Below are 70,497 nucleotides of genomic sequence, written 5' to 3' on the forward strand. Positions count from 1 at the left end.
TTCCTGAGAGGAAAACCAAGGCGAGCCTTGCAGTTACCCGAGCTTCCTGCTGGGGGCGGTGTCCAGGCCACGGTTCAGGGAGGGGGTATCCAAACAAAGTCCAGCCCAGCTTTCTGCGCTGGAGAAATGGAAATCCGAGTTCAGGAAGCCCAGAGTTTGGAATCAATACAGGAGAATGCCACAGAGGAGGGACCGGCACAGAACAGTATATACTGTTTGATTACACGTATATGACATTCTAGAAAAGGCAATTGTTGGGACAGAAAGCAAAGCAATGGTTGCTAGATCCCAGGATTGGGAGGGTACTGAAGGCAAAGAAACCCAGGAAACTCTTTGGGATGATGGGGTTATTTGTGTCTTAATTGTGATGGCATCTGACACAATTGTACACATTTGCCAAAAATTAGAACTAAGGAACTATATTGTATGTCAGTCAATTATCTTGATAAGGGTACATTTATAAAATCCAAGCCTTCAGTAGCTCTGTTAGCAACATCAACAATGAACACTTACATAATTCTCGTTACAGGCAGTGCCATGTGCTTGCCAGTTAGGGTCATAGAATTAGGTAAATTTCAGCCCCTAAGCGCAAGATTGCTCAGTCTGTTCTGCAGATAGAACAGAACCCAATCAACGTAGTTAATGTGAAATGATCCCTACAAATGCTGTGTTTTGCTGTTCCAGGCACTTAGAAGAACATGTAGTAGAGTTTTTCATCAAACAAATGGAACATATCGCAGAACTTTGCTAAGATGGACAACTCCGCACGCAAAGACCAACACCCTGACAAAAAATATTCCAGCCATTCCAGCAAATTACAGAAAGGTCTTGTGAATTTATTAACAGATATCTTTGAGGGGAGGAGAGAACTTTTTTTAAAAAAAAGATTTAATTTATTTGTTTGAGAGGGAGAGAGAGAGAGTAAGAGTGTGTGTGTGGGGGGAGGGGCAAAGGAAGAGGGAGAAGCGGCCGCCCCACTGAGCAGGAAACAGGTCTTGGGGCTCTGTCCCAGGATCTGAAGATCATGACCTAAGCCGAAGGCAGACACTTTAACTGACTGAGCCACCCAGGCACCCTGAGAATTCTTGACCTATGTTCTTTTTGGCACGTAAGAACACATTTTAGAGGAATATGTTGACTTCTGGGTCATACCAACAAGGCCACCCTTAAGACATATCAGATAAATTGCTTTTGGTGGCTCCCCACTGCTTCTAGAGTGAGGACTGGGAAGAAACTGTGAAAAGAGGATGAGGAGGGAAGGGGGAGGAAGTCTATTCACCATACTTGTTATTTCTATGTTTCTGGTAAGAATCTCAGTCTTCACACTTAGAGGTGTAAAGAGATTTTAATTTCTTGATTCCAAGGCCCCCACACTGTGGGTTGGTGATAAGTTTAACTCCAGCCGTTAGGGGCACAAATCCTATGTTCTGCTTGTTTCAAGTTTTGGATCTTTCTCAGTAGAAAGAGGTGATGTAATGCCTGGGTGGGGGATGGGAGGAAGCCCTTAGGTCATTGTTTATCCATCCACACAGGTGAGAGTTCCACTGTCCCAGCCCACGGGCTCCCTTTGGTTTTGCTGGTATGTTTCTGGACCACACCTGGGGTTTAGGAATCATTTCTGGGGCTGGAAATCTCATTCCAAGATCCTTACTTCACTGGTTTTTCTTTCTTTTGGGGTCTTTCCTCCTCCCTGCTATGCTTCTAGAGTCCCTACTGCTCTCCAACTCAGAGCCAGACCTTACTTTTTCCCTCCTTTGACTTTGTGCTATCTCTTCTTCTTTAATACTTTTTAAAAATTGAAGCATAATATATATTCAGAAAAAGTACACAAATCATAATTATACAGCTTAATAAATATTCATAATGAAAATACAACCAATAGACTCATTCGCTCAGACCAAGAAAATAGAATTGTAGCAGTATCCCAAAGACCCTGTCTTGTTGCTTCCCCATCTCTGTGAAAGTAAACACTAGAGCTATCCTGACTTCTAATATAGTAATTACTTTAGCCTGTTATTGAACTTTAAGATTTATTTATTTATTTGACAGACAGATCATAAGGAGGCAGAGAGGCAGGCAGAGAGAGAGGAAGGGAAGCAGGCTCCCTGCTGAGCAGAGAGCCCAATTCGGGGCTGGATCCCAGGACCCTGGGATCATGACCTGAGCTGAAGGCAGAGGCTTTAACCCACTGAGTCACCCAGGCGCACCTGTTATTGAACTTAAAAAAAAAAGAGATTTATTTATTTATTTTAGAGAGACAGAGGCAGAACATGCGCATCTGCGTGGTGGGGGACAGGGGCGAGAGAATCCCAAGTAGACGCCCCTCTGAACACAAGAGTCCATGGGGGGTGGGCTTGATCTCATGACCCTGAGATTCCGATCTGAGTGCAAAGCAAGAGTCAGATGCTTAACCCACTGAGTTACCCAGGTGCCCTGCCACTGTTTTTAAATTTCAGATAAATTGGAATCATACAATATGAACTTTTTTCTCTAGCCTTTTTTCACTCATGTTTGAGAGGTTGAACTTCATGTTTCATGTATCAGTTAATGTTTCGTTTTCGTGGCTATAAAGTTTTATTCTGTTTGAATACACTGCCAATATTTATCCATTCTATAATTTTTTTATTTTTTTTAAGATTTTTTATTTATTTATTTGACAGACAGAGATCACAAGTAGGCAGAGAGGCAGGCAGAGAGAGAGAAAGAAAGGGAAGCAGGCTCCCCGCTGAGCAGAGAGCCTGACGTGGGGCTCAATCCTAGGACCCTGAGATCATGACCTGAGCTGAAGGCAGAGGCTTTAACCCACTGAGCCACCCAGGCACCCCTATCCATTCTATTATTGAGGACATTTGGGTTGTTTCTGGTTTGGGGCTGCTATGAATAGACGCTTTTCTAACTAGGCTCGTACATGTTTGGGGGACATACATGGAATGTATGTACGTCATCTATGCCTCGGAGTAGAATCGCTGGATCCTAGGATGTGTTTATGATCAGCTTGGTGGATACCGCCATTTTTCCAAAGTGGTTTTGCCAATTTCTTTACAAGCAACATATGAGAATTCCAATTGCTCCACATCACCACCGACATCTTTTGCACATAATGGTTTTAATTTGCATTGCTCTTTGATCAATGAGATCGAGCAATTTTTCATATGCTGGTTGACCTTTAGAACATTTTCTTTGGAGGGGTGATTGCTCAAGTTTTTTGCCCCCTTTTTATTGGATTTCTCTTATTTTTATGAGTTCTTTAAACCATTCTGGAAATGAGTCCATTTGTCAGCTACGGGGAGAGTAAATCCCTTCGTGCAATCTGTGATTTCCCTTTCCCCTCTTAAAGGTATGCTAATCGACAGAAAGTCTTAAGTTTAATACAGCCCAATTTATCAATCCTTCCTTTTTAGTTACTGTGTATGTCTGTCCTATTTGAGAAATCTTCACCTGGCCCCAAATAATTTCCTCTAGAAACTACATTATTTTACCTTTTTGTCTAGGCCTATAATTCAGTTGGAATCGTTTCTGTGTGTGGGACAAGGTGGATGCACAATTTTGGTGTTTTCTGTATCTATATCCAGGTGACCCAGCACCATTTATCGAGAGGCCATTCTTTTTCTACTACTCTGCAGAACTGCCTTTGTCATAAATCAAGTGTCTATGTATATGCGGGGTTACTTCTGGATTCTTTATTCAGCTCAAATACTACACTTTTTCTTTTCCAAATACTAAACTGTCTTAATTACTGTAACTTTATAAAAAGCCTTGAATCTAGTAGTATAAATAGTTCAGCTTCGCACCTTATCTTGGTGATTCTTGGCCCCATTACATTTCCATATAAATTTTAGAATCAACTCGTTCATGTCCTAAAAATAAAAACCCTTTCTGTTAGTTTGGCTTGGATTACATTGATTCTAGCAATCAATTTAGGGATAATTCACATCTCTACAATATTGGGTTCTCCCATCCATGTGCATTTATTTTATTCAAGTCTTCTTAAATTTTTCTCAGAAATATTCCACAGATCTCTACGTAGAGATCACATGTGTCTTCTTTATGTCTGTCTAGACATTTGATTTTTATGCTGTTATAAATGGTAATATTTTAATTTCCTTCTCTAATTGTATCCTGATAGAGAAATAAAACAAATGGACTTTCTGTATATTGACCTTGATTCTAGTGACCTTATTAAATTCAGTGATCACCCCTCATAGGTTGTCTATAGATTCTCCTCAAATTTTTCCATGTATAATCTTGTCATCTGTGGATCATGACAGCTTTATTTCTTCCTTTCTGATCCATACATTTTTATTCATTGCTCTTGATTTTTGTGCTTGCTAGAGCCGGGACAGTATTGAAAAGAAGAGTGACAATAGTCTCCTGGTTTGTCTTTCAGGAAAAAAGCTTTTAATATTTCACTATTCAGAATCATGTTTACTATAGGCTTTTGTCATTGATAGCTTTTATCAGATTAAGGAAATTTGCTTCTATTCCTAGTTGGCTAGGGTTTTTTTTCTTTAATCGCAAAAGGACATGAGATTTTATGAAATGCTTTCTGTATCTACTCAACAGATACTTCATCAAAAAAGATATGCAGATTGGAGATAGCAAATGAAGAGATGTTCAGCATCCTTAGCCGTTAGGAAAATACACATGGGGACCATAATGAGGTAGCACGACACAGCCCATGGGATGGCTGAAATGAAAAAGACTGCCCGTGTTGACGAGGATGTGGAAGAACAGTAACTCTGGTATACTAATAGTGGAGACGTACAAAGGCACAACTTTGGGAAAGAGTTTTGCAGTTTCTTTAAAAGTTAAACATTTGAAGGCACCTGGGTGTCTCAGTTGGTTAAGTGTCTGCCTTCGGCTCAGGTCATGATCCCGAGGTCCCCCATGGTCCTACTCAGGGAAGAGCCTGTGTCTCCCTCTGTTGCTCCCCCTACTTGTGCTCTCTCTCCACCTCAAATAAATAAATAAAATCTTTAAAAAAAAATTAAACATTTGATTCAGCCATCCCACTCCTGAGTATTTACCCAAGAGAAATGAAAACGTGTGTCGACTCGGAAGAGTTGTATTGGAATGTAGGTAACAGCTTTTATTTGTCACACCCCTGTACTGGCAACAACTCAAATTTCCATCAGCAATGGATTAATATTTCTATATAAGGAAATACCACTCGGCAACAAAATCAATGAAGTGTTAGTACTTCAACAACATGAATGAATCTCAGAATAATTATGCTGAATGAAAGAAGCCAGACAAAAGCCATGTACTTTTTTAGTACGTGCTGCATGATTCCATTCTGCATCTGCTGAAATGACCATATGGTTTTTCTTTTTTAGTTGGTTAATATGGTGAATGACACTGACTTTCAAACATTAACCTATAATCTATCTTTGCATTGCAGAGATAAACCCTACGTGGTCATGATATACGATGTTTTTTATATATTGTTGGACTTAGTTTACCAAAATTTTCCCAAGAATTTCTGCGTGTGTGTTTCTGAGGGAAATAGATGGTAGTTGTTCCTCCCATGCCCACCATGAATGACCCTGTCTCATTTTGGTGTCAGGGTGATGCTGACCTCCTGGAATGGATAGGGAGATGTCTTATCCTCTTCAGTCTTTTTTTTTTTTTTTAAGATTTTATTTATTTATTTGACAGAGAGAGAGATCACAAGCAGGCAGAGAGGCAGGCAGGGGTGGGGGGAAGCAGGCTCCCTGCTGAACAGAGAGCCCGATGCGGGGCTCGATCCCAGGACCCTGGGGTCATGACCTGAACCAAAGGCAGAGGCTTTAACCCAGTGAGCCACCCAGTCGCCTCTTATCCTCTTCAGTCTTATGGGGTAGACTATAAAATATTGATAGGTAGACTGTGCTATAAATGGCAGTTAGGTCAAGTTAGGTAATAGTATTGTTCAAGTCATAGATCTTTTTTTTTAAATTTTATTTTTAAGTAATATCTACACTCAACTTGGGGCTCAAACTCACAGCCTCAAGGTCAAGAGTCACACACTCTACCACCTGAACTAGCCAGGTGCCCCCAAGTCTTTGCATCTTTACTAATCTTCTACCTACTTACTTAAATTATTGAGGGAGGAACTTTTAAATCTGACCATAATTGTGGAATATCCTATTTTTTCTTGTAGTACCATCAGTTTTTGCTTCATGTATTTTATATTTCTTGTTATTGGGTGTATTAGCATTTAGGCTTGTTATAGTCTCTTGAAGAATTAAACCTGTATGATTATGAAATGATCCTCTTTATTGCAGGTAATATTTTTTACTCTGAAATCTGCTTTGTCTGACATTATCTCTAGCTTTCTTCTGGTTAGTGTTAACATAGTATATCTTTTCCCATTCTTTTATTTTTAACCTATTTCTGGGATTATATTTAAAGTATATATTTATATATAATATATATATACAATTTTTAAAAATTTTTAAAATTTATTTTAGAGAGACAGCACGAGCAAGGGGAGGAGCAGAGGGAGAGGGACAAGCAGACTCGGCCCTGAGTGCAGAGCCTGATGCAGGGCTCCATCCCAGGACCCGGAGTTCATGACCTGAGCTGAAATCAAGAGTCAGACCCTTAACCAACTGAGCCACCCAGCGTCCCTAAAGTATATTTCTTGTAGACACCACATAGATAGGTCTTTCTTTCTTTCTTTTGACCATCTCCGTCTTTTGATTGGGATGTTTTGACTATAGAAATTTGAAATTTAATATAAATATTGGTGTGTAGGTTTAAGTTTACCATCTTGCAATTTGCTTGCAATTTGTGCCATCTGTTCCATTTTTACTTTTTTGTCATCTTTTGCATTGAGTAGGGGATTTTTTGTTTCTATTTTCTATTTTTTGTTTTTATTTCTATTTTATCCCTTTGTTGGCTCCTGGCTGGCTTCATCGGTGGAGCATGCAACTCTTAATCTTGAGATTGTGAGTTTGAGCCCATGTTGGGTGTAGAGATCCTCTAAAAGACTAAAATATTAAAAAAAAAAAAAAAGGAATATCTTTTTGCAGTGTTTTCTTAGTGGCCGCTTTAGGGCTGGCAAACTTTGGCCTTTGGTGGATTCTCACCTGCTGCCTGTTTTTATAAATTAAATTTTGTTGATTTTTTAAAAAAGATTTTATTTATTTATTTGACACACAGGGAAAGATCACAAGTAGGCAGAGAAGCAGGCAGAGAGAGAAGGGGAAGCAGGCTCCCCGCCAAGCAGAGAGCCCATGCGGGTCTCCATCCCAGGACCCTGAGACCATGACCTGAGCCGAAGGCAGAGGCTTTAACCCACTGAGCCACCCAGGCGCCCCTAAATTTTGGTTTTGATTGATTATTTATCTTCTGGTTATGAATTGCATTTTTTCTTCTTTATATACCTATTCTTAACACCATATATTTTCCATTTTATTTGTTGGGTGCTGGATCCTTTTGTAGTCCTGCAAATTCTTGTGCTTTGTTCTGCAGTTAAGTTCCTGGGAACCAGTTGGATTCTTTCAAGTCTTGCTGTCAAGTGTTATCGGCTAGAGACCAGCCAGCATTTAGTCTAGGGGTGATTTTGCTCTATGTGTGAGGCAAAACTCTCTGCATACTCTCTCTTCTAGGAATTATAAAGCTTTCCACTCTGATGCATAGGAATAGGAGCTATTCCTGTGCCTGTGTTCAGGTGTTATTGTTCACTTAATTCTTCTGGTTGATTTTTTCAACCAGACCAACCTTGGGTGGTGTTGTCATGTGCGTATCCTGATCAATACTCAGGAAACCACCTGAGGGGAACCCCGAGCAGGTCCCCCTCTTTCTCAGTGTGGCTCTCTTCTCTGGTTCTCTGCTTTGTGAACTCTAGAAGCCTGGTCTTTCTGGGCTTCCTGATTCATTTCCTCAACTCAAGAGGATGGCCTGGATTCCTCCTTCCTGGGCTGTGGCCTCGCACCTTCTCCAGGCTGTAAGCTGGGGGTCACCTTACTGCTCACCCATTTGCTTCCCATTTCTCGGGGATCCCCATCCTGTGTTGCTGCACGTCCGGTGCCCGGAAAACCATCGTTTCATATATTTTTGTCCGTGTTTAACTTCTGCTTCCGCAGCTAGGAGGGCAAATCCAGTCCCATTTTGGTTGGAAACGGGAATTCAATGATCCAGAGTGGTTTTTAAAAAATTCTTATGTTTCTGGTTGTCTTCCTCCAGAGGCTTGCCTAGGTGCAGGTGGTTCTACCAAAGCCAGAAGCGCAGGTATTTGATCTTCTTTTGAGTCAGGAAACTTTTTTCCTTCCCTCAGGGAAATGGCCTTCCATTTACCTTTAAAAAAACAAGAAGCCAAAAAAAAAAAAAAAAAAAACAAGAAGCCAAAAAAAAAAAACCCAAAAAAAAGAAAAAAAACAAAAACAAAAAAAAAACCAAGAAGCCCCCTTTCTTTGCTGTTTCCTCTGCTGTCGCTTTCGGTTGCTCCATAGACTTTTAGAAACAAAAGCTAGGAAGCCTTGCCTGGGCTGCTTTCTCTCTAGTTCCCTTAAAGAAAAAACACCGAGCCACCCATCTCCTAAATGGGGTGCGGGTGGGGGGTAGGGAGAAGGGAGGAAAGGAATAAATACAGTGTATATTTATCTCTCAGATGTTTTCTAGCCGAACATTTATTCTGCTTCTTTTACTTCATCCTCAACCCGAGCAAATTAGGTCAGATTGCCGCCTCCCCATTATTTCGTGCCTTGGTCTGTTGGGTCCTTACCCTGGGCCAGACTCAGGAAAAGGAAACCCAGCTTGGAGCTTAAGGGCCCCGGGCTCATGAGACCAACTGTGTTCGAACCCTGGCTGTTTCCCTGAAGGGCTGTGTGATTTGGGTGAGTGAATAGGCCTCAGTTTCCTCGTCTCTAAAGCTGATTCATAAAAGCACCTCCTGAGGGGGCCCTGTTGGCATCGGGTTTCCTTGTCTGAAAAGCAGTTTCGTGGGGCACCTGGGTGGCCCAGTGGGTTAAAGCCTCTGCCTTCAGCTCAGGTCATGATCCCAGGGTCCTGGGATGGAGCCCCGCGTCGGGCTCTCTGCTCAGCGGGGCGTCTGCTTCCCCCTTTCTCTCCGTCTGCCTCTCTGCCTACTTGTGATCTCTGTCTGTCAAATAAATACATAAAAATCTTAAAAAAAAAAAAAAAAAGCAGTTTCGTGTTTCCAAAAATTCAGAGACTAAGAAATGGGCCTCAAAGAGTTTCTGTGCAACCTCACCCCCCCATCCCACCTTCTTTCTTTCTCTTGGCTCTCTTTTTTCGACTTCTGCACACATTTCCTCTGCGAGGGTTTGGACTCGGATGCTGAGATAATATGGCTCAGTGTTGTGCACATCCTACAGAGTCAGGATGGACCCCCATCCAAAACCTGGCTTGAATGTCAAGACTGGTGATGCCGCACACTCATCAGGATGATATGAGAAGGCTTATTACTCACATAATGAGGCTTTCTGGAGAGAGCAGGGTAGGCTTCCTCATCTGGCTCCAAAATGCCTCGAGAGAGGGGAGAGAGACACGCTTGGGGTTTTACTGTGGTCAGGAAGTGGGGCTGGGGTGAGGGTCAGGATTTGTATGGTTTAAAACTTCTGGCCTGTACCAAAGGGGAGAGCCTCCAGGCCTTCTCATCAGTTTACCCAATGTGGGGCAGAAGGAGAAGAGGGAGGGCTAAGGCTTAAAAGCTGTCGGTAGACCAACGTCGAAAAATAGAGTCCGATTCTGTTACACTCACAGGTTGGAGTTGATAATTAATCTGCTGTACAGAGAGCTCTCTGTGGAGCCTTAGCAATTGTCCCACATGTGAGAGCTTCTCTCAGGTGGGGGGAGGGAGCGGAGGAGAGCGGGGAATTTATATATTATTTATACACCACAACCCCGACGTGTACAATTTTAAGTTCATTTTCTTCTTTTTTTCTTTTTTAAAAGATTTTATTTATTTATTTGATAGAGACACAGCGAGAAAGGGAACACAAGCAGAAGGAGTGGGAGAGGGAGAAGCAGGCTCCCCATTGAGCAGGGAGCCAGATTCGGGGCTTGATCCCAGAACCCTGGGATCGTGACCTGAGCCGAAGGCAGACACTTAAGGATTTAGCCACCCAGGAGGCCCTTAGGTTAATTGTCCATAAACGATCCCCCCCTCCTTTTTTTTTTAATGTTCTTTAACCCCGTATCTGCACAAAGCAGAAACCTAACTTACACTTGTCTTGCGCTGTGCCCAGACAGCAAGCCCCAGTCTGGGATTTCCCTCCCTCTCAGGCTGTTATGGCACTTGGCTGAGATATGAGTCTGGGCTGAGGATAAGTGCCGGTCTTCTCTTCCTAGTGGCTCTAGAATGGTTTTGTGTCCCCTTCCTGCATGGCAAGACTGTCTTCCCTGCCAGATCCTCCCTCTTCCCTGAGACAATATGTTTCAGGGATATGACCAAGTCTCACTAGTTTAAGAGTTAGGGCAAAGGTTGGGGTGGGGTGAGGAATGCCTGATAAATTACCAAGAGGGAAATAAAGGGAATTTTTTTTAAAAGATTTATTTATTTATTTGACAGAGAAATCACAAGTAGGCAGAAGTAGGCAGAGAGGCAGGCAGAGAGAGAGAGGAAGGGAAGCAGGCTCCCTGCTGAGCAGAGAGCCCGATGTGGGGCTCGAGTCCAGAACCCTGGGATCGAGCCCGATGTGGGGCTCGATCCCAGGACCCTGGGATCAGGACCTGAACCGAAGGCAGAGGCTTAACCCACTGAGCCACCCATGTGCCCATAAAGGGAATTTTTTTTTTTAAATTAGTTTCATGTTTATCTCCTGTCAAAAGGCAAGTTTCTCTTCTATTCCACTTAAAATAAAACTTTAAGGGGCGCCTGGCTGGCTCATTGGGTGGAGCATGAGACTCTCCATCTTGGGGTTGTGAATTCAAGCCCCAGGTTGTGTGTGGAGATTACTTAAAAACATAATCTTGGAAAAACAACAAAAGTAAAACAGAATAAAACTTTAAAGTGCTCTTTGTTTTCTACATTTGTCAATTCTCCAGGCTAAATTTTATTTTGTTTTTGTTGTTTAGGTTTTACTGCTGCATATCCAACACAATCCTCCATTCCTTTTAAAAGCCGGACTTCAACAATTCCAGAATCAGAAAAAAAGGGATTCAACAGTCAAGCCAAGAGATTTTATTATAAAAAGGTAATGACCTACTTTTAAGTCTGGGTTTGAGCCTCAGGGAACAGGCGCACAAGTCGGGCTGGCGCAGTTGCCCCTAGGACCAGTAGAGGGCGGTGTCACCCAAGGAGCCACAGCCTCCTCTCCAATTGTAGGCTCGGACTGAATTAAAAGAATGAGTTGGGAAGGTATTAGATTCAGGGAGAACAACAGCGTTTGGATTTATGGTGCCACATAGAACTCCCCCAAAAATTTTTTTAAGAAGAGCTGTATTTTAAAATTTATTATAAAAATAGAAAATTCAAAAATGGTGGTATATGAAGTAAAAAGGAAAATCCTTTTCTCTCCCCTCTCCCCCAGCTTCACTCCCTCTGAAAGGAGAGGACATAACAAAGTTTTCCTCAAATAACATGCTAGTAAAATTTAAAATTACCTTTGTGATGAAGGCCCCCCTCTTTAGCATAGTATTATTACTGTTACTGTTTTTCCTCCATCCTCACCCTCTTCCCCACATATTTCTATGTCCCTTTGCCTCTTTGATCTGAAAAATTCTGCTGGGATCCTGGACCTCAGGCAGCTTGGGATTTCACTGGCTAAAGACCCAAGGGTCTAACCTCCTCCTCCTCACCAGTGGGGGAGCTGAAGTCCCTCACAGACGTCCTTAGAGTCTTTAAAATCTTCATTCCTTTGTTCATTTAACCAAGATCTTTAAAGATTTTATTTATTCATTTGACAGACAGAGATCACAAGTAGGCAGAGAGGCAGGCAGAGAGAGAGGGAGAAGTAGGCTCCCTGCTGAGCAGAGAACCCGATGTGATGCGGGGCTCGATCCCCAATCCCAGGACCCTGAGATCATGACCTGAGGCTTTAACCCACTGAGCCACCCAGGTGCCCCCCTGCTCCTGCTTTGTAAACAAGAATGCTAAAGGACAGAATGTTTAAGTTCCTTAAGTTTTAGCATTTTAGGATTCTAAGAAAGCAAATAGTAAAGAATATAGTGTGTGTGTATGCACACGTGTACACACACACACACACATTTTTAATTACTTGAAAGTCTTCCCTAAAGATGATAAATAAGGTATTTGCTCAGGAGTTTTTTCTCTTCTCCCTCTAGTTTCTGTGTGTTTTGACTGTCCCTCTGTCCCTCTGTCTGTCTCTTCTGTGTGGTATCTCATTTGTCAGGCCAGTGATAACCTATCGTCCGTCTCTAGAACACTTGCAATTCCAATAAAATAATAGCAGCCACCATTGACTGATGCCTACTATGTGTGCAGTCATTTTTAGACCATATCTCTAATCCTCAGAACAATGTTGAAAGGAAGGGTTTATTATCTTAATTTAACAGGAGAGGAAATTGAGGCTTAGGAAAGTTAAATGACCCACCCAAGGTCATATAGCTCAGGGCTTGGCCCATAAGAGGCCTACATAAATATTTGCTGAATCAACGTGGAAAGAATTAGACGTCAGACCCAGGTCTAGCTCACTCCAAAGCCTCATGTTCTTTCCACACACCGCCACACCCCCTTTTGTGGCCTGCGAAGCCACACATTTGATTTATGAAAGTCAGCAATATGTTTCTGAATAGACCTTAGCAAAACACCCCAAACTCAAGAGAGAGAAAGACGTCAAGCAAGGAGTGTCAGCGCCATTCTACATGATCTAGTTCTGAAGACTCAAATCCAGAAATCGAATGGACTGGCGTTTCCAGTGAGCATTTCAGCTACTGTTGCCTTTCAGAAAAGTTTCTGTTGAAGAAACCAAGATGGCAGCCAGCCACAGCTGCAGGCAGCATTAAATAGAGAAAAGAATTCGCTCAGAAATTCAATTCGCGCTTTCTAAATGGAGCCATGTTGGTTTGTCAATGCGGAAACTCTAAGTACTTGAAAGCCTTCTGTAAATAAGTACGTAAATAGTTTTGTGGCAAGAGCATGGGGATCCATAATTCAGGGTCCCTGCCTTCTGCCCCATTAAAGAGCTGTGTGCCTTTAGACTGGTCACTTGGAATTTCTGAGTTTCAGTTTCCTCATCTGAAACGTAAGGAAGATTTGGGCTATATAATTTTTTAGGCTTTTGAAGCAGTAAAAAGGAGGAAAAAAGGTTCTTGTCCCATGCTCATTATTCTCATTTTTCTTGAGGGAAACGGACATTGAGAAGTTAAAGATGTTGTTTAACATCACCCAATAATTTAGTGAGGCAATACAAATTAAAAACAGATTTTAAAACTCTGGTGTTTCACCACCCTTCTTAGAACATTAATTGTCCACACCCTGTGCCTGATCTCATAACTTGGTTGTATCCTCACATTAGTTCCGTGACCCATTTAACACATCTTTAACACAGAGAATCGGAGTCTTGTGAAATGCGCACTTACCTTATCAGTCCAACCTTGTGGGGAAACATGGCCCAGCTCACATGCCCCATATAACTCCGAGCTCTGGCCACAAGGAATCCTTCCCAGAGCTCAGCGTTGTGACTGGCAATTTGCGTTGCTAGAAATGAAGTCTGCTTTCCTGCACATTTTGCAATTATTTACAGAGGTGCTGGTGACTCCATGTGCACGAAGAAACATGCCTCATGTGGGACAGAACGGAGCCCAGGGGCCCGATGGACATTTTCTTCCTCCACCTCCCTGTTTCCCATTTGCCTCTGGATGGTGGTCATGCTTTCCAGGCTGTGTAACACTGATAATGTCTTCGCAGCCCTTTAAGAGCAAGGATGTTGTAGTAGTTAGGCTCTCTGGGGCTTACCGTTCCATGATTCTAAACCTGACTTACCCCTTCCAGGCTCCAGTGAATGAATGCTGGTGGCACAGGGGCCCCGTAGCCTCTAGATGGGCACCATTTACAAATATATGTTGGTTTTATGTGTAGCCTGACAGTAAATCCACCTTCCCAGATGGTAAGCAGGCTCGTGTTTAATTTGCGATGAAACAGTATAACATGAATACTGTTTCACTCACTCACTTGACAAGGCATCAGACCTGGGGTATTTTACACATCATGGAGATCTAAATGAAAGGAAGTTCAGTTTGTCAGGACCACCATGTTCAAGGGGATAATTAGCCCAAGTGTGGACACAGCTGCGTGTTTGAACCACAAGGGGCTCTGCCTGACCTTTCTACTTCAGAAGCCCGACTGCTCCCCAGGGGATCACCAGCACACGGCCCTGAGAAGTCTGCACTCCCCCTTCCTGGAAATAACAAGTACTTGACGGGCACACCAGGCGCCCCCTGAAGACCTTTGCATTTATTAACTCACTGTCTCCCCATAATCACCCTGTGAGTGGAGTCTCATCATCGTCTCTGCCTTTGACATGATGACCCAGAGACTTGAGTGCAAGAGTGACCAGCACGGCCAGGCTCAGGCAGAGTGAGGACAGGCCCAGGCGACAGCTCCTGGTTCCCAGACACTGTTCCCTGTGTCTCCTGGGGACAGAAGGAGGGACACTCTTCTCTGTGCTCTGACAGCCGTTCTCACGCCCCTGGCTGACTTCTGCTTGGTCTGATGGTAGTGGGTATGCACGTCGGGTCCCATTCTAGAATGTGTGAGCCGCTAACAGGCCATGCTGTTCCCTTGCCCCTTAGCCTGAGCTCTGGTCCGCAGTAGCTTTTCGTACGCATCTGCTGGGTTGAGTTCTTGCTGATGTGCCGCTCAAGGGATTTCAAGGGGCTGCTAATAAGCGGACACCAGATTGGAGCCAGAGGAGGCTCTGAAAGAGAAGCAGGCGGCTCTCGGGGACCATACCCACAGTAACCAATGCTTCAAAAATGCGGGTTTGACTGCTTTTGCCTGACTGTGTTTCCAGCTGTGCCCAAACAGCTGGGGCCCATTTTCATCTGTCCGGTGGCCTCGTCCTGCCGCCCTGGCTTCCCCACACTTATCTAAGCAGCTCAGAAACAGTCTCAAGAGACCTCATCCCATTTTCTGGCTTGTTCCCTTAGGGCTCCCAGGGACCCTTCACTGCTGACGCCCTCCCCCATTCTGAACAAAACAGTGGGGCTTTCTTGCGTGGAGTGTGCTCGCTGCCTCTCTCTCCCTTTTCAGCCGTGATCAGAGAGGCGGAAACTTTGATGCCAGACAGAAGTAGATATGGGGTGAGGCCGGGAGGGAGAGAAGACAGGAAAGGCGAGGGGCATCTTACAAGGAGCCCATCTCAGAGTGAGAGACAGTTTGGACCAGAAAGGCTTCAGTGACCTGGAATCCCTGGGCTCAGCAGGAGGGCCCTTTCTGTGACAGTGTCTCATAGTAAAAGCCACCGGTGGGCCAGGTAAAGACACACTGCCACTCGAAGCTGCTGCCAACTCTGGCCCCCTTTCCCGGGCTCCCTGGTGGACACCAGGGATGTGGTCTGAACACCACAGATCTCGACGCCCACATGCACGGCCTTGCAGGTTTACAGATGAGGAGCCTCAGGTCAGGGGAGGGGGGACGTGCCCTGGGGGCAGGTGTCTGCTCTCCCACCATGCAGTCTGTGCTGTCCTCATCCCTTTGGCCATGTCAACCTGAGTAAAAGCTTTCTGGCTTCCATGAAATCAACAGGGTTGACGGACACATTGTCCTGAGACCCTAAGACTAGAGGCATCTGTAAAAAGAAATTATTCCCTCAAGAGCCCAAAATCTCTGTGTGGTTTCGCCAGTGGATTAACCGCAGCCCAAGGCTCTGCTTCCATCTCAGACACATCCTCCTCCTGTCAGATACTTCGAAGCCCTTCCACAGACCCCTAGATTTCATTCATCTTGTGCCCCCCTGAGAAACGCCAGCTCGCCAGCCCCCAAAAGAGACCAAAGCAAGGTGGAGTATCTCTGAAGGGTCAAAGGCAGCTCTAGTAGGGTCTTTAGCCAAGGATCCAACAGAGACCACATTTCCCAACCCAAGGAACAGTTTCACAAACCATTCATTTGAAAAATACGAATCGGACAGAATTTAGGAACTCAGCCCTAGAGAATTCAGGCTATGTAACAGGCTCCAAGCTGGGGGACTTCAAGCTTCCTGTAACCTAGTTTATATCTGGGTGGGGGAGGGGGAGGTACGTGACCTTCTCCCTGTTGTTTCCTTCTCATTACCTGTCCAGCCTATCCCAGGATCAAGTCAACGGAGACCTTTGTCCCACCCTTGGCACCTGCAGGGGCTGCCGTTTGGCATTCTAATCCTTCAGAAGGGCTCTCAAAGTGCATTTCAATCAAATGTCACCCAGATGTATGTTGGGTCAAGGGGTGGGAGCACATCCGACAGTCCTCCCCTGGTCAGTCCCACTCTCGAGGTCTTTAACCCCCATGGGAAGGTTTGGCTCCACTGCGGACAACGCCAAGAAGAGAGGCCACACACTGGCTCTCACCCCTCTGTGCGCCTCAACTCATTGAATCCCCACGCTGTGGGGCAGGCCTGGGAGACAGCAGTACATCGGCCACGCCGCACCGGGCAGGCAGGTGGTCGAGCTCAGTTACATCATTCTTTTCCCTTCTCCCTCCCCACACCCATTTAGGCTTTGTTTGTTTATCTGGTTTTTGCCCTCTGGGGGGGTCTTGGCTAAGAAACCGAAGGTGGGTGAGATTACCCCAGTGGTAACCTGGATTCTTGTTTCAGAGATGCGCTCTGAGAAGTCTAAACTCACCCAAGAACTGTTATCCCAGAGGTGAAACATCCTAGGTATTTATGGCCCTCCCAGCCGGCCCCTCACCAGCCCTCCTAGCACTCCGGGGAGAAGGCCTGAAGGCTTTGCCGTCGGAGGTTTCCCTCAGAGAAGCTTAGAAACGTACCTGCCTGTCCTGCGAAGATAACGGTGTGCTGGTAAACCAGCTCTCCCCTCCGTGAAGGAAAGTTCTGATTTGCCAATCATTTGAAATTTGCCAATTTCTGGGGCGTAAATACTCCCACCCTGCTTTCAAGCTACCACGAGCAAGATCTCTGATATTCTAACCGTCACCCTCTCAAGCTGCCACGGACCAGCTCTGGCCTACCACTGCCTCGACGACTCTTCTCAGAGATTCCTTAAGAGCCAAAAGGCAGCCCTCTCTCCCCCCAGGCTGAGAGGTGACAGCCCTCTTCGTATTTGGCCTGGACTCAAACCAGTTTGCAACACAGCAGAATTAAAATGTGATCAAGGATTTCGGGTAAACGACAACCAACTATTTTAGTGTAAGTATGTCCCAAATACTGCATGGGACATACTTACACTAAAATAGCTTTTGGTTATTTAGCTGAAATTCAGATTTAACTGGGCAAGGTGGGAGGGAGCAGCTTTGTGTGTCTTGAATTTTAGGAGGCAACTCCATCTCCTTAGATATGCCGTGTGGGTGCCCGGAAAACGTGTGGGAACTGATGGAGGTGTTGGGGGTGGCAGGGGGACCGAAAGCCAGAGGTGCGCGTCTTCCTTGTTTGCTGCTTAAACCTGGAAGAGTCACGGTGACATGCCCTGCTTCAGCTCCTCGTTGATTTAGGGGCTCTCGAAACTAAGAAGCACCCAAAGGCATTGAGTCTGACGTCTCTGATTTACAAATGAGGAAACTGAGGCCCCGTGATGTGACTTGCTTCAGGTCACTTAGCTAGTTGCAGCATTGAGACTAAAATTTCCTGACTCAAAAGTCTGGGGGTGGGGGACGCCTGGGTGGCTCAGTGGGTTAAGCTGCTGCCTTTGGCTCAGGTCATGATCCCAGGGTTCTGGGATCGAGTCCTGCATAGGGCTCCTTGCTCGGCGGAGAGCCTGCTTCTCTCTCTGCCTCTGCCTGCAGCTCTGCCTGCTTGTGCTCTCTCTCTGACAAATAAATAAATAAAATCTTTTAAAAAAAAGTCTGGGGATTTTTTTTTTTCTTTTTATCCTACACATTCTCATTTGAAAGTCAGTTTGGTTTAGTGAGTAAGAGTGGATTCTATGTTTGATGGGGGTGGACAAAATAGGTGAATGGAGTCAGAAGGTAGAAACTTCTAGTTATAAAATAGGTAAGTCAGGGGGATGTAACATACAGCGCGGTGACCCCAGTTAGCGAAACTGTATTGCATTTTGGGAGTTGCTAAGAGAGTAGATCTTTAAAGTTCTCATCAGAAGACAAAAATTCTGCAACTATGTATGGCAACAGATGTTAACATGACTTACTGTAGCGATCACCTTCCAGCGTGTACAAATATTGAATCATGCCGTATACACAAAACTAATATAATATAATGTTATGTCAGCTGTATGTCAATTTAAAAATGAAAAATACACATATAAAAAATATAATGTTATGTGTCAGTTATATGTCAAAAAAAAAAGAGTTGTCTTTGTAATAAGACCACCTGGGTTCAAATTCTGGCCCTGACAGTTACTAGCCATGTGACCTTGGGCCCTATCTCTTTTGGCTCTGTCTTCCCATCTTTAAAATGGGGGTTAAGGGGCACCTGGGTGGCTCAGAGGGTTAGGTGTTTGCCTTCAACGCAGGTCATGATCTCAGGGTCCTGGGATGGAGTCCCGCATCTGGCTCCCTGCTTAGCAGAGAGTCTGCTTCTCCTGCTCCCACTCACTTCCCCTGCTCGTGCTCTCTCTCTCTTGCTGTCAAATAAATAAAATCTTCAAAATAATTAATGAATGAATTAAAATGGGGATAAAATGAGTTGCTGCGTGTAAAGTACTCAGAACAGTGGCTGGCACACAGTGAGCGGCCACTCAATAAATAAATGCTAGCCCCACGAACAGCCCCCTAGAAAAATCTCTTCCTTGTTTCCCTGGGGCTCCTTGAATCTGCTCCCACATGCCAATGTCTTCTGAACTTGGCCTAGGGCGCTGGTGCACCAGGTTCTGCCTCCTGTCTCATGGTCTGCCCCATTCTCCCTGGTGATCAGCCCCCACTCTGCGCACCTGAGATCATCATCGCCTGCAAAGTGGGAATCAGTGCCCTGCACCCCCCGGCTTCGAGCGATGCTCCAAGGGTTCACTGCAGTTAAAATTCAGCACAGAGGAACCTGTTAATCTCACTGGTGGTTCTGTCTCATATATTAAACCATAATCAGATACTGCTCAGGCCAGACTGGAAAGTCCTGGAAGGCCCTGGTGGCACTTCAGGCTTTCTTTCTGCCCTGAGGAAGGTAGTAGGGATGGTGGAGGCAGGATGAGCCTCAGGGGTGGAGGTTGGAGAAACTGCAGAGACTTGGTGTTCTTCACATCCTTAACACTTGTAGCAGTGGGATATTGGGCAAATTCATCTCCACTTGCCTCAGTGTCTCCATCTGTAAAATGGGGACAGTAACCCCTTCCTCTCGGAGGACTACAAAGCAACCTTTGAAAAGCTCGTGCCATCAAGTTGGCACCCAGTAAACTCTCAGGACAGTGGAACATCCGTATCCTTTCCTGCCACTTGCTTGGCCAACTTCTGTCAACATAATACCCTTCCCCCCCCCCGCCTTCCGTCACTAGCACGGGAAATGAGACGAAAGCTCAATTAACTGCAAAAGCAGAAACGAGCTTAGAAATCAAGCTTCTGCTTATTCGTCTCTATCATACCTGCATCATTTAGCATTTGAGCTTCCGAGCCTGCCTCTTTTTTGTTTGCGAATTAGACATGGTCTTGTTTGGGATGAAGGTTGTTTTTGTTTCATTTTGCTTTATAAACAGAAACACTCCCTGATTTCTCTTCTGAAAGGCTGAGGAGGAAGCTGAGTCAGGTGGGTGCGGTTAATGTGAAATCAGTCATCATTCCCTCACCTTGGGTTTGCCTTCCCCAATCAGCACACACTGACTTGCGTATCAGCCACACCGAGCATCCCATCTTATGCTCATTTCTCTAACGGCATGAAAAAAACAACAGCATTCTCCTGGAACGCAGGGAGGCGTGGTGCAGGGAGCCAGACCCAGGCTGGGGGGTCCCAGACCCAGGCTGGAATTCCAACCTCCTGCACTTGGTAACTGAGACAGTGAGCGGGCAGGCTAGGAAATGGTGGAGCCAGCTTTCCACCAAGTGGTAGTGATGCCTGTCCTGGAGGATGACAGTGAGGCCGAGCATTAATGGACATGAAGCTTGCAGAAAAGCACAGTGGAAATGAATGTACTCCTATGACACCCCATTCTCTTCCTTTCAGGATAGCATCCCAGGTCCGGGGTTCTACAACGTCATTCACCAATCTCCAGTGTTCAACAGTGCCTCATTGTCTAAGAAAGGGACATGCACTTTTCCCTCTATGGTGAGAACCTCTTTCCCAAGTAAGGCCGTTAGCAGATCAGCACTTTCCTTCGTCCATTGCGTAAACATGTATTGGACTGCTGGTCTCTTCTCTCCAAAGACCGTGGCTCTAATTAGGAGAGTAACTGTTGCCTCAGGTGTCATGCAGGTAAATTAGAGCCTGTGTCTTTAAGTAATTTCCCCCCTCACTGCTCCACATGGCCAGAGTGAGAAGAGAGACTAGAGGGATATTCAGAACCTGATCGTCCACATCGACTTTGTCATTGTGGGGTGGACTAAGCAGATGTTTTCCTGAGATTTCTAGGCACCAGGGAAAAGATCTTACCCTAACAGGGTGTTTTACACCACTTGGTCTAATTGGGTTATTCAAATTATTGAGAAATCTGCCGGGAGCAAAAAGAAAGCAGGCAACAGGCTGAAATGGAGTGATCTTCCTTCCTTCCCTACTTCCCTTCTTTGTAAGATGTGGGTCTTTATCTTTGTGGATGGCTCTAAGAATCAAGGATCTATATGAAGTGCTGATGTCCTTGACCAGACCTGGGCAAGGATTTTTTTCTTTTGTTCTTAATTTGAGTATCTATCAATTGGCAAGAAGAAGAGATATAGTGAGGGAAAAGGGTCAAACTGGGGTAAAATTAGCTGAGGTAGAAAAGTGAAAAGAAAGCAGACCCAAACTCGCGTCAACAAAACACATATGCCTTCTGTCCCTTTAAAAATTACAACAGTCTCTTGCAAAGATGTATTATAATGCCTGACACTGGAACTGATTTCAAAACAAAACAAAGCACCACACAAAGGGTCCATTTAAGACACGCTGAATGCAGCCACTTACTGGAATTTGACTTTGGCAGAGCTGACTTTGAAGTTAGCTCCCTATCAGCGGAGACATGGACGTCACCCGTGCCCCTGGTGAGCTCACAGAACCATGCCTCTGCCTTCTTTTCTGCCCCAAACCCTGCAGATGAAGGGACCCGAAAGCAATCGGCAACAGAAGTGCCATCTCACGAAGTCTTGGTGCAGGAGACAAGACTTCAGACCTGAGCCTGACTCAGCTGAGGATTCTCGATGTGGCCTCAAGCACGTCACCCTTCTGTGTCCCGGTTACCTCATAAAAGTAGAGACTCCCTGGAGGCGCTGGGCAAATTGCAATGAGCGAAACGCTCTTTGAAACTGCGGAGTATTGTAAACATGTTAAATATTATGAGTGTTACCATCTGAGTCACCAAGACCTCCCGCACCTCCTAGGTTTTCTCTCCGAGAAATTCTCGGCCGTAGAGTGGCACGTCCCACTCCTGCTTGGTGCCAGAGAAGGGATCGAATGAGAGCACACGACCAATTCCCTGCTAGGCTTTGTGCACAATAACTTTCTCAACGATGAGGCTGAGCCCTCTGGAGGAGAAGAGGCCCAGGGGAAGGTCCGAGTATTACAGAACCTAGTCAGGCCCGTCAGGTCATTAAAAATTTCAGACCAAACCCAAAAGAAAGCAGACATGGAGTTGTGCAGACTTCCTGTCCCTGCTTTGATGGAAGGGAATTTATATTTATAGACATTTAGATTCCTGTAACCAGCTTGCAGTGGCCGATGGAGATCTGTTAGGAGACCCCATATCTTAGCTATTTCCTTTCTGCACCGATGTGAATTTCATGCTCCCCCCACCCCCTTAGTGACTTTCACATTTGACACCTTCTCCATTTTTGGATCCGAGGACTCTGAGGGTAGGAAAAGGAGACCTCCTCGGAGGAAGATCTGCCTGACTGACACTGGTATAGTCAGGAGGAGTGTAATTGTAGGTGAGGCTGACCAAGAAACTCTGTGGATCCATAAATTCTAGAAACTTCCTGATGACTGTTGGAACCACTACACCCAACCTTCAGAGAGGACCTGTCATCTTGCTAAGTCCAAATAATTTAAAGAGCTTCATTAATGTATTTTAAATCTTTGTTCCAGGATTATTCATGAGGCTGACAGGTTATTAAATGAGGCCGGTGGGAGGAGACTTTCATGGCCTTTCTCTGTTTGCATGGTGGCAGGAGTGGTTCTGGAAATATTAGTAGGTGCTGGAGAGAGGTTCACAAATGCCGGCATGTGGCCAGATTGGAGCCCACAGGCCCGGCAATTAAAAGAAAGTCAAGGTCGTGTGAATGAGTGTTACTTTGAGACAAATTCTATTATAATGCTTTATGAAAATTGGCTTCAAATGAACAATTAGAACAATTTTTTCCTACAAGTATGTTCACAGGTATTCTAAGCCAAAAAGATTTTATGATCTAGTAAGTTTCAGAAAGGCTGGGTAAGTGAAGTTAGGTTTGTTTATGGCAGGACTTCTCAGGGTACTTAACACGGTGGGCATTATGGTGAGCCTTCAACGTTGGGAATACAGTATGAGGCTTCTTAAGTTTATTTGACTCTGGGACTCTCTCCCTGCTGCTGCCATCACTAACACTAACCTATCTTATAAAACTGGTATGCCAAGGAACCCTTCGGGAAATAGTGTTTTTGAAAAGCGTGCTTGCCTCATCTGTTGGGTGAGTCAGGATAGACATGCTACAAACGGGACCCCTGGGGGGTGGTTTCACCTTACCAGCCTTTACCCGACTTTACCAGCCTTCCTCTGCGGAAGTGAAAGGGAAAGATGTGCCTCTCCTACTGGGCAGAGGAGAGAGTGGGTAGTGATTCCCCTTGAACTAGAACATCCCACAGTCATTCATCAGCTGCCCATCCTGTAAACGAAACATGTATTGCTTTATTCTTTTTGACTTTTTCCCTTTAGAATGAGATATCTAAACTATATCACATAGTGGGGACAGACTGGTGACAATGTTGGTTCCATCCCTCGAATGGCAGACAAAGCCCAGTGTCCTATCCGTAAAGTGGGGATAATCATAATATCCACTCCCCAGGTTTTTCAAGAAAATTAAATGCAACAGCCCATGGAAAGCATTCCATTAACTATTGCCCAAAATGCAAAGAGCTTAGAGGGCTGGGGTAACCTTACTTCTGGGAGCGTGAGTAAATCCTGACCGTTAGAGAAGGCTGACTGGGACCTGAATCCAAGTTAGACTCTGAACAGCTGAGACTCTGGACAAGAATGTGTTTGGCCCCGGGAGCTCATCCACCCGTATACCATTGGTGCTCCATAGACTAGACGTTGAGAACCACTGCCACGTAGCTCGGGGCGAGGAGCTGGTGGGAGGGAGGGTCCATGCCTCTTCACAGCCTCACCCACTTTCTGTGTTTGTGTAGTTACTGACCCCTAGCCAGCTGAGGTGTTCTCAAGCTTTTAACCATAAAATAATGAGAATTTTTTGTTTGTCTGTTTTATCAGGCTCCAATACTTGCCATACTATCCTAGGGTAAAGCGATGTTATCACCTAGTTTCTATGGCTTTTGCCCCTTTTCATTTGGCAAACATTGATTCTGCTTGTTTTTTTTTTTTTTTAATCTGAAAATAGTTTATGATGACTTCCTGGAAGGAGTAGGATTGGTTCTACTGAAAGAGGAAAAAAAATTGTAGGGTTCTATGCAATCAGCAATTAGGGGGTGCCCGGGTAGCTCAGTCGATAAGTGTCTGCCTTCAGCTCAGGTCATGATCCCTGGGTCCTGGGATAGAGACCCCGCATCCGGCTCCCTGCTCAGCGGGGAACCTGCTTCCCTGTCACCCTCTGCCCCTCCCCCTGCTCATGCTCTCTCTCTCTCTCTCTCTCTCTCACAAATAAATAAATAAATATAAAAAGAAAAAAGAAATCAGCAATTAGGTGGAGGGTAGGAGGCATGGTTGGACAGTAAGCCCTATCGACCCTTGTGCCTTTAAGACATTCGAAGCAAACTTGTTATTTAAGCAATTCAGATTACTTAATCTTAGAAACAAGACATGAGGTTTTACTCAGAAGGAAAGCCTTGGCTGGAGGAAGAAAGTTTAAAGCTTCCCATCATATAAGTTACCCAACAGTTGATGAGTCAAGGGTAAGTGGCTTGAAATGGGATTGGGTGGCAATGCATTTATGGCAAAATTATTTTTGCCAAGTCCCAAATATTAGATGAATAATTTGAATTAGTTTACAGAAGTCAGAACAGGTCAGAACTTGCGTTCTCCAAGAGCAAATCCTCAAAGCCTGAGGTCAGTTCATCATTGCTACCTGCAGGAGTTTCAGCCCTCACACAATGCTTTTAGACCTAGTGCTGGCCACCATTCTTTGACAACTGTCCTGCGGAGCCCAGAGATTATGTGAGAGTGCTGATTCCTTTGGTTTTGTCCCTGCAGCGTGCCCGGTTGGACACCATCATTTCTAAATACCCTGCAGCGAACGCATACACTATCCCATCACGTCTTGTCTCGAAGAAAGACTTCAGTAATTCCTGTTCCAGCATGTTCCAGTTGCCAAGCTTTGCAAAAGTCCTCAAATTTGAAACTCCTGCACCAAACCAGTACAATGTAAGAACGTTGCATGCGCTTGTTAAATATATACTGGATGAATTCTTTACTAAAATAAACGAAGGCGGGGGATGCTTTGGGAAATAGCGTTCCAATGCAATTGACAAACCAGTTAGTGTTTGTTGACTGCCCAGCGGGTACAAAAGGCTGCACATGGCTTCATGGGGAATTTGCAGAACCCAGAGAAAAATGTGAGCAACACGGAGGTCAGTGGGAAACAGTGGGAAGACCTCGCCCCGGAAAATACTATAGTTACTCCTACCACAGAGACTTTCTGGGACATATTCTCATCTGTAACAATTATTATTTCCCACATTATCTGCAGTCACTATCCACTTACTTCTTAGGCTTCTATAGGGAAAATAAGCTTCCATATTTCCATATCAGAAATTGGGTTTTTAGCAGTAATGTTCTGCCACTTGCAAACACTTTTAGTCATGGAAGCAGAAGGGTGTGATTAAAGGTTAAGAGACGGAGTTGGGTTCAAGTGGACGCTGCCCCTTTCTGACTGTGTGGTTCTGGGCATGTCCCTTCAGCCTTCAGGACTCAAGTTATTGATCTGCAAAATGGGGAAATGTGTCTACTTCATAGAGTTCATGCAAATGTTAAATTGGGTCATCTGAGCTGAATGCTTAGCCCAGGCCTTGGAGCACAAGGACCCCACCATTCATGGAGATCGGCAGAGCTGGCTTTAGGGAAGTCATATTACCTCTTGAGCCTCAATTGTAAAATGGAATCAATTACACTCACCCTACAGGGTTATATTATAAGAACCAATGAGACAGCAAATGAGGGAACACTCCAAAATACATAAGAAAAAGGGGGTATAGCTCAGTGGTAGAGCATTTGACTGCAAAATACATAAGAAATAAATTGTGTATAAAGTATTAACATGATTATGACATATTGTCATATATGGCCTTAGATATTCTGGTCTCAGAGTACTGCATTTTTTATTTCCGTTTTCTTTTATTTTTTTAATTAATTAATTAATTTATTTGTCAGAAAGAGAGAGAGCATGCTCACACACACAAGCAGGCAGAGTGGCAGGCAGAGGCCGAGACAGAAGCAGGCTCCCTGCCAAGCAAGAAGCCCGATGCGGGACTCGATCCCAGGACCCTGGGGTCATGACCTGAGCCGAAGGCAGCGGCTTAACCAACTGAGCCACCCAGGCGCCCTCCTTTTTCTTGTATAATACCTTTAAGTAATATTAATTTTCTGCCTACAAAGACCCTGCTGACTTTCTGTGATTGATCCAATCAATTACAATGTGCTCATAACAATATATGTGCGCGCTAGGCTGGCACCGCCCAATAGAAATACAGTGGTAGCCACACACATCATTTAAATCTTGGGCACCTGGGTGGCTCAGTCGGTTAGGTGTCTGCCTTCGGCTTGGGTTATGATCCTGGGGTCCTAGATCAAGTCCCGCATCAGTCTCCCTGCTCCATGGGGAGTCTGTTTCTCCCTCTCCCCCTCCCCCTGCTCATGCTCATTCTCTCTCTCTCTCTCTCACAGAAATAAGTAAATAAAATCTTTAAATCTTCCCAATAGTCACATTTGAAAGTAAAAAGGAACAGGTGAAATCAATTTTAAGAATATATTTATTTATTTAACCCGGTATATTCAAAATATTATTTCAATGTCTCATCAATATAAAGACTAATTATACTATTAATTATAATTATACGTGTAATTATAAATAAAATAATTGATGTTTTACATTCTTTCAGTCTATCTTTACAATCCAGTATGTGGGTTTTTTTAAAGATTTTATTTATTTATTTGACAGAGACATCACAAGTAGGCAGAGAGGCAGGCAGAGAGAGAGGGGAAGCAGGCACCCCGCTGAGCAGAGAGCCCGATGCGGGGCTCCATCCCAGGACCTCATCATGACCCGAGCCGCAGGCAGAGGCTTAACCCACTGAGCCACCCAGGCGCACCAGTATGTGTTTTATGCTTTCACCACATCTTAATGTGTTTCTAGGGCTCGATAGCCAGCGGCTACTCTATTAGACAGCACAGCTCCAGTCTTCCCCTGAGATAATCAGAGCCTGAAAATAATAATGAGGAGGACAGTGAAGTACTTTTCAAGGCCTATATACTGTTCTAAGCATGATATATTCATCTTGTTTAATAATCACAAGAATCCCTGAAGTGAGTTATCTCTTCTTTCAATTTACAGAAGAGGAAGCTGATGCTCAGGGAAGGGAAGGGATTTGCCCGAAGTTATCCTGCTAAAGGGACTGTTTGCATATCAGTGAGCGCAAGTAGATATCTGAGGGATACAGCTGGAGAGTGATCCGTCGTCGTGTTCCAGCCCTGCTGGGTCTCCCTTCGAGGAATCCGTGGCTACGCTGTGCTAGACCAGGGATACAGCTTAGATTCCAGTGGGGGAACTCAAGACAAAACCAGTAAACGGGCAAACCAGAGAATTACAAGCTGTGGCCAGCTTTGAAACAAACGAACAGTTGGGGTCTGAGAGACAGAATATGTGGAGAATATGGGGGATTGACAGCATCATGTACTTTAGACTGGGTGGTCAGAGAAGGCTCTGAGGCTGAGACCTAAGAACTGAAGGAAGAGCTCGAGTTGGAGGAACAGCATGTACAAAGGTCCTGGGACAGCCTTTGGAGACTACAAGAAGGTAGCTAGGGTAGCATTAGCTAGGAGGAGAGGGGGAAATGGGAAGCCAAATGGACAGGAGCTAGTTCTTTCAGGACCCTAGAGACCCTGGGAGGGGTCTTTCATTTGGTTCTCTGTGGGATGACATCATCTGATGTACTTTTTAAAAAAAAAACTCCCTCCAGCAAGCCCTATGGAAAATGGACCATAGTTTGGGTAAAGCGTGGATTTTGAAAAACCAGTTAGGAGGCTGTTACGCTAACAGGGGCGAGGCCAAGGCCCGGTCCAAGAAATGGATAATGTTCTTGGCTTTTGCACCTTTGCCATTCCTGAGAGAGGGAGTTAGCGTTCTACGCGTCTGCCCCCGCAGCCCCACTGTGGGCTCCATCACCCAGCTTGAAGCCTCCAGCGCCCCACACAGGTCCTGGTCGACGGTACACTTGCAATAAATGCTTACGACATTGAAGGAATTACCCCCAGGGGTATATAGTTAATCTAGAAAAGACCCTTTCCCAAGTCAGAGCTCAGACTTTCTGCCAACAAATCAATTTTAAGCGCATGGTTTTTGTTGATTATTGTTTTAATGTGACTGTGAAAATAATTTAGGCTCTTCGTTAAATATATTCAAGTATTTTAGCAATCCATGAACTAGAAAAGCAGAATTCTCTTGGAATTCTGCCCTCTAAAGCAAACCACCAGCAAAAACAGGTGCAATTTCTTTCGTAGTCTCTTCCTCCCCCAGCCCTACCTCCGGTATTAGGATTATGCTGTCCACGGTTCTCGTGCATTTTCTACTCAGCTCTAACTTGGATTTTTCCCCTCCATGGTGATATAGCAAACCTGCTTCTTCTTCTTCTTTTTTTTTTCCCAACTGGCCAGTCAAGCTAGCTGACTGTTTTCCTCGTCTAATGGTGAAATCTTCCAGTGACACATGTTCAGAGTATACAAAAATGCTCCCTCTTTCAGTTGTTTTTCTGTCTGGATGAGGAATAAGGCTGAAATCATGTTTTGTCTACAGGAGGCTCCCCCTGCTCCCTCCCCCCGCACCTGGAGAACAATGGTTAAGTCAACCAGCAAGAAGCAGAAGTGTGATAATCGTGTTAGCCACACTGCAGACGAGGTCTCTTTGGGCTTTTCTTTTTCTTTGCTTACCTGGATCCCCCACCTCTCCAGGCGAATCCCTTTTCTCCATACCATGTGATTACTTCCTCCCCGGCACCCTGGCTCCTGTCCCTCTGTCCAGTAATTAGCCTGCCCCATCTGATGCTTTTGTTTGCCCTCCCTGCATGCGTTCTAGCCATCAGGACCCTGGGAAAAGCTAAGTTCCTCCCCCTTTGTAAACACAAAATCAAAATGCCATCTGCATTTCTTGAGAAACATTTTTTTTTTTTTTTTGACAAAAGAGTATCTCAGAGAAATCAAACCATCCCGGCCCCAGCAAATAGTTTCACTCGTTCAGTAAATATTCCCAGTCACTGCCTTTATGATTTTTATTGCATCTTTATCTAATGAATACAGGGCACTGACTACTAATCGGCATGTAAAATATTTATGATTCAATATAGCAGAGGAATGAGCTCAGGGTTCTTTTTTTTTTTTTTCCCCCTCTCCTGTTATTTTCAGAGCACCAAACATGTTGTATATTGTGTGGATCAGTCAAAATTTTTAATTTCTGGTTGGTCCAGAAAAGTCAAGACAAGGGAGTGTTACAGATCTGATCATCATCTTCAATTACCTGATGCCCTTGTGTGTCTCCCCAGTCCTGCGTTGGTAGGAGGGCTGTTTGCACAGTCAGGAATCAGGGTAGGGAGATGTAGGACTCAGTGTCCTGAAAGGGACAAAAGTCATAGAAAAAATAAGGAAAGCAGTGCGCATTTGCTGTGTTACGGGCTTGACAAAGACACTGTCCTATAGGTGATGTCTGCTGACCGCTGTCACCCTAACTGCCTCAAGTAGAGCGGGCAGCCAGCCTGGCAGCCAGATTTCGGGCTCTCTTCCTGGCTCTGTCCTCTGGGCCATGAAGGGTGACTAGACATCTGCTGGTGATCACAGGCTCCTTGGCCTCTCCAGCTGGGGTGATGGCGAAGGCACAGTCGGGGGGACCGTTTCCACTCTCATCCGTTCATTCTCTGAGGGACTCGTGCTTGTGTTCTCCCCCCAGACCTCTGTCTCTTACTGCAAGCAGAGAAACAACGTCTGTGCCCAAGCCGGGTTTCTGTCCAAAACCCAGAGAGGATTTTTCACTGTCACTGAAACGGGACCTGCCCCAGGTAAGCAGCCAGCCACCTGGCAAGGGCCTTGACCTCAGGGTTAACGTACCAGATCGGCTCTGTGGGGCACCATGGCTTCATAGGGAGTCTCTTTGGAAAGAGTTCGGCTTTGGAGGAAGCGGGGTTGTTGAACAGGTGTTAAACAAAAAGGAGAAAGCTGAGGAAAAGACCAGGTCTCCCCCTTCGAGGAAACAAGGGCTGCTCTGGAAATGGCCCCAAAGCATCCTCATTGGCCTCCCTTTTCATGACCAGGCACATCTGCTCTGGGTGGCCAGATGGGGAAGTGGCTTCTCACCACAGAAGGGTGCACATTCCTGTGCCCCAGGTGTCCTCACAGGTTCTGGGGGTACGGGGGAGCGGGGGAGGGTGTACTCAATACACTGAGTGTCCAGACCCTTCCTTTCCTCCTGAGCCTAGAGGGCACTTTGTCAATTAGTTACCAAGCACTGGAAAATGGCTCTGTTTACTCAGAGCCTACTCCGTGCTAAGAATTTTCCACGCAGTCCTCGTACATCTGTCTTCCTTGGCCTGTACTCTCAGTGGGGCTTTTCTGGTGAGGAAAGGGGGCTCAGAGAGTGGTAGTGACCTGCTCCGCATCACACAGCAGACGGATGGCAGGCCTAGGCCCAGAGGTATCTCTCTGAGGAGACGACTACCCCAGTCAGCCCACAGTGACTTCTGAAAAGACCCCAAGAGCTGGCCTGCAAGTGTTTTCCTCTCTGGGCTGGGAGAGCTGTTGCTCCGTCCTGTTCTCTCAGACCTGCTCGCTGTTTTAAGCCTCAGTGAAAGGTTTCCAGAGAGGTCAGGCCAGGCCGCCATTGGCACTCTGGGAGCTCTCTCGTCAGAGCAACCTTCCCAGTGGGTCCTGCAGATCCCCCGTCCCCCCAGCAGGGAGCCTGGAGCCCCAGAGCTGAGGGGAAGAGCTGGGAGGGTTTGTCTGCGCAGTCACACCTCTTGGAGGCGGGGTGTGGATAAAATTGCAGGCCTGTCGGATTTCACCAAATCCAGATTAAAGTTGAGAAGATCAGTCTGAAGCTGAATAACAAAACCAGCCCTAATTAGGAGGCTAAACCCAGGCTAAAGCTCCCCTGGCTTGCATCATCAGAGGCAAAGCCCCACCTTGTTTGTTTATACAGAACAAAGCGCGCATCCCCGGGGAGTCTGGCCAGAGGCCCTGCCAGTGAGCCCTGGGATGTGGGCAACTTCCCAGCCCGCCACAGGTGCCCGCTCCTTCCAGGAGGGTCCTCAGGGGTCCCCAGCCCCTTGTCCCGGAGCAGGGCGGGGAGAGGTGGGTACCAGTGCGTGCTAAACGCCTGCTGTGTGCCAGAGGCTTTACGCTTCTCATAGAATGATCTCCAGACCCTGTGGAGTGTGTGGCCAGCACACAATGGTGCTCAGAAACCGTGAGCTACTGCTATTATTGGTCCCCATTGTACAGGCAAAAATGATGCCCAGGATCCCACCGGTGGATTGGAGTCTGGGCCCATCCCACTTGATACCTGGTGCCTTAGTCACACCCCACCCAACACTTGCCTGGGGAATCTGTGACAAACAATCGGTTTTGGCCTCTTGGAAATAACTCTGGTTGTTCCTTCTCCTCCTAGGAGGGTGGGGGAGGAGTCAGGAGGACAGGGGGGCAGATGTGGAGCTGTCATTGGCGCCCCCTGCTAGGTCCCTGGCCCTGGCCCAGCTTCTCTGGGGACCCCTTCCTCAGGGGCTGAGGGTCAGGACTGGCCTACCTTCAACTCTGAGGAAAATGCTCACCGTCACACATCTGTTGGGTTTTCTAGTTTCCACCTGCCAAGCATGTCACAAATGTCCTCCTCTCTATTTTTCCTTAAAATAAAAAAAAAGGCTATCAGGCTCTGGGGAAAGGCCAAGGTTAAAATGTCACTTGAAAAACGTGGGTTTCAGAATGGGAATTGCACTGTGAGATCCACACCGCGTTGTCTTCCAAACACACTCAGGAAAAGATGAGAAGGAAATACACCAGCGGTTATCCTTGGTTCTCTCTGAGACGAGGGAGCATGAGTGTCTTTTTCTTCTTGCCTCTGCTTTTCAGCATGTGATAATCAAGTGATTGCTTTAAACTTTCTGTGGAAGGAAAAGAAATACATTTGTATATGTATAAATATATACATATTTACATGTTCATGAGAGAAAAAGAAACTATGAGAGATGTATACCAGTATTATAAAGGCTGCTAATTGGACATTTGCCTTTTTTTAACTTAACCCTATATTGGGAACATCTTTTCATGTTATTAAAAAACCCCATAAGAATATCATTTTGAAACGGACATATGGTATTCCATTGGATGGTGGTACCATAAGTTAAGGACCAAATGGCCTTTTATTGAAAATGTAGGTTGTTTTATTTTTTAATTTTTTAAAAAGATTTTACTTATTTATTTGACAGACAGAGATCACAAGCAGGCAGAGAGGCAGGCAGAGAGAGAGGAGGGGAAGCAGGCTCCCCTCTGAGCAGAGAGCCCGATGCGGGGTTCGATCCCAGGACCCTGAGATCATGACCTGAGCTGAAGGCAGAGGCTTTAACCCACTGAACCACCCAGGTGCCCCAAAAATGTAGGTTGTTTTAAACTGCTCACTGTATAAATAGACAGCAAACATCCCTGTAGCTCCCAGCTTGTGTACAATCAAGATTATTTCCTTATATTAATTGCTTAAATTAAAATTGCCAAGTCAAAAGTATGTAAAATATTTCAGTGGTTTTTTTTTTTTTTCTTTTATATCGGTGACCAAATTGCCCTTCAGCAGAGAGGTCATTTATCCTCCTGCTTCTACGAGGCACCTGTATCTCCTCACCTTTGCCACCACTGGGTATGATCATTCAAAGAGCATCCTGCTAATGCCCCCATGTTGTTTTCAGTACATTTGCAATGGAAAAGTACATTTTATTTGAAACAAAATCAATCTTACAATGTTTAGAAAACTTGAAATATTTTTCTCACCCACCATGCTACCACTTTCCTGGGTTCCCATGTATTTTTGTTCAGACGGATCCATTTGTACCTGGTATATATAGCAACTTTTAGATATTATTTTCACTCACCTTTTTTTTCCCCCCCCAAAAAACATGGCCACGTGGCTTTATGGTCTCCATGTTTATCGTGGCTGGGGCTGACCTTCCACCAGACTGGGCTGCTGGGCCCAGCACGGTGCCTCTGCTCTTAGACCTTCAGGCCACGTACCCTTCCTACGCTGCGGCCGCTGCTGTTGCGTGAGTCTCTATGCTTAGAGCTTTTCCCCTATGTTGAATAATTTCTTTAATTTCTGAGTCATGGGAAAGCTGGGTCAGAGGATCCAGGCATCCTCAAGACTTCTGGTCAGTACTCCCTCTTTGTACTCCAAAACACCCGTACCCCCGACAGGGCTCCCAACAATTCAGGGGTGAGACTGCCTTCTGTTCCCCTAGCCCAGGACCTTCTCTTCCTCTGTGAAGCTTCGTGCGCTGCCAAATTTATTTTATTCTCTCAGTTTCTTGAAACAGGGCATGGTGGGAAAGTGTGGACTTTGGAGACCGGTGGCCCCGGGTCCACATAGTAGGTACTCAATAAATATTTGTCGATCGCATAATAGTTACTAAATGACTACCATGTGCCAGGAACTTCAATATTATCCAACTATCCTAACCATCCTGTTGCTGGAAAAATTATTCTTACCTTATAGAGGAGGAAGCTGGGCTTAGTTCCTAGTTAGATGAAATCTTTTCGACAAATCATTCAATATCTCCAAGTCTCCGTTTCCACCTCTCTAGAATGGAGGTGACAGTTATCCATCTAGCTGGGCTACTGTGAGCATGTTTCCTAGAGGATGAGTGTGATTTTCAGTGATTTTAGGCAGCCCTTTCATCAGACCACCGTAGAGAGATAGCCCCTTATAGTATTAAATGTATTCTTAGGTGTGAAGTAGTGTTTTTCATTTACTTGAGAAGAGTTCCTTATTCTGTTATTTAAAATGTCTTTCTTCTTAGGACATTATAATATCAACGAATCCCTTGTGAAGCAGTCGCCAAAGGTATTAATGTCTTGTTTTAAATCAAAAACTGAACGTGGATTAAAACTGACATCAACGGGCCCGGGACCTGGTTATTACAACCCCAATGATCACACCAAGATTCTGAAAAAGACTCTTATCCCGTGAGTCCTGATTATTCTGGTCTTTCTTTGGAAAGGTGGCTCTGGGGAAGGACCCAACAGAAGCAGAAAATAAAGGGGTGTCACTGGTTGGCAGGACACAGCTCCAGGTCCCTCTCCAGGGGCCCTTGTTGATGTAGTGGGTGCTCAATAAATACTTATTGAATGCTTGATATTTATTGAGCAACTACTATGTGCCGGGGACATAGCCTCTTCCTCAACCATCATCATGGCTCTATTGTAAGAATTATTATTCTCACTCCATAGACTGGGAAGCTGGGCTGCCGTGAGCCTGAGGATTTGCCTGTGGGCACACAGCTAACTTGAAATGCCCCTGGGTATCAGGCTCAGGACTGTCTGGATCCTTCCACATCCCTCATGATGATATGCTATCCTGGTGCTAACATTATTCTATTTTTATAACATAACATCTTTGCTGGGGTGGCAGGATATACAGCAGCAAGGGGCTGTCATAGTTTTGTACGGATAGATTGAAAGTCTAGACCACTGAGTTGGTCAGGCCTGCCGGATTTGAACTTCAGCTCTGCTGTTTTCATGCTGTGTGACCTAGGGCACTGTACTAAACCTTCTGAGCCTCCATGTTCTCATCTGTGGAGTAAAGTGGGGATAATTCATGCCCTGTAGGGTTGCTTTCAGATCTGATATGTTTGCCGTGGGGTAGGTGCAAATGGTGACAGCATTAGCACACATTTAAAAAGTGAAGATAGGGATTCTTGTTAACATGTTTAATATCCTATGCATTTAATATTACTTTCGCCAAACAGGTTCAAGAACTCGCAAGGCTTATTTATTCCTCAGATGGTTCTAGAGCTAGAACTAATTGTAAGGTCAGGCTGCCCGTCACCATCTAAGACCTCACCCCAGTATAGTCCTCTCCAGGCAGGACTGGCCCCTGGTGGGGAGAGCTGACCTGCAGGGCGCTCCTCCCACCCCCACAGGGGTGAGGCAGGTAGCCAGGTTCATACCCACAGCAGGTCAGAAGTCCAGGCAACCGGGTGAGGCTGTCAACGTTGTGCCTAGTCTGACCATCAGCGCAGGACAAGGAGATGGGGTTGGGGAGATGAGCAAGGCATGAACATGCCAAATCAGACTTAGGATCTGGAGAAAGGATTCAGACCTCAGATGGAATCCACTGGGTAAGTCCCTTCTGTCCTTCAGGTCTTGGGTTCTGTAGATTGGGCCCTCACAGGTTCCGGGGCTCAAAACAGGACGGTCTCCAGGAACAGGCTCTTTCTGAATATCAGGGACTCCGGCCTACGGGCGGGCTTAGGGCACCGCCGCACACCACCTTTCCCCTGCTGTGCCAGCGAATAGAAGGGGCGAGGGGATGGGCTTTGGAGCGAGCAGAACTGGGTGTGAGTCACGGCTCTGGCCCTTGCAGAGGCTTTCCCTCTCCAAGCCTCAGTTTCCATGTTATTCAGTGGAGATAAGGGTCTTATCGCATAGGGGTTCTGGGACAGTTAGATGAGACTTTTTCCTTAGAGCTGCTGCTATTCCGTGTCCAATGGCATATGAGCATGTAGGGCACAACTCCTTGGTATAGCCACTCAGGCCCCCTAGTTTGAATCTGGAAGCTTCTTCGAGGAAGAAGTAAAAAGGAGAGTGGAGAACACTCAGTGTTGAGGTGCTTCCCGCAGACAAGTGCCACTCGGGCTTTGCTGAAGTTTGGATGAGCGGTTTGAAATAATTCTCATTTTATGGCATTTGCGTCTGTCAGTCAACAGGCTCTGTAGGTTTCTGGGTCTGTGCTGGAGGCTGCGGGGGTGCTCCGGTAAACAGGGCACCAGATGACCTTTCGCTGGGCTTATCTGGGAACAACTCCAGAGCAAAGCAGAGGCATGCGCCACAAAATGCTGGATCATGTGGCCTCAGGGCTGTTGGCTACCCAGATTCCCAAGGGCAGTCTTCCCAGCTGGGTGCCGTGCCGTGGTGCCGGCACGTCTGAGGGTGTCTGGGGATCGCTGGCTGTCTATGATGCTTTGTGAATGATGGACCTTTGGTTAGCGAGTCTAGGAAGCACTGAGAACGAACCTTCTGCCCTGGGAGCATCACGGAGTACATGGCCTAATTAAAGGCTCTGAGAAGTCCTGAAGTAAAGAAACCTATTATACCCAGTGACTCTTAAACTTGGGTTCCCCCTCGTGAGTACATAACCCCCATTCGGGTTCCTCCTGGTGTGTGCATGGTGCCCTGACAGGATATTTGCATTAACTTCCCCCATGGTCTGGGGCTGCTCTCAGCACCTCCCTGGGCCTTATCTCTTTAGGTGTGAAAAGAAGGAAAGGTCTTTGCATTTCTGACACTCCAGGACCCTGGGTTTGCTCACCATGTCATTCAGGAGCACATACTAGGGGCCGTGAACATGGTGCCAGCCCGGACCCACAAAGGAGGCCCAAAATGTATACATTTGTAATTGACATGGAAAGGATACAGCTGAGAAACCTCTAATTGTACTTAAAAGACAAGAAGATAAAATTCAAGTGTGCTCCAGGGTAGTCTAAACAAGCATCCATCTGTTTCTGTTCAATGATGAGGAAATGAATTAATATAAAGCAAAAATATGAATTATATAATTTATATATATATAATATATAATACAAAATAAAATTAATATAAAGCAAAAAAAACCCAATACCCTGTATTTGAGGGATTGTCCAGACTCCAGTCTCTCGAGTTGGAATTGTTTCCTCTCCTGTGTCCCTGAAGGGAAGAGAGGGACAGGAGCAGTGGGAGTGGGTGGGGGGCATCTGCTGGAATCATCAGGCCCCTGACAAGGTCTGCATTGTGTCCTCCCCATCTCTATGTAACTTCGGCAAGACTTCATGTACACCAAGTCTAAGCACAATTTGCTCTCCTGGGCTGCATGGGGCGGCACAGAGAACCTGAGAGTCATCACTGGGTGTCCTCGTGGCTGGTGCAAGCAGCCCAGGTGTCATGCCCATGTGATATGATGTGAGGCCTCTCTTTATTGGTCTTCAGTTGCAAGCGCTTGGCTCGTATTTTGGCGGAGGGTCCCAGCTTGCAAAAATAACCTTTCGGCTCTGCTTTCTTGAGGACGCAGGAAGAATCAGGAGATACCAGTGGTCCCTAAAATCGTTAGTCCCATGTTACCGACCAAAAAAAGTAAAGCCCAGGAGTTGAGGATGGGGTGAGATCCCGGGCGGGCTAGGGAGGCCGACAGGGGGCCAGACATGGGCTTGTCTCGTCTCTGCTCTGCTCCCAGAGCTGACAATGGGCTGCGGAGACAATGTGGCTAGTGGACGTGTATACACACAGGATCCAAATCAGAGTTGGGCCAGTGCTGAACCTCTCACCTTCCCCATTCACCAGTTCTGGGAGCCTGGGGGTGGGGGTGGGGGGTCCCTTAACTCCCAGGAATTCAAATTCAATCCTGCAAATTGTGAAATGAACACTACGTAACGTGCTTGGGAGGATAACATACGATAACCCAGAGAACTCACCGGGTCTAGTTCACGGTAAGCTTTCGATACACGTAACTTGTATTTCATATGTGAGCGGGTCTCCTGTACTCACCGGCTGCTTCTTGAGAGGCCCCTGGAGGGCAGGTGCTGTACTAAGGCCTGGCAGGTGTTCGGATGACCGTGTCTGGGCTCCCTAGCTGAGGAACAGGGCACAGGTGTCTCTTTGGTGTGGCCACCTTCTGACGCAAAGCTAAGAGCATTTACCGGCTTGCAGCGAGGGCTTTGGAAGAGACGTGGAGTGTCTGCTTCAGGTCTTCAATACCATCACAGCGATGACTCAGTGAATCGGGGTGAGTCAGGATAAGAGCTTTTTAGAGATCAAACTTGTCCCTCCCAGGCGCTGCCTTCCACGCACAGCAGCAAGGGGAAACGCCCACTGACATCTTTCTAACCCTTGATCTACTTCCTGGAGTTTCTGAGCCCCTGGTTTTGCACAGACACGCTGTCCTGCCACAGCCAGAGCTGAAGAATCAAACCCTGTTGGCCCCGCTCCAATTTGGGTAATTATCATGACCCACCTAAAGTTCCCCTGGGATTTTCAATTAGATACGGGATGCTTCTTCCCAAGCGGCTGTAATCTGTCACCCTCTCCCCTGTTAAACAGATGCTGCATTCCACCCCAGAGGCAACCGGCTGCCCTTTAATGATGAGAAAAAATTGCCCCTTTATCCCTCCCGACCCTGGGAATCCCCGAGGCAGAGTGAATCGGTGCCTGGGAGTGTCCTGAGGGTCTTGGATGCCTTCCCCGAGTGACCTGCTGGGTCCTCCCGAGACATTCATTATTCTCGGGTGATTTGCAAACAACTCACATTGGGAGCTGCAAATGTACTTAATCCAGTTGTGGCCAACTCAGAGCCTTTGATAGATATTTTCTTTCTACGAGGCAGGACCAGGTTGGCGTTTATAACTGAGCAATGAGGCTCATAAAAACCCCGGTCACCATGCACTGAGGGCTGCCCTGGGTCTGATGCAGCCAGACATTTGTGATCTGCCCAGCCCCACCTCACCATGGAGGGAGCAGCCCTGAACGATGATAAAACTGTCAGGTGGGGTTCAGGTGTCTGGAGTCCCTGACTTGCGGCAACCCCTCCGCTTTTCTCTGCAGTTCAGCACATGTTCTGGGGAATAGGGATGGGGCCTCAAAGATGAGTAAGACGCAGTCCCCTGCCTTAAAGAGCTAGGCATGTAAAGAGCATTAGAAAATCTAGCATGTTACGTGCAGCGAAAAGAAGGGCTAGAATATATCGAGGGCCCAGCCGCGCTGAGGTAAGAGCTTTCACGGATGCCACCTAGCGTCATGCTCCCAGGTCCCCTGCAGGGCAGTACAGTTACATAGAGTACAGATGAGGGTGGTGGAGCAAGACGTGGCATGCAGGTCCAGCTGGCTCCAGGACCCATGCTGCTCTTTGGAGTCCCAGAAAGGGCAGTGGGGAATGGGGAGGGCAGTAGCCACAGAAGTTTCCCTGAAGGTTGTGAGACGTGAAGAATGATCAGAGTTTGCAGGGAAAGGAGGTGATCCCGGCTGAAGGAACAGCACAGGCAAAGTCAAGGAATGGTTGAACAGTGTTGTGTTGGGGGTTTCTGGAAGGTCAAATGGGAGCAAGGGACGTCGGAGGTTAGGCTGAATTGAGAGGCCATAAATAGGAGCTATTCCTCTAGCTTCTCATCGGGGTCTGTGAGGGTGGATGGTCAGAAACAGGTGAACATTCTAGAAGTCATGGGTGCATTGAGAGCTGAAGGCGATCTAGGAGACTCGGTGGCCTCTGCCTCCTTATTCCAATTCCTGCACATACAGCTACAGCTCGAGCCTCAAGCATGCTCTTGTCCCTGCTATCTCCCCTGTGGGAAATGCCCCCTTTTCTACCTGAAGAATTCCTGCTTACCTTTCAGGGCAAATGTTAGCTCTTCTAGGGTAGGATTCTGGATTCACTTATTTGGAATTTCTGGCCCCCCCAACCTAGTGCAATGTTTTTTATCTCTATTCTAATATTTCATGCTTAAAAAAAAATACAAGTAAAGCACTAGTTAATCTTCATAGGAATCCTGGATGGAAGGTATTCTTATGCCCCATGTCACAGAAGGAACTGAGCCTCAGGGAGGCTGAGACTTCTCTAAGGTCACAGAGCTAGTGATGGGGAAGTGTGGATTCAAACCCAAGTTTGTCTGGGAGCAAAGCCTATACCTCCTTAAGTTGTCACCAGCCAGAACTGTCACTAGCAGGGGATTGCCAAGCCCTTGGGAACATACAGGGTCTGTGTCTCAGCATAGAACAGTCTGGACTCCCCAGAGCACCTGGCACATGGCTGCACACGTGGCTGGCACTCTTTAAAGACCCAGAGAGCTGAGCTGCCGGTGCTGGGACTGTTGATGGGGTGGAGGGCAAGGGACCTCTCTAGGCCCTCCTGCCAAGAATTCTGATGAGAGGGGCACCTGGGTGGCTCAGAGGGTTAAGCCTCTGCCTTTGGCTCAGGTCATGATCTCAGGATCCTGGAATGGAGCCCCACATCGGGCTCTCTGCTCAGCAGGGAGCCTGCTTCCTCCTCTCTCTCTGCCTGCCTCTCTGCCTACTTGTGATCTCTGTCTGCCAAATAAATAACATCTTCAAAAAAAAAAAAATTCTGATGAGACACCAGCCCGCCTCCTGCAGGCTGCTCCCGGTTAGGAGAGTAGATACCTCATGGCCTTCTCGAAGAATGGGGCCTGGGGGTGACCTAGACCGCTGGGGTGACCTCATGCGGTGGTTGGCTCACTCCAGCTCCAGCTTTTAGGACTCAAGCCTGTCTCTCAGTGATGCCGGTCCCACACTCATCAAATTTCTGGGGGTGCTTTGAAGGGGTGACACAAGCCAGAACAAGGCGAAGCCCGCTTTCATTTCTGAGGGAAGAGGTGGCTGATCAGACACTATAACCTGTTCTCCCATGTCGGCTGCGGGGGGGAAGAAAGAGGCGTGGTTTTATTCTCCTTTTCCTGCGGGCACCTTTGTTCTAAGCACAAGCCTCCCAGCCAGCTGTGCTGCGTGAGACGCGAGCCCCAAGTCCATTCACGATGACTTCCAATGGCCTGGTAGTGGGAGCGGCCAGCCTGCTTCAGGGTGACTCCGTGCAAGGGGGCCCCCAGCCTCTCTTTCTGAGGCTCCATTGCTCCCTTGAGACCAAGCAGCAGGCAGAGGCTTGCTCTGATCATCCCACTAACAACATCTGCTTTTTTAAAAAAAAATTTTTTTTTTTATTTTTTGAAGATTTTATTTATTTATTTGAGAGAGGGAAAGAAAGAGAGCATGACTGGTGTGGGGAGAGGCAGAGGAAGAGGGAGAAGCAGACTCTCCACTGAGCAGGAAGCCTGATGCGGGACTCAATCCCAGGACCCTGGGATCACGACCCAAACCCCAAGAGGCAGACACCCAACTGACTGAGCCACACAGGCGCCCCCACAACATCTGCTTTTATTGAGCATTTACTGTGGGCTCCACTCACCAAGTGCCTTACAGAGAGACGGTGCCGTTCCTCCTTGCTGCGGGCACAGAGAGGTTGAGGGACTCGTCTGATGTCTCACAGCCAGTGAGTGGGATGCCTGGAATTCAGATGCAGGTCTGTGGCTCTAAATCTCCAAGATTCCCCTCTGCCGTGATGCTTTCCCCAAACCGCTAGCTCCTTGAGAGTTGAGTTCAGTGCTGGCGTTACTACCCATGGGCTCCATGACTTGGGGCGGTGGGGGAGGGAGGGACTGCTCGCTTTCTCTCTCTCTGGGCATCAATTTCTTTAGCACAATGAGGAGGTTGGATAAGACATCACTGGGTCCCCTCGAGGTCTCTGAGTTTAAAAATGCCCTCACTGCCAAAGGTGTTGGCCAAAGGGCAGCAGAGTAGCAGCGGCTGGGAATCCCGGTCCCCTCCTCTGTTTGGGTGGGCGACCTTCCAGCTGGGGTGAGTCTCCTGTGGCTGTTCAGTGCTGCGAGGACTTTCCCTTCCCTTTCGGTGAAAGACCTTAGACGAAGCCTCTGGTGAGAGGTGGGAGTGGGCAGCCCTTCCATTGCATGGCAGGGAGAGGAGTGTGATTCCCAGAACAATCCTAGATTTCCCTGGGCAACCGGCGGACCTCCCCGAGCCATGGCCTGGTGGATGATCGCAGCTGGAAGGGCGATCACACCTTAGAAGTTATCGTGTCCAATCTCCTCATTTTGCAGATGGGGTGACTGAGGCCCAGAGTGAATTCATGTTCGCAGATGGGGAGACTGAGGCCCAGAGTGAATTCGTGACAGAGCTAGGACTCAGGCGCCTTTCCATTCACCTTTCTTTTTTTTTTTTAATTTTATTTATTTATTTGACAGGCAGAGATCACAAGTAGGCAGAGAGGCAAGCAGTGGTGGGGGGAGTCCGCGGGGGGGGAAGCAAGCTCCCTGCTGAGGAGAGAGCCCGATGTGGGGCTCGATCCCAGGACCCTGAGATCATGACCTGAGCCGAAGGCAGAGGCTTAACCCACTGAGCCACCCAGGCGCCCCCCCATTCACCTTTCATGTACTCTTTCAATGATGGACCTAAAAGACTCCTTTTCATGAAGGACAATTCCAGTGTGAGCGGTAAGTGTGAGGCAGAGGGCTCTTGATTTCCAACCAAGTATTTGTTCACTTCCATATCCTGCCTTGCCGGGAAAATGTAGTAAGATCCTGAAACGTCCGTGCTGGCCAGGACTCTTGAGATTTGCTCATCTTGGGAGGGCAAATCCCTGGAATTCAGGAGGCTTCGTCCCATTTCCTGATCTGTTCAGCAGCAGCATCTCCAAAGCGCCTGCCGTGTTCTCTCGCTGTGCTGGGCCCTGCCCTGCCTACTGTTTGAGGGACGTCCTCTCCTTGCTCCCTGGGGCTGGTACCGTGAACCCGCCATTGTGCAGAAGGGAGAAGTTAGGTCCACGGGCCCCCACCTCACGAGCCCCAGAACCACGCTCCACCTGGGCTTTCTGGTGCCGGTGCTGTCCCCATGCGGACACCTCGGTGTGGGCCTGGTCTTGGCTCGGCCTAAAAACAACCATTTCCCCGACAGACTCCTTGAATGCTAGCTTCACATTTTGTCTTTTTTTGAAGGAGAAACCCCATTCTGAACTTCTCGGCGCAACCTTTGCCCCTGCCCCCGAAGCCGCCCCTCCCGGGCCCTGGGCAGTATGAGATCGTGGACTACGCAGGGCCCCCCAGACACTTCATCTCCAGTGCGTCGTTTGTGTCCAACACCAGCCGATGGACAGCGGCCCCGTCACAGCCAGGCCTGCCAGGCCCAGGTCAGAGGAGTGTTTGAAATGACTATAAAAACCAAATCTGGAATTGTCATTCCTGGGCCATCAAATGTCACTGATTTATGGGCTGTTTGCCAAACAGGTTACAGAAGCTTGAGTCCATCTAGAAGACCTTGTAGCTTGTACTTTTGGAGTATGAAAGAAGTTTTTTTGGTTTTGTTTTTCTTTTTTTTTTTTCCAAAGATTTTATTTATTTATTTGACACAGAGACATCTCAAGTAGGTGGAAAGGCAGGCAGAGAGACAGAGAGAGGAGGAAGCAGGCTCTCCGCTGAGCAGAGAGCCCAATGCAGGGCTCCATCCCAGGACCCTGAGACCATGACCCGAGCCGAAGACAGAGGCTTTAACCCACTGAGCTACCCAGAGCCCCTGTTTTTGTTTTTTTAAGGTGGAAGGTGTCTTAGAGTTAATCCAGGCCAGAGATTCATAACCAATGACCATGGATGTCCCAGAGGCTCAGAGATGGGCTCTAGAGGGGTCTGTGACCCTGAAATTGCCTGCAGACTTGGAGCATGAAGACACTAATTTTTGGAGAAAGGGGCCGTAGCTTTTATGAGATTGTCCAACATTTGCATGTTCTTAGAAATGCTTAGCCCCCTGGCCTGGTCTGGCCGAATCGCTTGACAGCTGGGGAAGGCCTGGAGAGCAAGGTGTGTACTGAGCCTCAGTGAGGGAGGGGCAGACAGAACTGTGGGCTGTTTCCCTTCCGTGCCCTCCGTGCCCTGTTGTGACGAGGCATGCCAGGGACTATTCACTGGAGCGGTTCCCCGGAACTATCTAGGTCTGTGCCCTTTCCAGGTGGCTGACTCGGGGGGACCCTGTCACCTCTGGGACCTACCTGAAAGTTAACAGTGTGAGGGACCTTCTCCAGCGGCTGGTCTCTGCACTCCCTGACCTCTTCATCGCTCTCCTAGAGCCCCTCAGCCGCTTGCCACCCCCTGATGTCAGCCAGAGATGGTGGACCTGGGGACAGAGAGATGTGCTAGCCGGCTGGCAGCGTGAGAGGAGAAAGGCAGAGCTGAGGGGGCTGCAGGTCTGTGTAAGTCAGGCTTTCAGTGAGGACTGGTGAGGCTCCCACCCTGGGGAGACAAAGGTCGCCTAGCTCGGTGCTTACCACCAGGGATGTCAGTCTGGTAGGGGAGATACCCTCCCCTTCACGCATACGAGTGAGTAAAACATCAGGTGGACAGGACAGGGAAAGCAGATCTTAGAGCTTCGGAAATGTAGAAATAAAGGATAATCAAGTCAAGAAGACTGCAGAGGTTGGACCTAGGGGTCACTGGTCAGCTCAGGCAGAGCTTAGCTCCATATGCACGGTGGGCTCCAGGAGGCCCCTGGGCCCAGTGAGGATCCTTGTCTGCACGTGTGTGGCCCCCAAAAGCTTGACCCCCAACAGCCTTGACCCCCAAAAGCTCTAGAAGCTTTTCCTGGGGGTCTTCTCCCTGCAGCACATGGTGTGGGACCCCTGGCACCTGGGCGCAGGCCACTTCCTGCTGCCATGATCACCCGCAGCGTGGGCTTCCCTGGGAGGGGGGTGCTGGGAGTAAGCCCCACGCAAACATCTGCCTTCTTGCTTCCGGTGGGCTGCCTGGTGCTCCCGGGGGCTTGGACCCCCAATAACCAAACCAGCATCCCTCTGGGAGTTTCCCTTCACCCCGGTGTGGTCCTGGCAGCTGATCTCCTAGAGAAAATGTGGCTGCAGTCATCATGGCTTTCGCTTTTCTGGAAATTTCTTTCTTTTTTTAAGTAGGCTCCACGCCCAGTGTAGAGCTTGAACTCACAACCCAGAGATCCAGACTCATAGGCTCTGTCAACTAAGCCAGCCAGGCACCCCTTCTGGAAATTTCTGAACGAAATGGAAACAAAACCCCACCAAGTTGACACCCGGCTTCTTTAAAAGTATTGCTTTACTCGGTTGTTTTTTCAAATCTGATAGCAAACTCTTTGGTGAATTTTTCTTCTGTTAAAGAAGTTGCAGGGAGTTAAAGAAGGCCAAAAGCCAGAGTTCAAGTCCAGCATCAGCCGGGCCAGGCCCTTCCCCTCTCCGCCTCCCCATGTGTGAGACACAGGGGCAGGACAGGGCTACCCCAGCATTGCCAGCTCTGATGTAGAATGCCAGGGGCTCGAGCAGCTGGGCTTTGCATTCTTAATTCTCTCTCTCTCTCTCTCTCTCCCTCTCTTGTCTCACAGCCACATACAGGCCGGAATTCCCTGGAAAGCAGTCCTTTCTCTACAACGAGGACAACAAATGGATCCCGGTGTTGTAGGGCCCTGACACAAGCTCACGGAGGACCCTGGCCACCAGCTGCCTGCCCCCTCCAGGTTCCCTGGGACGTTCATTCAGAGAATGCCCGTTTCGTGTATGATGGATGACTCCCCGTGGGCAGCTCTGCCCCTCTCCCCTCCGCCCCAGCTGCTACTGAGCTGGGCTCCTGCGTTTGTCCTTGTCTTGAGCTGCTCCCTGGAGACTGGACCTCCATGTCTACTGACTCCAGTGGTTTTCTGAGCAGAAATGAGGAGTGCACAGAGCCTCTCTTGCTTACCTCGCCATGCACCTGTCCATGCTGGCTTCCGCGGGCCTCCCCACGGATGTAAGGGGCTGCTGAGCTCAGACTCCAGAGAGAAGGCGGCCAACGGCAGATTCCCCGTCTAGAAGCCTGATGCTGAGCCGCAGCTCTGGGTGCCAGATCACACCTGCAGGATGGACCGCACGGGACCGAAGCCCAGGCACACTCGCATCCTTCAGCCTTGACCCCCAGACTTCCCCTGGCGTCTCCGGAGCTGGGAAGGCCCAGAGGCGCTTGTGATAGACACGGAAGGATTGCCTGGGCCCTCGCCTCCAGCCAGATCTTTGTGTCTCCCATTTAGGAAGAGCACGGCAGCCAGTCACTGTGGTCACTTGTGCTCATTACCCACTTTCTGGAGGGGCCACCGCATCCCCTGGGTGACTCAGTATTCGGCAGCCCACGTGGGCAGGAGGCTGCCGGAACCAGGGCCCTGGAAATTGTGATTCTGAGGGGCAGGGAGGCCACACACCACTTGGTGCCTGTGGGTCCTTTCTTTCCCCGGGACTTCCCTGTCCCCGGGCCTGGCCTCTGTCTCCTTCTAGACCTGCTGCTCCAGCGGGATGCAGTCTTTGGTGGATCTTTTCTGGCCTGCCAAATCGGCTTCCTCCTGGCAAAAGGAAGAGATTCCCAAAGAACCAAGGGGAGCTGGAACTGAGCACTTGCCCCAAATACCGATGTTGTCCACGTCTGCCGGAGCAAGGCTCTGCGGCAGCCTCCTCCCTGCTCCCCACACAGTCAAGGCCTCTGACTCCCTGGGCCCCGCCTCTGACTTTTCTCTGTGACCAGAGAATGGTTTTCCTGTCCGAATGGCCGCTGACTGGCCCTGCCTTTGGGGGCAGGTGGGTGAGGAAGAGGGAGGGAGATGGATAGAATACCACATCCAATTAAACTGAATTCTTGCGTCTCACGGAAGCTGGCCTTTTTGTGAACCCTAGATTCCCGCCAGTGCCCGCTGCTCTGGGATGAGCGGGAGGTGGCCTGGAGCTCCTGGCAAAGCGCCATGCAAAGCTGGACCTCGAGACAGGATGGCTGATCCCTCCTGTCAGGTCCGTAGCTTTTCCTTGAAGAAAAAGAGTTGGATTCGAATTCCGCGGCTCAAGGTCAACCCTTTCAGGGGCTGGGCAGGTAGTGCGTGGAGGAAAGTAGGTAAGGCCGGTATGGGGAGTGGGAGCTCAGGCCGCCCGTCTAAAGGGACATCCAGTAAGTCTCCAGCTAACTGTGGCAAGATCTGCAGAGTTTCGAAAGAATCTGGGAAGTCCTTAAAATGTGAAATCTCCTGATTGGAGATGTTGACAACCATCTTTCAACTTGAAATTTTTTGTTGAGGCTAAAGGAAACTTCTGCAGGCCATCTATTGTCCGCTTGGGTTGTAGAAGTTCTGGAAGACCCTTTTGAAGTTCGCCCTTGATGCTGTACATTTCTTTGACCCCAGTCTCTGGACAATGGGGCCAGACCCCAAAGCCTTGGTTTTTAGGTCCCTCTGACCCTGGGGGACCTTTAACAGATGCTTGGGCTGGATGTCGCCAGCCCTGGGGTCTCTGTGCGCAGAGGCTGGGAAATGCATGGGAAAATGAGTCAGGTCTCTCTAGCCCTTGGGCAGCTGGGCTGAGCACCGGCAGGTAGGGGCTGTCTCTCCAGAGGAGCGCCCTCCACACGGGGTCGGGAAAGAGGGAACTCTGGGGAAAAAATGGCAGGGCTGTGCTTGGCCAGTCTGAATCTGGCTTCTGTTGAATACATGATGAGCTGAGGCCCTGAGCTCAGAGGGTCTGTCTTGACCATATCTAGCCTCTCTTAATGTGTCACAAGCTGCCCATAGCTCTGTCCAGACTCTGGCCATATGTTAGGATCACCTTGGGAGCTGTTAGAGAAACAGGCTGCCCAGGCCCGGACCCTCAGAGTTCTGATGTAATTGATCTGAGGTAGGGTCTGGGCCTTGGTATCTGTATTGACGTTCTCAACATGAGGATAATGTATCTAGTTAGGGTTAGGACACACTGATCCTTTTTTTTTAAAGATTTTATTCATTTATTTGGCAGACAGAGATCACAATTAGGCAGAGAGGCAGGCAGGCAGAGAGAGGGAGAGAGAGAGGAGGAAGCAGGCTTCCCGCTGAGAAGAGAGCCTGACTCGGGGCTCGATCCCAGAACCCTGGGATCATGACCCAAGAGCCGAAAGCAGAGGCTTTAACCCACTGAGCCACCCAGGCGCCCCAAGATTTTATTTATTTTTTTGAGAGAGAGAGAGAGAATGAGAGAGAGAGGGAGAGAGCATGAGAAGGAGGAGGGTCAGAGGGAGAAGCAGACTCCCTGCCAAGCAGGGAGCCCGATGCAGGACTCGATCCTAAGACTCCAGGATCATGACCTGAGCTGAAGGCAGTCACTTAACCAACTGAGCCACCCAAGCACCCCGTCATTCTCAATTTTTTTTTTAAAAAATTGAAATATAATTGACATACAACATTGTATTAATTTTAGACATAAGCGTTTCTAACGAGCTCTCAGGCGATGCTGATCCTGCTGGTTCCTGGACCGCACTCAGGGTAGCGAGGGTCCGATAAATATACTTAATTACTCAACTCTGGCCTTCCGTTTATACCTTCGTCTGCTGTTTGCCTATTTGCCTGCCTTCCCACCCCCTCTTTCTTTTCCTCCTTCCCTTCCTCCTCTTCATTCCCTCATTTACTCATCCCTCGCACCTGCTTTCCTCCTCCATCCCTTTCCCCCTCCCTGGGTGCTTGTCTTCCAGGGGAAGGCCACCAGGCAGGGGACGCACTCTCCACCAGCGGACGGCCACCTTCCCAAAGTGACTCCCGTTTGGAAAGGACTTACCTTCACTCCTTCCCCCTTCGACTCTTTGGAGCAAAAGACAGTCCTAGAACAGAGCTGTTGGGCTCAGGAGGTACCCTTGGCCCCTGACTTCTCGGAGGACAGGCCTCTCTCTGAGGTCCAAATGGCCCTTGTAGGCACTGACAGCCCTGGTCTCATCATCTGGTGGCTGTGATAAGGAAAACTGAGCCCTGGTGGTTTTCCTGCGGCTGCTGGATGGCGGGCATGGGGCTGCCCGGCTCCCTTCCTGAGCTCTGTGGCAGGCTCTGCACGGATACGGATTCCTTGTCTGTATTAGTCCAGCCAGACGCTGGCAGATGACAAAGGCTTCAAGACCTATATAATTATGGCGTCTCTGGAGTGGCGGTTCTTGACCTTGACTGTACACTGTAATCACCAGGGGTGGGGTGGGGTGGGCGGGGGCTTTAAAAAGTTCTGAGGTCTGTGTCCACCCCCAGAAATTCTGATTTTAATGCTCTAGCATGGGGGCGCCTGGCTGGCTCAGTTGGTAGAGCATGTGACGCTTGATCTCGGGGCTGTGAGTTCGAGTCCCACGTTGGGTGGGACTTACTTAAAAACAAAATTTTACTTTATTTTATTTTGCTCTAAGATCGTATTTATTTATTTGACAGAATGAGAGAGAGAGAGAGAGAGAGACAGCAAGAGAGGGAACACAAGCAGGGGGATTGGGAGGAGAGAAGCAGGCTTCCTGCTGAGCTGGGAGCTCCACATGGGGCTCAATCCCAAGTCCCCGGGATCACAACCTGAGCCTAAGGCAGGGGCTCAATGACTGAGCCACCCAGGCTCCCCAAAACAAATAAAATTTTAAAAAATAGATAAAGAAATGCTCCAAGCTGTGGGGTCTGGGCAGTGGGGAGAGGGGTAAAAGCTGCCCAGGTGATTCCAAGGGACAAACCAAGGTGGAGAAGTGCCACCTGCCTGCTTTCCAGCTGCTTCTGGGAGGGGAGCTGGCAGAAGCTCAAGAAGGAAGGAAATGAACAGGTGCTGAGCACCCCCAGTGCTCCTAGCAGGGTGCTGACCCTCCGAACACACCCGGCCATCCCATCCTTCTTTGTCATCCTGTGCTGACAGCTTGGGTGACATCATAGCTGTAGTGAGGCCCAGATGGATGCAGGCACTTGGATGCCTACAGGGTCCCTCGAGCTGTGCCATGTGAGCCATATGGGAGTCTGAGGCCCCAGGAGACACCAGTAATACTGATCCAGGCATCAAATGGTATTTTGTTCATCGTGGATTTTTTTTTTTTTTTGCTTTTATAAAAAGCCAAACCAAACAAAGCATTGCATTGGTTTATCTTAATTGCTGAGCTCTTGACTCCTCCTAAATTTGGGGCCTGAGATTTTCTGGCCTGACCCTAGTCCTAACCTCAGCCCTGACTCCAGGCAGCACGGTGGGAATTAGGACCACTGGCTCTGACTGTCAGAGCCAAGAGGCCCTTGGAGGCATGTGTGGTTTAAAATGTTTTAAAAGTTTTGTTCAAACAAAAGTTTACGGGAAACCCTGATGTGTAAAAGGCGAAAACCTGATCTGCCATGAGAGAAGTCAGGAGGGTCCTCAGGGGTTGCGGCTGCCCCTCCCCCACATCGAAGGGGACTCTGAGACCCACCAATCAGCTCCAGGACTCTAACGATGATAGTTACAAAGACCCATGTAGATCCACATCCCGCATTCATAGCCAAAGAAACTGAGACCTATAGGCGGTGGTGTGCTAGGAAGCTGGTGAAGGAAGGAAGGAAGAAAGAAAAAAGGGAGGGAAGGAGGGATGGAGGGAGGAAAGTATGAAGGAAGGAAGGAGGGAAGGAGGGAAGGAGGGAGGGAGGGAGGATGGAACGGAGGAAGCTAGGAAGAGAGGGGAGCACCCATTTCTGTAAGCCGCTGAGTCAGCTGCAGGGACAATGACTTGGCCCGGAGTGTGGGGGCAGAAGTGACACAAGAATTCAGGTCACATGGCTCCCAACCTTGGGCTCTGCCTACTGGCCCCAGCTGTGCAGTCCTTGGCAAAGCCATCCTGGACCTTCCCGGGACTTCTCCATTTCTAGTCAATGGTCCTAAGGCCATAACATTCAGCCTGTGGGACCGTGCGAGACAGAGATCCTGACATCAGGATCCCGCTGGCTTCCAGGGAGCACCTCTGCTTCTCCAGTGTCCAGCCTGCACCACTGGCCTTGGAGTCCAGGGTAAACTACCCACACGATGGGAAGAGGTGGGTCTAATCAGCTTCCACCCTCTCCTCCTGGGAAGACTTTCACGGAAGGAACAAGTGTAGTATTTGAAGTAACACATACATAGAATTTTATTACTAAATACCATGTGAGTATACAAAATGCATAATTGAATAACAGCTAAAAAAAAAATAGTCCAAGAATGTGTAATACACATTTTTTGAAATGATAAAAATGTATCCATGAAAAATATAAAATGTTGCCTGTATATACAATATATACTTCTATATATATAACATAAATGAAAATCGTAAGTAAGAAATGTGTACATGAGCAAACAGGTACGGAAGCTGTTTTTCTTAGAGCAGCTCTTTGTTCCAATCAATCAGCTCGATTATTTACATCTTCTACCAAGGCATTCCATGAGAAAGAGAGTGTTTCCACTCTGATAACATTTAAAAATTGTTTGCGCTGAAAATCGAGAGTTTTCCAGTTAACTGACCAAAGGTCTGAATTGATAGAAGAGTCAAGAATGAAAGCTGGATAAGAGTCAAGGAAGCTCTGGGAAAGAGGGTCTGCTTCCACCATCTGAACAGCCAACCAGGAGATGGACTGAAAGGACGAGCTCTTCTGAGGAGGAGGCAGGCTGTGGGGATGTTAGCCAAGATGGCGCTGACTCTGGCTGGGCGGGCGCTGGCAGGAAATCCAGCGTAGATTCAAGCATGAGTTAGGGTTCAGGTCAGGACACTTCCCAGGTCCCTTCCTGACTTGGCATCCGTGGGTTTGCAATGTAAGGGCATTCAAGTAACAGCACTGAGGCACGAAGACAGGTTGTGTGCAGTGTGGGGCCACTTCCCAGACGGCTCCTTGCCTGGGGCCCACCCCAGGGGTTCCGAGGGGGTGGAGGCTTGGGCCTCACAGCTCCTTAAGGATGATCTGAATCTTGCCATCAAGCTCCCCCATGTCCAGCAGAAAGGCGACGTGGTTGCTATAGTGCTGAATGATGTTGTTGTCCATGTTGACCAAGATTCTGGAAGAGAAGAGGAGATGCGTCTAGAATGTAGCAGGCCCCTTGTTTTCAGGGCCTCTGGGTGCTAAGGATGACAGTACTGGTTCCTACCTATTGGGTGCCCCCAACATTTCAGGCACATCATGAATGGTCTCCTGACCATCGTGACAACAAAAGTGGAGGGCACGATCCCCAAGCGGCCGGGCCACACCTCCAATTACGGCCCCTACGGCACCAGACTAGGGAAGACGCAGTGCTCCTTCATCCCCGGGACAGACAGGACTCGGACACGGAGTAAGAGTTCAGTCGCAAGGGGATTGGTGGGGGGACCAGCGTGGTTTGGCTTCGCTAAGAGGCTGTGATGTGTCTCTCAGGTGGGCCTGCCTGAGCCAGCGGCAGGTACCACACGAGGCCCCTCTCGGTTCCACCCCCACAAAGCTGAAACCTCACTGGCAGAGCAAGAGACTCAAAGGGCTCAGCCCTCTCTCCCCACACTCTCTAGGTAGGGACTTGGGCCAACCCAAGAGGGAAAGGGCCTCCACACTTGGCCCTCCGCAGGGCGTCAAAGCCACCGTGTATGCCGAAGGGCACCTCGCTGGCAGCCGCCTCCCTGACGAAGGGTCTCTCAGGCCCAACCCCATCAGCGTCCCCTTTGTTATGAAGGTGGGTGTCTTCATCCATCCCCCCACCCCCACTAGCATTGACTGAGGCCTCTCCACCGGTAGGGCCCTGCTCCAAAAAAAAACAAGGGCCACTCAGAGATCCTAGACCCTGCCCTCCGGGACTTTAGTGCCTAGTAGGACCTGAGAAAAGGAATCCTTAGAACCTTATTACTCTGAGTGATAGATGGGGAAGCTGAGATTCAGAGAAGAAGTCATTTGCCTGAGGTCACACCATTAACAGACAGCAGAGCTGGGACTTGCGTCCAGACTTTTGTCTCTTTCCACTGTACCATTTTTTAGAAAGAAAAACAAAAAACCCTATACATAGAAGTTAGGAAGCGACATATATGAGAAAGGCAAAATCCAGGCCTGGGGAAGAGCTCAGATGAGAGTTCAGAGTTCAGTTTCAAGTGGGGCAGGAGTCGGGGGCTACGGGTCTCAGACTACTGCTCCTGACGGGTAGCCGTCTGTTTTCCAGGGGACCCCCCCAACCCCACCCCCACAGGAGGCGGTAGCCCTGTCCCTGCCATTCCCCAGGTCCGGAGGAAGGAGACCTTGCTGAAGCAGTGAGCCTAAACCTCTGGCCTACATCCCGGCCTCTGAGCCGCTGCAGCCAGACATGGCTACTTTCTGGAAGCAGGGTTGGTCTCAGGCTCCCAGGCCGGGGTGCTGACTGCCGGGGTCTAATTACAGGTTCCTTCTTTCTCAGATCCCATCAGCCATTCCTTCATCTCACAGAGGGATCTCTGTCTGGGGGCTGCAGGCTGGGCCAGAGGGGTGTGTGCTGGGTCAGCGGGCCAGGTTTGTGTGGGTTTCTGACAGTGATATTTCCGGGGTGCTTCTGGGTGCTGGGCACCGAGTGCCTTGCCTGCATGAACTTGAAGGCGCCTCCACCCACGCCCCAGCAGAGATCCCAGCAGGCCCAGAGGGCACACCTCCACACAAGGCACCCCAGACAAGACCCCAGACCCTTCCCCCTCGAGGGCACTGACAACTGAGCCCTAGCAGCTGGGCTTGCTGGGAACCGCTGCCCCAGAACAGAGGCCTCTTGTCCCCTGCCAACTTCTAGCTGTCTTCTGTCCTGGTTTGCCGGAAACCCTTGGCCGGCTACCAGCCAAACAATGTATTTGTTCATCTTTCAAGCATTCAGTGGTGCTTGTAAAGCTGATTGTATCTACTTTTGTCCACAGGACTTTCAGGAGGGTTCTGTGAAAATAAACGAGGCCGCTGATTGGAATAGAGTCTGATGCCGAGGGAGGTGGTAGATGACCTTGGCCTCTCCTTTCCCAAAAGGTTTTTTTTGTGGACTCTTCTCATTTAAGCATCTCAGATGACCCTAGGCCTGAGGTCTTCATGGCTGAGGGTGTGTATGGGGTGTAGGGTGCCTCTGAAGGGTGGCTGAGTGACGCCCTGGGTCATGGGGCCAAGCAAATGAGAGACCTGGCCACGGCCTTTATTTGCACATTGCTTAGCGGTTAGAGGAAAAAGCAGGAGGCAAGATAAAATAGTGGGTGACTGCACAGGCTTTAGACAGGTTGCTAGTTACTCACTGGGATCCTGGGACTCCCTGAACGTCAGTTTCCTCATCTCTAGATATACAGAACTTCATACCAAACTCAAAAGGTCAATGAGATGATGTTGGGGAGTTATTCAGCCCAGCGCCTAGCACGCAGAAGATGCTCCACATATGGGAGCTATTAAAATTTGGATTTAAATAGCTGGCTGGGGCTTAAGGGAAAGATTCTGCCAGTGGGGCCCAGGCATCCTTGTAGGATTTCCCTGCCCCCAAATGACACACACACACACACACACACACACACACACACACACACATATTTCCTAGCCCCTCGGCCCAGACTGCGGTGGGACACGAGGGAGGCCAGCTACAGGTGGGGCTGCAGCCAGGGGCGAGGGCACTGGCATCGAAGGGGAAGTGGGGCTGGGCTTGTCCGGGCAAAGCAGAGCCTGCCCTCTGCGAGGAGGATTCCGCTCCAGAGAGCGTGTGAGCCCCAGTTTGAAACCGAAACTTGGAAGGAAAAAACACACAAAACCCTAGATACTCATACAACCAAAACCAAACGGGTCCTTTCCCAGGGGCTGCAGGACAGCCCCCCTCCCCGCTGCCCTTCTGTGGGAGGCTGGGTGGGAACCAATGAGGAGGGAGGGTGGGAGGCCAGCCCCTGGGCCTGCCTGGATGGCGCCGCCGCCTGGGTACAAAGCCTGCCTGCCTTTACAAAGCCTTCTGAGAAGGAAAGGCCACAGACGGTAGCCACGGGGCGGTGCCCAAGCACTTTCCTGGGGCCACAGTAAGTGTAGCCCGAGTTACACTGTAGTGAGCAGGAGGACAAGGTCTCAGCTGTAGGCAGGGGGCTGGGAGTGCGTCCTCTGGGCAGGGAATGGTACAAACAATTCCTTACAGCCTGGAGGCCCCACGCTGGACTGGTGCAGGGACTCAGTTAGCAAGGGCTATGAGGGTCCAGCTCACTGGCTCTGACTAGGGGACAAAAATCTGGGCGGGGGGAGCAGCCACCACGTGACCTTCCGTCTACCCCTCCCCTGCCAAGGGCTCTCCTGGACAGGTAGCCAAGGGTGCTGTGGTGGTGTTTAGCACTAATCCCCAGCGACCCACAGTAGTTGCCACATTGCCCCGCCCTCTGGAAGGTAAAGATTTGCTCCCTCCTGCCTCATCCAGACCTGAAGGTGGAGGCCTGTGGAGCATCCTGGGGGCGGGGGGGGGGGGGGGAGGAGGGGCTCCCTCAAAACCACACCCAGTCACCGCTCCCTTTCCAGACTCATCCCCAGCCACTCCCTTCTTGGGCCCCTGATTCAACGAGCAGCGGCCGGCGTGACTGGGCCCTTCGGCCTCCTTGCCTTTCCTCTGCTGTTCCTGCTCCCGAATATTGCTTAGCACCTCTGAGCCTCAGTTTCCCTATCTGCAAAGTGTGAGTCATGGTGTCTACCTCGTAGCGTGGCTGTGAGAGTTAAGTGGGATATGTGTATTCTCTCATCTGCCACATGGTAGGCGGACGAGGGAAAGGCAGTCACTATCGCCAGCATTATGATCAAATGACTTGGCTATCCCATGGCCTCGGGACTCGGGTCTGGCTCTTCTGATCTCTGGGCCTGCACTGGCCTCCACCTGTGGTCTCTACAAAGACCCTTCCCTCTGTCTGCCTCTTCTCTCCCTCCCGGTGCTGGTCAGTGTCTAGTCTCTACAAGTGGCCTTGCCTGACTGGGGGCTTTCGGCCCAACCCCACAGCCCTTGAACTCTCCACAAAGCCAACGCATCGGGAGCTCCCTGAGCCAACATTTCAGAGGGAAAGGGGCCGTGAGGGGGTCACGGGAGGGAGATCTATTCTGAGCACTTACCCCCGCTTACATTTCTTGTAGACTTTGTAAATGTTCTCTTCAGGGAAGCCATACTTCTCAGAGATCTGGAAGAGAGCGGTAGGGGATTTGTTATCTGCTGCCCAAACTGGATCCATTCCAGCCTTTTATACTCTGACTTCTATTTCCTGGTTATAAAAGTAATATACATCCCTACCATGGAAAAATGCAAAGAAGAAGGTTACAATTGTCCATAATCCTGTTCCTCAGAGACGAACATGTGGGTGCACTCTTTCCCATCTTTTGGCCACAGTGTAGATTTTTTCTCTTCCACATGGATAGCTTTATAGAACTTTTTTTGCTTCACGTCGTATGTTATAAGCCTTCCCGCATCACAGCAAACCCTTGACAGACTACATGTTTCGTGACTGTACTATATCCCAAAGAGCGTCTCTCAGGTCCCCCAGCCCCTGCCCAAAGCCAGTGCCCAGAACCCCCCACTCAGCAGCTACCAATCCTGGGCGAGCTAGTGGCGGAGACGGTCATGCGCCTAGCTCGTAGGGCTGCTAAAGAAAGGGACCAAACTGGCTCATTTTGAAACACTCGGGGCAGTTCCCGGAGTGAGGAAGACCTCCCTAAGTGGTCACTGTTGTTTTCGAAGGGGAGCCCTGGGAAGGCTCCTGTCCCGTCGTGAGGGGGATCACCCAGGTAGTGTCCCCCTTGAGGCAGGCATGACGAACCCCACCGGATTGGTGAGGATGCCGGGCTCCACGAGGATAAATCACGTACCCTAGGCCCAGCCAGGTCCCAGGTTTCCTGCCCCATCACATCCCAGGACATTAGTGCTCGTCCTGCAGACGGGGAGCCTGAGGCTCAGAGGCCTGTGAGTGGCCTGCCTGAGCTCATGCTGCCAGAGCCAGCCCACTTCTCCCCAGACAGCCGGAAGTTACCTCTGGGGCTGACAGACTTGGTCTGGTCCCAGGTCTACCACCTGGAGCGCACACTCCGAGCGAGTTCCCTTACTTCGCTGAGCCCCAGCTTCCTCGTTTATAAAACGGGAGCGAGCACAGGAGGTCCACACGGTGTGGTTCTGCTCAGGAACTGAGAACAGGATGCGAAGAGCCCAGCCCAGGGTCTCACCCTGGTGAGAGGCTCAGTCAGAGCTTGCTATCTGCTGTTACTGCCTTGAAGCAGCAGCGAGCCCCAGACCAAGGGCTTCAGGCTGAGGTCCTCTCTGGGCCTTTTAGGAAGAGGATTAGATTCAGCTTCTCAGTCATTCTCTGTCCTGACAGAGATCCCTCTGAGCCAGAAAAATCCTTAGACTATTTACGTGGATGGCAATATGGCTGGAAGCTACCGGGAGAAAGATCTCAATTCAGTCTAAAGAAGAACTCAGGAACTTCCTAGCCATAAGCTGCACAAAGACAGCACAGGCTGCCCTATATGGTGGTGAGCTCTCCATCCCTGGGAGTATACAAGTCAAGAGTGGGTATCTACTTGGAAGAGATACTGGGAACAGATCTCAAATACGAGATGGAGATCCTTTTAGGTACAGTCCAACCCAAAGACTCTGAGTTAATGTTCAGGTAACATTAATGGACTTTCGTGAGGCCAGCTTCTGGGGCTGGTGCCAACCAAGCAGGGAGAACGATCTGTAAAGGGACCAGGAGGGTAACGCAGAGTGGAGAGAGCCTGGGCTGGACTGCAGCTCTGTCACTTCTAGCCACTTGGATAAGTCGCCTAACGGCTGGGAGGCTGTTTCCTCATGAAAATGAACAGATAATAACAGTACCCACTTTTGGGGGGTGTTAGGAGAATTTGGTGATCTAGCAAATGCTGCATGCCTGACAAAATGCCTGGCACATAGTGGGTCTTCAGGAAAAGGTAGCTGGTGTTACTATCGGTTCACTCTCCCTTCCCCAGCCCGCCATCTTGGAACCCTCTGGCTGTCCTGTGTGGTTCAGCCTCCGAGCCCAGCTGGCCCTGGTGGAGGCTCATGTTTGCTCAGTTCTTCGCTGAGCCACAAAGCTGCTGTGGGTCTCATTCAAAGCTGTTTCACCCGCTCTCTGGTAGTTTGGGGGAGGGCTGGGGAAGGTCTCCTTGCCGAGACACCACCCTTCACTGCCACCTCCCACCCCCCAGCGCCCCCCCCAGCCAACCACAAGCTGCAGGAATGAGGCCCCCTGGAAGAGAAAGACGAGTGTCTCTGGGGCCTGGCCTTTCTGGGTTTCATTCCCATTAAAACAGAAACAGGTTTGCAAAGCCAACAAAAAGCTCTGGCCTGTCAGACAGCAGCCATCAGATTAAGGAGGATTTATGGTGTGTGTGACTCCCAGGGTGGAGCCAGGGTTCTGGCTGGGAGATAACATCACAGAGGCACGCCCCCACCAGCAAGGCCTGGAGGCCCCCCCTAAATGGGGTGGGACAGGTGGACCATCAGAAAGCCAGGCTTCCAGCATATTCCTCCTCAGAGCCTTCCTGTGCAAAATCAGAACTGTGGCGTGAGGGGTGGGGGACAGGAACACAGAGTGGGGGTCCCGCCAGAGCTGGGGGCAGGGGGTCCCAGAGCCTCTTACCGCATTCCTCAGCCCTTTCAGATCTGGGGTCTTCAACATGAGAGCGTCAAACACTTCCTCAGTCTCCCTCCGCACATACAACAGAACTGAGAGGCAAAGAGGTGGGTTTTAGTGGTAAGGAGAGGACAAACGAGCCTGGGAATACACCTCAGGGGATGGGAGAATCTTCAAAAATATTACTTTTTTAAGTTTTTTAAAAAATTTATTAGAGAGAGAGAGCACAGAGGGGGAGGGAGAAGCAGACTCCCCACTGAGCAGACAGCTCGATGTGGGACTCGATCCCAGGACCCTGAGATCGTGACCTGAGCAGAAGGCGGACGCTTAACAGACTGAGCCACCCAGGCACCCCCCCCAAAATATTATTTTTACCATAAGGCTGATGTCTGCAGAAAGGGCAAATTCCTGCTGAGGGTCTGTACCCTGATGGGAAATACCACCCAGCTCTGCAGGTCCCACTCTCAGACTGGGCTGATTTGGGCAGGCTCGAATCCCTCTCTGCTCTACCGCCTGCCAGCTAGGTGACCTTGAAGACATTTTCCTACCACTGAACCTCACTTTATCCAAATGGGAAATGGAGGTGGCTCTGCCCTCTATTTCACAGAGTTGTTGGGAAATTAATGCCATGACATTTTAAATACCAAGTGCAAAAAAACCCCCCAAAAGCAAAAAAACCCCAAAAAAACAAAAAACAAAAAAATAAGTGTAGTACAAGGCTCAATTCAAGGTTGCCAGAAGCTTTTGATCTTAGCTGCTGGTTGGTTTCTTCTTGATAATCAGCTACAGCCCCCCCAGAGGTTTGGGCATGTCCCCCTCTCCCAGGGAGTCACAGATTTAGGCTGTTGAAGCCAGAAAGCCAGGTATGGAAACCCAACTCTTCTCCACCCCCCCACCCCCGGCCCCAGCAGAGAAGGCGGGCACTTGCCCAACATAATGAGCCTGTTGCCTTTGCCAGCTGCCGCAGGATGCCCATGTCCACCAAAGCCAGAGAAGGCAGAAGCCCTCCAGCTCCATGGACCTCTCTCTAAGCTCCGTGGGCTTCCCCTGACCCCCACGCCACCCTCAAGCCTTGGCCCAACTCCAGCTCTGAGGAGTAAGGCAGCCCCTTGCGCCTTCTCTGCTGGGATGGATGCTGCCCTAGCTGCCTGGGCCCCGGCAAGTGTTTGAGGCTTTGGGGCCTGTTTCATGGGGAGCTGGGGACTCTGTGGTGGGCTCTGACAATGGATGGGCCGGGAGTGAAGGTACCTCTCTGAAGATCATCTTCCTTGGCCTTTTTGGAGGGCAGAGGCTCAAAGTCCTCAGCAAAGGGTGAGCAGGTACGTTTCAGAGGCAGCCTGGGGGGAAGAGGGGACAGAGGGGAAAGGGAGTGGCTCGTGAGAAACCCAGGGGGATCCCAGAGTCCAAAGGGACCCCAGAGGTGCAGAAGATCCCATGAGGGCAGACCCAAAGTAGTGGGATGGCGGTGAAAGCACAGGTTCTAGAATTGGGACAGCCTGGGTTCAAATCCCACTCACTAGCTGGGTGACTCGGGGGAGACCCTTAGTCCCTCAGGGTCCCCATCTATCCACTGGGGTGACGAAACAATGACAACAAGACTTCATAAAGTCATGAGGCTGCAGGAGATCACGCGGACAGCTTCCAGAGCCACGTGTGGGGTGCAGCGGGGCCTTGGGGAATGACGACTGTTTCACCGTCATAGGATGGTTTTTTTAAAGAATCCACTTGGACGGGCAGTAGGGAGAGGGGGAAGGGCTACGGGATTTGGAGCAAGGCACACTGAGGTGCCAGCCTGCCAGTGCTGTGTGAGCTTGGCCAAGTCACTTCACTTCTCTGAGCCTTGGCTTCCTCATCCGACAAGGAGAGCAAAAACCCCTGCTTGCCTGCCCCGTGGGGCTGTGGTGAGGGGACAGGTGACCTAATTTGGTATGGAAGCCCCTCCTGAAAGGTACCCCTTGTTTATGGGGGCAGGACACTGAGACCAACAACAAACGAGCTTTCCCTCTCACCCACCACCTTCTCATCCCTGCCTTGGGCCCACGAGGCCATGCTCTCCCTCGGACAGACCTCTAGGCTGACAGAGAGAAGGACGTTAGGAGGGGACAAGTCACCAGGCCCCTCCCTCGCCTCCTGGAGTCTTGGTGGGGTGTGGACCCCCCCCCCGGTCAGTCCTGTGGCACAGCATCCCCTCCTTGCTCCCCAAATCTGCACTACCATCTCGGAGGCTTCTTCTTTCGCTTTTTACAAGCATGTGTCTCGCCAGAGATTCGCCAACTTTTCACATAAAACAAACCCATAAAAACGTGGGCAGTTTCAGTGAGAAAGGAGCGTGAATCTAGCTTGGGGGCTGGGGGAAGAGTCTCCCGGCTGCTTCCTCGGTGCCCCGGCCCTGGCTTGGGGGGTACAGCGCAAGCAATGGAGGGCCAGGTGGGGGCGGGGAGGGGGTGAGGAGGCCCCTCGCTGTCTCTCTCCATACCTGTTGGAGCTGCTCTGACCCGCCGAGGGCACTGCCTGCAATGAAGACGAAAGACATTTTCCATCACACGCAGGAAGATGAGAGGGGCCCTCCACTGCTGGAGGCTTTCTGGGAGGAGGGGGCCCAATCTTTGATGGGGGGGAGGTGGGGGTAGGGGAGATGCAGTTGGAATGCATTTCCAGCTCATTCTGCTCAGACTAAGTCCTCTTAAGTGAGCTGCGATCATGAGACGAAAGGCAGCATCCACCCCAGGGAGAACCAGTCGGGGACTCGGTGGACACAGGAGGTACTGAAGAAATATGGCTGACCCCATGCACCCCACCTGAGCCCCAGCTCGCCCAGAAGGGCCAGGACTACACACCACTCTGCACCTGGGAACAGGGCTCCTCTCTTCCCCACAGAGCAGCCGCCAACCTGGCCACAGGGCCCTTAATCCCAAGAGAGCAGCCATCTCCTGACTTGGGGCCTCTGGCTAGGGAGAGGCCCTGGGGTCATGCAGCCATCAGACTATGGGGCCACAGAACCGCTTCTGGGGCGGGGTGGGGGGCAGTGATGGGAGGATGGCGGACACAGGAAGGGTTTTAAGTATGTGCCACTGGCCACATCAGTACTGGCTGCCCTTTCGGTTCCATAACCTCTTATAGTTTGAAGTCAGTGCACCGAACGCATCTTGGACAGCAAGAGCTATTTCTGCAAATGTTCTCACCTACATGGCAGTGGGGGAGGGATCCTTGATGGAAGGAGAATCAAATTGTTTAATATGGAAGCAAACTACTAGCCAGGCTCACCCATCCTGATTCCCCCACTGACATGCTGTGTGGCCTTCTCTGGAAAATGGAGGGGACAACAGTGTCTACCTCAGGCTCCCCGGCCTGAGAGGTGCTGTAGCTAGAGTTTGCGGGCTCGACTTCTGAAGCCAAGGTGCCTGGGTCCAAACCCTGACTCTGCCCGTATTGTGGGGTTTGGTCTCTGGGCCTCAACATCCACCCCACGAATCCAGGGAGAAGGACAGCATCCAGCCGATAGGGAGGCAGGGAGGGGGCGAGAAGGTGGTGCGTGGGGGGACTTGAGAGCAGTGCCTAGCGTATAGTGAGCACTCACAAGCGTTGCCATGACCACCGTGGTCCACCCAATGGGGGTCAGCCACCATCTAATTTGGGGCTCAGAAACTAGAAACCTCCATGAGTGCTCCAAGCACGAACATTTCGACAGTTATGAAGCCCATTTCTTCAATTGACCTTCTCTTCAGTAGAAAAGGTCACTAACGTTGTACGAACAAGTGTCCATTCTTTAATCCCATGGGATTCAGTAAAAGTATCTTCATTTTGAGGTAAAAAAAATATCCGGACCTATGCTCGTCTAAATTGGCCTGTTGTGGCCGCGTGGTAGGGGGCTCCACACCAATATGCGAGGATTGCCTCCTCCCCCCAACCCCGCCAGGGGCTGAGACCCTCTGGCCAGAGACCCTCACCCCTCCAGGACGCTGCAGGCCGGAGAAGTGCACGTTAGGGATGAACAGCACGGGCGGGGTCTCCAGGTCAGCCTCGGGCCGCAGGTATGTGGTCTCATTGCCCCTGAAGCCAGACAGCAGGCAGCCCTTGATGCCTGATGGGAAAAGGAAAGCACTGTGTCTGGGACCCCTCCGTTCACACCCCCAGCCTCTGCCCTCCAGTCCCCATCTCCCCTTTGCCCCAGGCCAGCCCAGCCCCTGGCCCGTCCCCACTGACCACTGCTGCTGGAGTCGGGGCACTTGACCTTCCTCCGGAACTGCTTCCGCTCATCATCCCTCATTTTCCTTTCTGCTCCCTGCGGGGAAGAGAGGAAGGGGGTCACCAAGGGTCTTGGGAGGGGCTGGCTGTCTTGCATCTTAACTACGGGCCAGCCTTCCGGGGCTGCCAGCCTTCTAGAGCTGCTGTCTTCCCAGAGTGAGACCAGGAAATGGGAAAGTAGCAGTGCCCAACCCGCAGGGCCCAGCCCAGCCCAGCCCTGTCTGAAGTCAGTCCAGGCCATGAGAGACAGACAGACGTGGAGAGAGAGGAACAGACGGAGAAGCATGAGGAAAGTGGAGTGAAAAATGGACAAGGAGAAGAAAGAGAAACATGAGAGAGACAGACGCAGAAAGACACATGGAGAGATCTTCAGAGAGATCTGGAAAGAGATGTTCAGAAAGAGACCGAGAGGGGAGACAGCAGCACAGAGAAAGGGAGGAAAATATACTTCGAGGCCAGGACAGACAATGACAAGCCCACAGAGGAGGGAGACAGGCTGAGAGCAAGAAGCAGAGAGAGACAGACACGCCCCGCATGGCTGGGGAGGGCACACCAGTGGGGGCTGGCCCTTCCCCCTCCCAGAGCCCCCAACCCTGGCCACCTTGTCACAAAAGATCTTGATCTGGCAGATGGCTCGGTGCACCAGGCGCTCGGCGCCTGAGCCGCAGTCATAGGTGTCGATCTGCAGGTTCAGGGGGACACCCTTTACCCCTTTCTGCGAGGAGAAGTCTGTGCTGAGGCAGTTGACACCGATGAACACCTGGGGACAGACAGGAGAGCTGGAGAAACAGCGGGCCCTGCGCCAGCCCTGCTGTCCCTCGAGCACTGCTCACTGAGCCTACTGTGCACCTGGGGAGTGGTGCCCCTGGAAGGCGCCCATCACCACCACCGATGGCCAGACTGGGGCTTGGGGTGGTGTGACAGCCTTCCCCAGGGGACACAGGGGTGTGGGTGCAGCCCAGTTGGCGAGGCAGCTCCCACTAGACTGCCCAGGGCAGCCCAAAGGATCAAGGCCCTGAGAAGGAGATGAGGGTGTCCCTCGGGGGCTTTCATGAAAGTCCAGAGCCTCAGTGTTCTGGCACCCAGAGTGAGGAGGTATGGAAGGGCCATAGCCCGTTTCCCGGGCTATGTGGTCCGGAAGACCACCTTCCCGCTGGCCTCGAGCCACAGGGGTGAGACCCTGCCCCTCTGCGCCCTTGCCTACCAGCTCCAGCCATCACTGGACCTGTCCTCCGCCTTTTACAGCCAAGGAAATAGGGGCTCTGAGCAGAGAGGGGAGCTGCGGATGTTTCCACATGGCAGCAGAATGAGCCTGGACATGGGGCCACCCGGACTGGGGCTGGGAAGATGGGCTCGGCCGCTCACTGGCCATGTAGCTGTAGACGAGTGCACTAACCTCACAGAGCCTCAGTTTCCTTACCTGCAAAATGGGGATAATTACACCTACTTCATGTGGCTGTGAGGGCACATGGAGCCCCTAGCGGGCTTGGCATGCAGTGACCTGTTGTGGTGAGTGGGACCACTGGAGTCTCAACCCAAAGCCTAGGAGGCCTAGCCGACGGTGGGGTGAGTCCCAGCCCAGAGACTCCCCGGCAGGCTCGCCTGGTGACTGTCTACCTGACTGACTCCTCCCTGGGGTGCCAGGGCCAGACCCCACTCCAGACTGGCCACTGTTCCTTGGGACGTTGCCCTTGGAAGTGATCCTGACCTGCCCAGGTAGGGGTGGGGTGTGGGGCCCGAGTGGACCCCCTTCCCTCCTTGGCTGTGGGGGCCAGGCCCCCAGACGCATACCAGACATACCTCCCCCTCAGCCAACTCAGCCCTAATGCAGCTCCCACCCAGCTCACACCTGAGAAAGACCCACGCCTGGGGGCTTCAGGGGCTGTGAGAAAATCCCAACCGAAACCCACCGCTCCCTTCCTACGAAACTCTTTCCCCGCCTCCCGGCACCGGAGGCCCCAGCTCCTCCTCCAGCCCCTGGCATCTGTTTGAAAACTAATAATCCCTCACTTTTGTGCCTCCCTTTGTGTTTTCAGAGCCCCCTTGAGCTCTGTTTTCTCCAGGCAGCCACAGCGGCCCGTGAGGCCAGCCCTCCAGCTTGTCCAGGCCAGAAATGCCCTTGCCATGAGCTGGACCCAACCCTGGTCTGAGATGGTGGGCCTGGCCCAAGGAGACAAAGGACAGGTCCAAGGTCACTCAGCCCCGGCTCTCAGACCAGTGCCCTTTCTACAATGCTGGCTCTCCAAACAGGAAACCAAGGCACAGAGAGGCCCAGAGGCACACGGCAAGTTGGCCTTGGGCACTAAGCGGCTAGGATGAAAAAAATCACCAGAGGCTCCACTTTCAGGCCTCTCGGACGGGTCTGGCACCGGGCCCGTCTCTGAGACATGCATGATCCCAGGGAATCTTCACCACAACCCCGGAGGCAGACTATTGTTCCCTTTTTATGGACATAAGAAGTGAAGTAACTAGGACTTCGGCCTCCTCCAGCAGAACCCAAAGCATTCTTCCTGCACCCCTGACTGGCCTGCGAGTCGGGAAACCTGGCGTCGTGGGTGGCTGGCTGTGTGACCTCGCACGTGGCTCGGTTTTCCCATCTGGTGAATGGGTGGGTGCAACGCACCACAACAGCCCCTATTGCTGAGCCAGACTGGCCTCTACCCTTTACTTATCGCACGTGATCCTCATGTGAACCCCTCTGTGGGTGCTATCGTTGGATCCCAACTTTACAGGCGAGGCACTGGTCCAAGGTCACAGGGGTGGGACATAGGCCAAGCTTTTCTGGAAGCCTGCGCTTCTCTTCCACTCTGTATCCTGCCTCCTCCACAGGTGCTCTCATCAGAGCAGCTACCACAATTCTAGTTCCCTCCCTGGGGACTTCTGAGGGACCCAGCCCTGCCACAGCCATGCACTGACCTTGGCCTCCTCGTTGACATTCCACACGAAGGACAGGGCGTTGTAGGCTACCTCCTCAATGTGCTGCACGGTGTTGAAGTTTTCTTTGCAGTCAGCTGGAACCACAGGAGACCAGAAGGAGAGTCAGGAGGAAAGGGATCTGGGGACATGCTGGGAAGGAGGCTTTTAGGGGTGGGGTCTAATTCCCGGCAGGGATTTTTACCCTCCCCCCCAGAACCATGCTTCAGTCTGGCAGGGGAGACTGATGGTCATGCCCTGGGTTACAGATGGGAAAACTGAGGTCCAGCCTGGGAAGCAGATGTGCCCAAACCTCACAGAGAATCCCTAAATTGGCCAGCTAGGCCTGGGCCCTCATCACTTTTGGGTGGAGGTTCACGTTTTCGGTGGGATTGGGACTTAGGGTATCTCCTAGACACAGTAGTAGCAGAAGGACTAAAAGTGGTGCCAGTGATGGTAAGGGGCCTAGTAAGTCCTGGACTCCTCACACCGAGCTACTGGACGGACAGTGAGCAAACCGTGGGACGGCCACCGCTCGCTGAACAGTATGGCGAGCCCTCATTTAATCCTCACAAGGACACAATGAATCCTCAGTTTACATGTGGAAAGAAAATGAAGCTCAGAGAAGTCTGGTCACTTGGCCAGGGTCCCATGGCTTTCAAAAAAAGGCACAGCAAGGACTGGAGCTCAGCTTTGGCCCCTGGACACAGGCTCCTGCCCACTGGCTGTGTGGTCTCTCAGACAAGTCACGGGAGTGTCCCTAGTGATCCGTTCTCCAGCGCATGAGACTTCAAGGCAGAAGAAACAGCACTGGACACAGGCAGGGCAGCTGGCCCTATTCCACTTGACAGCTGAAGAAACTGAGGCCCAGAAAGGGGAGGTGACACAGGTCACACAGTCAAGAAAAGAGTGATGGAGTCAGAACCTGGAGGCCCGAGGATGGGCGGTGCCTCCCACACATCCCAGGGCCCAGGACAGGGATAAGGTGGCACCCCAGTCCCTTCCCCGAGTCCCTTCTCCGGGCCCCCTCCCTGCTGACAGAACTCCAGGGGCCCAGCTCCCAAAGCAGAACTGCCTTGCACTGTCCTTCCAACTTTCCAAATCGGGCTCTGTTGTCTTTGGCATTTGTATCTCAATGGGCTAAGCCCCGACCCCCACTGGGACACAAAGGCCAGCCTCCCAGGGGTCTATTTATCAGACACTCCTGGGGTCTCTAGGGCACTGTTTACCCCAAAGCAAACAGAAAAGAGGCCCCTGCTTCCAGCCCACAGATGCAAATCCCTGCAAACCTCCCGCAGTGCAGGACCTGCAGACCGGGGCCAGGCAGGCAGCTGGGGTGAGAACTCAGTCCTGCAGAGATCACAGGGGGCTGGGGAAGGGGGCAGGGCCAGAAAGGCCCGATTGGGCTGTGCGTGTGTGTGTGTGTGTGTGTGTGTGTGTGTGTGTGTGTGTGTGTGTGTGTGAAAGAGAGAGAGAGAGACAGAAACAGGGAGAGACCGAGAGACTGGGAAGGGGGCCTGGGGGGACTCTCACCTACGTCGATGACACGCTGCTTGGCAGTGGGTTGCCGGGAATGCCAGTGCTTCCAGAAACGCAGCTGCTCCACAGGCACCTTCTCGTTGTCAAAGACCACCATCACCACACTCTGCAAGCACAGCGGGCCGCCGTGACCCTCAGCCTCAGGAGAGGCCCAGGCAGTCCCAGTCCCCCTCCCGGAGCCCTGGTGCAGCACTCCGGCCCTTTTGCCTCCGTGTCCCCCACTCCATGGCAGTGGCACCCTCTCCCTAGGGTCCTTGTCAGTCCGTGCCGGCCCAACCATCCTAGCCCCTGCGCGAGCTGCTCTGGGCACAAGATACCTTGACTTTGTTGGAGGACAAGGCAAGGCCCTTGCCGCCTGCCGGGGTCCGCAGTGTGATGGGGTAGAACTGGCCCTTGTTGAGGTAGGCCATCGGGGACTCCCCTGACTTGATGTGGATGGCTTTGGGGGAGCCCAGGGTATATTCAAAGTCACTGCAGGGAGGAGAGGGGGAGGACAATGAGGCTGAGCTCTCAGGCGGGAGGATCCCAGAAGGCAGTGCGGTAGGAGGCAGAGGCTGTGCTGTGGATTTGCTGTGGGACTTCGGGAAACCATTCTACCTCCCTGGGCCTCAGTCTCCTCCTTTTTGGAGTTTCTATTTAATGGTTTCATTAAGCCACAATCCTGCTGAATAACAAATAATGGAAACTGGAGAGAGCCCTGAGGGGAGACAGAGCATGAAAGGCAACAGAACCTCAATTTTTTAACAGGGCTCCAAGCTCCCTGTCACAGCCCAAGAAAGAAGTGTGGAAATCTGCCTCTCTCCTTTCACGTGCCTTCACTCCCCTCTTTTCATTCACTAACGATGACTGCTCTGGGGATGGTGTGAGGCTCTTGTCTGTAGCCTCTGCCTACAGTCCAAGTGGCCAAGGTTCCAGAGGGGCTGAGTTACCTCTTGGGGCTGGGATAGTCCTCTGGACACGGGGGTTCTGGGGATGTTTTCAGAATATCTGGGAAGAGCAGCGACTGTAGGGAAACACAATTCAGAGAGAATAAGTGGCCACATTCAGGCTGCTGGAGCCTCATCCCAGAGCTGTCCCAAATAGCTGTGCAGGTTATGCAGTGTACAACTGGGACAACAGTACATGGCAGACCTGCCTCGGCTCTAGGACTTTTTATCCCCAGGATTCCAAACCTCTGATCTCCTCACTGTCTTCTCTCCTTCTGCACAGGCATGCACATATCCAGGGATGCTGTGAGGGGTACGGGGGTGGGCCCTCACCTCCTGTGGGTCATCTTTGAAGGTGCTGTCAGGCTGCCAGCGCTGTGTGGGTGGCACCCCAGGAATGCTCTCAAACAAGGAGTTGAGGGAGCTGTTATCGTACATATCACTGGTGGGCAGCAGGTAGCTGTCCACAGAGCCAGCTTCTAGCTTGCTGGGGCCAGCAGGGAGGGGAGTTGCCTTGCCCGGAGTGGGCACGGCCCCCTCCAAGCTCATCAGGTTATTCTTCTTGAGCACATCTGGGTACTCTGGGGTTCCAGACACATTCTCTGTCAGGAATTTCATGAGATGCGTGGGGCTTTCAAGGGGAGCGAGGTCCATCTCATATTCCATGCCATGGTAGTACCTGGAGAGAGAGGAGGGCTGAGTGAGTGCACCTCTTCTCTCTGAGGGGCGAGGGGACCCTCAGCTGGACTGGAGGGTGACCATCACGCGGACCCACTGACCTTTAATCCCACGTAATGTTAGATCTTCCTGACATGCGTGAAGCAAGACGCAGTAATAAGCCAATTTGTCACAGGGATGAGCAGGGAGGAGGGCTCAGGGTAGAGCAGAACAAACATCTGCTTTATCTTTTACAATACTTGGTCATTTTAAAAACTGAAAGGTCATTTATTTCTTATCCAGAATCAAATGTCCCCACCTTAAAACAACTGCACTGAGTCACCTACACAGTATGTGTGTGTGTTGGGAGGAGGGGGGGCAATGGATATTACAGTTAACGTGGTACAGTTAATATATGTTGAGAAAAAGGTCTAGAAGGATACACTCCAAACTGTTAAGGTGGGCAGGGAGTAGGATTACAGGAAACTTTTACTTTCTACTTTATACATTTCTATACAGTTTGAATACTTTGTAACCAACGGGTATTACTTTTGTAATCAGAAAAGCTAACAACATTTTTAAAAATTGGTTTTCAGAAAAGGCCCATGCATAACTCTACGGTTCCTATCCTGGAGGGGCCCTGAGCCCGCTGTGTGAGCGGTAATGCCTGCCTTAGCAGCTTGGATTTTCCGGAAGGCAGAGAGGAGCCTAGATGTTTTCCCAGCAGAGGTGGGCAGGGGAAGGGCGGGGGCGGGGTGGTGGTGGAAGAGAGTAGAGAAAGGGCTGGGTCCGTCTAGTACCCGATCTAGGATCTAGTCGTAAGCCTGGCCTGGGCTGCCTTCTAAGAGGAGGGGAACATCAGTGCCCCGAGGCGCTCATGCCAGGCAGAGGCCCAAGAGAGCCAGAGGAAAGAAGTATCGGAATCCAGGTGCCCCTCCCCCAGGCCAGGTCTCCCTCTACAGGGAGGTGGGTTTTGGAGTTAGGATAGAAAAGCCGCCTTCAGGGCTTATTCCTGGACCTTGGCTTTGAAGTTTGTTTTCTGTAAACTCCAGCCCACAAGGGCTGCAGGCTTCCTGGGACTGTGTGTGAGCCTCTCACATAGACCAGGGTCTCATTATGACTTGGTGGGCCCTAGGCTCTTGCCTTCACAGACTCCTTCCTCCATAAAAAATATTTTAAAATATCTTTTACAACGGCACTGGTATAAAGATAGGTGTAATCCAGGTTGGATTATATTCATTGTTTTCTTCTGATTTTAAAACAAATTCTACTACTTCCATGAGCCCTAAGAGTCCCGTGGGCCCTATGCACTGAGCCTTCTGTGCCTGATGGTTAAGAGCCCAGAGGTGGAGGGGAGCATGAGAAAAGGGCTGAGATGGGGGGTTGGGCAAACCTCACCTCTTTCCTTGGTCGTTCCGGCCCCCAGTGCTAGAGGACAGGATCCGCTTCTCCTTGGGGCCCTGGGTGGAGAGGAAAGAGGGATTTATACATTTATGGCAAGATAACCCCCGTCCGGTGGACTTGGCCAGACAGAGGAGCTAACTTGGTCCCTGGGGGAAAACCTGCCAGTCTTTGGGGTGGGCAAGCCATCATTTAGCCTGAGTCCCAAGTTAGAGAGTGAGAAGTAACCGAAGATCGGCAGCTGGGCATCAAGGAACTTGAAGTCAGGCAGATCTGGCTTAAGTTCTAACTACCACTTAAAAGTACTATGAATTCATTCTGAATGAATGACTCTACCTTTCTGAGACTCAGTTTCTTCATATTTCAGGTGGGGGATTATAATACTTACTTCAAGGGTACTTGGAGATTTACTAATAAAAATAATACTCACTGTTTTTTTTTTTTCCCTTAAGATTTATATATTTATTTGAGAGAGAGAGACAGAGACAGAGAAAGGGAGGGGGGTGCGGAGAGGCAGAGGAGAGGGAGAGACAGAATCTCTAGCAGACTTCCCACTGAGTGAGGAACCCGACATGTGGCTCAATTCCACAGCCTTGAGATCATGACCTGAGCTGAAATCAAGAGTTGGCTCCTTAACTGACTGAGCTACCCAGGTGCCCCTTGCTGGTTTTTATTTTTGAGATTTTATTTGTAAGTACTTTCTACACCCAATGTGGGGCTCGAACCCATAACCTCAAGATTAAGAGTTGCATTTTCTACAGACTGAGCTAGCGAGGTGACACTTGCTTGCTGTTTTTCAGTCTAGTACTTCTTGTGTACTTGACCCTGCATTACGTGCCTTCTGTGTAGTCTCTAATTTAACCCCTACACCACTCTGTGATAGCTACTAATGTCATTTCCATTATATGGATGAGGAAACTGAGGCCCGGAGAGGCTCTGTTGTCTCAGTGGTTAGGAGCGTGGACTCTAGATCCAGATTTCTTGGTTCAATTCCCAGATATGCCACATACTGGCTATGTAACCCAGGGGGCAAGTCCCTTAACCTCTCTCTACCTCATTGTCCTTGTCTGTATAAGGATAATAATAGTAAAACCCACTCCAGAGATCATTGTGCTTGCTTAGCCAGCACCCAGCAC

General features: G+C 49.8%; 2 protein-coding genes across 3 annotated transcripts in view; one reads left to right on the forward strand and one right to left on the reverse strand.

Moving 5' to 3' along the window:
* Positions 1-24,636: 24,636 nt before the first annotated feature.
* On the forward strand, positions 24,637-44,804 carry STPG1 (sperm tail PG-rich repeat containing 1; the record flags this gene model as incomplete). Its single annotated transcript, XM_080802247.1, has 5 exons — positions 24,637-24,702; positions 29,489-29,597; positions 33,591-33,756; positions 42,333-42,523; positions 44,728-44,804. 5 exons carry the CDS (start codon positions 24,637-24,639, stop codon positions 44,802-44,804), a joined length of 609 nt encoding a protein of 202 aa, XP_080658373.1.
* Positions 44,805-50,214: 5,410 nt separating this feature from the next.
* The window catches only part of GRHL3 (grainyhead like transcription factor 3), a 34,950-nt gene continuing 14,667 nt past the window's right edge, over positions 50,215-70,497 (reverse strand). The window contains exons 3-16 of one of the 2 annotated variants that reach the window (XM_080802290.1): positions 69,359-69,420; positions 67,637-67,982; positions 67,307-67,380; positions 66,695-66,848; positions 66,372-66,483; positions 64,842-64,936; positions 62,527-62,685; positions 61,884-61,962; positions 61,628-61,761; positions 60,157-60,191; positions 58,929-59,017; positions 57,687-57,772; positions 55,153-55,217; positions 50,215-51,142 (exon numbers count right to left, since the gene is read on the reverse strand). In XM_080802290.1, the coding sequence (XP_080658416.1) occupies positions 51,028-51,142; positions 55,153-55,217; positions 57,687-57,772; positions 58,929-59,017; positions 60,157-60,191; positions 61,628-61,761; positions 61,884-61,962; positions 62,527-62,685; positions 64,842-64,936; positions 66,372-66,483; positions 66,695-66,848; positions 67,307-67,380; positions 67,637-67,982; positions 69,359-69,420 (1,605 nt within the window). In that variant the 3' untranslated portion in view covers positions 50,215-51,027. The remainder of the gene's footprint in view (positions 51,143-55,152; positions 55,218-57,686; positions 57,773-58,928; positions 59,018-60,156; positions 60,192-61,627; positions 61,762-61,883; positions 61,963-62,526; positions 62,686-64,841; positions 64,937-66,371; positions 66,484-66,694; positions 66,849-67,306; positions 67,381-67,636; positions 67,983-69,358; positions 69,421-70,497) is intronic. The other variant, XM_080802291.1, reaches the window with a different exon arrangement.

Source organism: Martes martes (assembly GCF_963455335.1).
Source record: "Martes martes genome assembly, chromosome: 4".
Taxonomy (NCBI): domain Eukaryota; kingdom Metazoa; phylum Chordata; class Mammalia; order Carnivora; family Mustelidae; genus Martes; species Martes martes.